Here is a 72,089-nt window from a genome sequence, read left to right as displayed (position 1 = left end):
TCCTCTGTCTGCCCCGCCGCTGCCTCCTCCTCCCCCTCCTCCAGAATTCCCTTCCATTTCCCTTTCTTTAATTTTTTTTTTTTGTTTTTCGTGTTTTACCAGAAAAACATAAGCCTATCAGTAGCCTCCAACGTGGGACTAACTTACACCACCTAACAAATAACAAATACTAGGAAACGGCAAAACAAGAGAGCCTAGACTTAGATCTGAGTTCTGATTTGCATTGGATGGGCAACGGAACAATTAAAACAGAATCTTAATTAAATGTTTTTTAAAAGTACTAGTAATTAACAATTAATTGCTAGTAGCAAGCATTTAAATTGTTAGGGTTCGGACTTTGGAGCTGAAGCTTTGGAGGAGGGATGACGATATGATATCATCATATATTATTATTGGATGGGGAAATTTGACCCTTGATTTGTATACTTGCTTACATATCCTGCCTTATTATAACAAGCAATACTTACCCCTAGTAATAATAGAAACCCTATCTCTTAATATTTGCTGCTTGCGGCTTTTGTTCTTTCCGTTATCAATTCAGCACATCGCATTGACCAGCTCAGTTTTTACTCATCCTAATGCGCGTGCTCCAAGCCCTTCACATTGACATCTCCATCTGGGCTACCTCCTACCAACAACAACTCAAATTACCTGCTGCCCCTAAAACCAAGTCAACGACCCACCATAAAAGGCAAAACCATTTTTATGCTTCTTCTTATCTATTTTCAATCATAAAAAAGATTGGACATGGAATCCCACGTGTGTTGCACGTACCTACTTACTTTATATATTTTTCAAAAATTTTCTATTTTTAAGTGACATAAATGCATATACATTAACAGCACCAATCTTGTAATTTTGTAATTGTTAGAAGATCAATTTTCACTCAATTCGTATTTAATTTAATAATTCAATCATCCAAAAATATAATTCAATTTATTTTTCTTATTTATGAATAAAATTATGCGTATAATTTTAAAGTATGATGATAATTAATGTCCTTTTACATTGAAAAACTATTATAGCAACGTCCAAAGGGAGGGAAGGGGGGGCTATAAGGGGCCCCCACCTCTCCAAAGTTCTAAAAATTTATAATATTTCTTTTGTTTTTTTAATATTTATAATTTTACCCTTATTTTTTAATAAATTTTATAATTTCGTCCTTCAAAAATTACATTTTTTTGTTTTTTCCTCTTCAAACCTAAAATTCTAACTTTGTCACTGGCAACATCCATACATTTTGCAATTTGCACTTAATTAAATTACAAGTAGCGTGATAAATTAGATGAAGATAGTACTTCTAAACCTAATTGAAAAAGTTATGATGTAGCAATCCTGATTTTGATGTGGATTATGTGATATTAAGCTTATATTATAACACTTAAGCAATTTTTTGAAAAATGATTGATGAATCTTAAAATTTGAGGTTTAGACATTTGATCATGTGTTTGAGGGTAAATTTATAAGAATTTTGAGTTATAATAATTGTTTAAGGTATGATTTAAACAATGAATGATTTGGGGTGTTAAAATTTGAATTTTTTTAGAAGTTGAAGTTTTGAAAATGTCCATACAAGAGGAAAATGTATCGATACATTCACTATCAATACATTCACTAATGTATCGATACATTCACTAATGTATCGATACATTCACTAATGTATCGATACGTTCTTGGCAAACAAAACAGTATGAGGCAATTTGAGAATTTTCTATTGATACATTTAAGAATATATCGATAGATTTGAATTAGGATGAACATCTATCAATACATTGTCCAAATGTATCGATAGATTCGAAGCAGCGAACATTCTGTGGGAAAAGCATCGATAGATTCCTAAATCTATCAATAGATTTCAAGTAGAGAGCATTCTGTTTGAAATCTATTGATACATTGCCTCATGTATCGATAGATTTGAGGAGAAATCGTGCAAATGTATCGATACATTCACTAATGTATCAATACATCTTTGGGTATTTACAAAAATAAAAAGGACCTAGGACATATTCCACTCGTTTTAAAACAAAAGAAAAACCCTTCCCTCTCTTTACCCATTAAAAACCATAAACCCTAACCTGATTTTTGGGCTCAATTAAAGCAGATTGGAGCTTGGAAAATCACTTTAGAGTTAAAATTAAGCATTTCTACCAATTAATTTTTTTATTTAATCAATTTATGACATTAAAACCTATTTGTTCCAGCTTTGGTATTTTTTCCTTCATTTTGCTAGAGATTTGGAGTTTAGATTTAAGCAACCTAGCATTTAAGGTAAGGATTTAAGCTTTTGAACTTAAGATTTGAAACCTAGGTTTTATAACTATGAGTAGTTGGAATAAAACCTAGTTGAAAAGCTGAAAATTTTTGAAAGCTAAGAAATAATTTTGGTTTTGATTTGTTCAAGGGGAAAATAAAAGCTATTGACGCATTGGTGAGCTACAAAATGGTTGGAGGTTGGAAAGTTAAGCTTGGATGTGGGAGTGCCTTCGACTGTCATTGTGAGTAGGTTTAATTATGTGAATAAAAGCATCATTAATGCATTGCCATGGTACTTGAATGATGTATGTATGCTTAGAGGAATATGCCTAGGCTAGTAAACTCTTTGTGTGTGCGTGTGTTATATGCGATGTGTATGTGTGCCTTAGTGCAAGCCACATTGTGGCATATGTTAGAGCCTAGACTAAAGGTATATTGAATGTGATGAATGTCTAGGAGTAGTTTACTCAAGACAATTAATCCCTTGAAAGATTATGAGTATTTGATACCTTGAAGGATTAAGGACACAGAACGATATTGAGCTAATTAGTATCCGATGCTCATTAAGTGTGATCTTTGATATGAATGGCATATATATGTGATATCAAAGGCATGATGGCCTTATATTGTGGATTTGTACTTTATCCATCGATGAGAATTTCATACATCAATTTGATTTGAGGTTGAGTAGAGTCTTATTCCCTGTGACTATGTTCCGCGCCTACACGGATGGTGATAAACAAGGACGGTGGTATTAGTCCCGCTTGTGATTCCTGCTTGTAGTGCTTTGATGCCATCCATCAAGTAACTTCATATGATGACTTTGATTCTCCACCAGTTGCTTTAACACTAAGTGTGATTTGTTCTCTACTAGATGTTTCAACTCCGAGTGTGATCTGACCTCCACTCATTTTTTTGACATGTGTGTGATTTGATGCTCCATTAGCAGCTTACCCATGAGAATGATTTGACTTCGTCAGTTGGCCACCGCACGTGATTTGATTATGTCCAAGGAAAACCACTGTATGATTACGATTTGAACTATGAGTGATATGATATAGCCTTGAATAGGTAGAGGTGAGTTGAATTTGATATGATGCTTTGGTAATTATGGTGTGCCAATGGAGATTAACTTTGCATTGGCTTCAAAGGTAAGCCTAATTTTTTATGCATTATCTGTGGAGGCATAGTGGTACATGTGTGATTTGTGAGATTTGTTGAATGATTATCAAGGATAACTGATATGCCTTAAAATTTTGGAGACATTTGTTAGAATACTTTGTTTACGTTGATAATGTTATATATATAAGTGCAGATAAATCAAACACAATAATACCGATAAATATATATATTTATTTATCGGTATTATTGTGTTTGATTTATCTGCACCCATTCACTGAGTTTTAGATGGCTCACCCATTTGTTGTACCATGTACAAATAAATAGACCACTGGACAGTGTGTGGCTAGTGTTGTCTTTTGGATAGACAATTTTGGCATATGGTAGGTCTCCTATCCAATGGGTCCACTCCACTAAGTTTGTGATGTATTAGCTTCCACCTTCAAATTTTAGTTTCCTATCCATATGTACTTGGGATATGTGTAGGCACAATGTTGCCATTTAAATCTGTCTAAGGGTTGTGCGATACGAACCCATTATGTTAGCCAATGTATGACTTGTGTAAATGTTCAAAAAATTTTGTATGGACTAATTGCTAAGGGGCAACTTATATGTATTTGGATTTAAATTATATTATGAATATATTTGATGTGGAAACCATTGGCTAATTGTGTGTAGTATGATTTGGTTTAGATTTCTAAATCTTGTTCAGGTCTTGTGGGCTTTACTTGCTAGACTCGTGCACCAGTCACGGCTCCCCCGTTTAGGTCATGATAAAGTTTGCATCAAAGCTTAGGTTCTAAAATGTTTTAAGTAAATCTATGTCTTCTAATGGAGTGTTATGATTAGTGTAGAGTCTTGTTCATGATTTATGACTGCAACACAAATCATGAATAAAAGGTTGTACAAACTCCCAAGTTCTTAGTAAGCTAACCTCATTTTTGAACCATGAATTTTAGAATTTTGAGCATGGTATTGCTTTGTCTTGGTACAGGATGCCGTCTAAGACGAGAGCTACCTCAAGGGCTATTGGAGAGCAATACGCCTTAGATGAGCTTATGGAACAACCACGAGTGTCCTCATCAATGAGTCGTGGTAGAAACAAAGTTGCTCAGTGTGCTCAAAATGTGGAACCCAATTATATGTATACGAGGTGATGAAAATGTGGAAACTGGGGATGACTACCTTATGAGAAGAGGTGTTACCCTTAAGGATGTGGTAATAGGGCTGCAAAGTTTGGCTCATAAATTTGTTGAGTTTTGTAATCAAGGTGAGGCACATTCTAAAAAATGGGTGACTCTAGTTCGGGAGATTCGGACTACGTGCCTCAATGTGAACATTAGAGAAGGGCTATTGAGGTTACCATGGTAGATTTTATGAAGCTAAAGCCCCTGTCTTTTACTAGATTGGATGTGAAGGAAGATCCGTGAGACTTTTGGAAAACATGGAATGTATATGTTTTGTTTTAGGATGCTCCACTTATTAGTCGTTGAATTAGTGGGATTTAGACTAAAAGATGTGGCCCAAATATAGTTTGTATCCCTCAAGAGGAGTAGACCATCTGGTTCAGCCCTAAATGACATGGGAGGAATTTGTCCAAGCTTTTTAAGATCACTTTTTGCTTAAAAGCATGAGAGGCATAAAGGCATAGGAGTTTGAGACATTGGTTCAAACCCCAGACATGATGGTAACAGAGTAGTCCAATTCACTCAACTATCTAGATATGCTCTTGAATTGGTCCTGGCTGAGGAGAAGAAGATCTAAAGATTAGTTAGGGGACTGATTAAACCACTTTTTAGAGCCTTTGCCACTTAGAGATTTGCCTCATACATGGTAATGGTGGATGCGGCTAAATTGATTGAAACTAGGAGAATGAAATCCAGAATGCAAAGAATAGGGGTCGAAGAGCTCGAACACAAGGCCAACAAGGTCAAAGATATTCTAATGCATTTAAAAGTCTAATATGTGTATGCCATTAAAGCCGTGAGAGAACCACTCCTACATGTAGCCCACCAAGGAACAGTGATTCGTTTAGCCCACTTTCTAGACAAGATCAATCTAGTGGAGCATCTAATTTAGGCCCTAAGTAAAGGGTGTTTTATGTAATTAATGTGGGAAAGCACATGTTGGACCATGCTACAGAATAGTTGGGTTATGCTTTGAATGTGGCTAATTTAAACATTTAATGAGAGATTGTCCGAGGCAAAGGCAGTCGACAAGAGCTAACCATGGATATGTTCAGCCAATTGCCACTACCCCACCTAGAACAACACCATCTGCAAGAAATGTCAAAAGTGATAAAGGTAAGGGTGTAGCCTTATCATCTCGGCGTATACTAGCACAACCGGGTAATGAAGGTGGAGCTTAAGCGAGGGTGTTGCTTTAACACTACAAGATGCTCAAACTTCCAATGCAATGGTTACAAGCACACTTTCTATTTGTGGTACAAAAACATTAGTTTTGTTTGATCTTGGATACACAAATTCCTTTGTGTCACCACATTTTTGTGTCGATGTTGGATAGATTTTGTTGTAATATGGAAAAAACCCTTAATTGTGACTACTCCTTTAGAGGAAATTCAAGCAAAATATACCCATCTCTTTTAGGTTCAAATTATGCTTTAGTTTATGGTATGTGATTTAAATTCGAGGACTATATTTTATAAAGAAGGAATAATGTAACACCCTCGATTTTGATGTGGACTATGTGATAGGAAGCCTATATTATAACACCTAGGCAATTTTTATGAAAAATGATTGATGAATCTTAAAGTTTGAGGTTTAGACTGAATTTGATCATGTGTTTGAAGATAAATATATGAGAATTTTGAGTTATAATAATCGTTTGAGGTATGATTTAAACAAGGAATGATTTAAGGTGTTAAAATTCATATTTTTTAGAAGTTAGAGTGTTGAAAATGTCCATACGAGGGAAAATGTATCTATACATTCTTGGCAAGAAGAACAATACAAGGCAATCTAATAATTTTCTATTGATACATTCAAGAATGTTTCAATATATTTGAATTGGGATGAACATTTATTGATACATTGTCCAAATGTATCGATAGATTCAAAGCATAAGACATTCTGTGGGAAAAGTATCGATAGATTTTAGGTAGAGAGCATTCTGTTTCAAATCCATCGATACATTGCTCCCTCATGTACCGATAGATTTGAGGGGAAATCATGCAAATGTATCGTTACATTCATAAATGTATCGATACATCCCTAGGTATTTACAAAATAAAAAGTGCTTAGGGCATATTTTGCTTGTTTTAAAACAAAAGCAAAACCCTTCCCCTTCTTGACCCACCAAAAACAATAAGCCTGAACTTGATTTTTGGGCTCGATTAAAGCGGATTGGAGCTTGGGAAACCACTCTAGAGGTAAGATTAAGCATTTCTACTTATTACTTTTTTGATTTAATTGGTTTATGGCTTTGAAACCCATTTATTCTAGCTTTGGTGATTTTTCCTTTATTTTGCTGGAGATTTGGAGTTCAGATTTAGGCAACCCAGCATTTAAAGTAAGGATTTAAACTTTTGAACTTAAGATTTGAAACCTACGTTTTATAACTCTGAGTAGTTGGAATAAAGCCTAGTTGAAAAGTTGGAAACTTTAGAAAGCTAAGAAATAATTTTGGTTTTGATTTGTTTAAAGGGAAAATAGAAGCTATTGATGTATTGGTGAGCTAGAGAATGGTTGGAGGCTGGAAAGTTAAGCTTCGTCGTGGGAGTGCCTTCGATTGTCACTGTGAATGGGTTTAATTATGTGAATAAAAGTATGTGATGCTTAACCCATTGTTAATGCGCTGCCATGGTACTTAAATGATGTATGTATGCCTAGATGAATATGCTTAGACTAGTAATCTTTGTGTGTGTGTGTGTGTGTGTGTGTGTGTGTGTCTATATATATGTTACATGCGATGTGTATGTGTGCCTTAGTGCATGCCACATTATGGCGTATGTTATAGCCTAGACTAGAGGTCTAGTAAATGTGATGAATGTTTAGAAATAGTTTACCTAAGACAATTAACCTCTCGGAGGATTATGAGTATTTGATGCCTAGGAGGATTAAGGACACATAAAATGATATTGAGCTAATTAGTAATTGAAGCTCAATGTGATCTTTGATGTGCATGGCATATATATGTGATATCCAAGGCATGATGGCCTTATTTGTGGATTTGTACTTTGTTCGATGATGACAATTCCAAACATCGAATTGATTTAAGGTTGAATGGAGTTCTATTCCTTGTGAATGTGTTATGTGCTTGTGGAGATGGTGGTAAGCAGGGAAAGTGGTATTAGTCCTGCGTGTGATTCTCGCCTATAGTGATTTGATGACATCCATTGAGTAACTCCGAATGATGACTTTGATTCTCCACTAGTTGCTTCGGCATTGAGTGTGATCTGTTCTTTTCCAGATGTTTTGACTCTGAGTGTGACATGACCCTTCACTTGTTGTTTTGGAATGCGTGTGATTTGATGCTTCACCAGTGGCTTAGCCTTGAATGCAATTTGACTCCGTTAGTTGGCCATTGCACGTGATTTGATTATGTCTAGGGAGGACCATTCTATGATTATGATTTGAACTATGAGTGATATGACATAGCCTTGAGTAGGCAAAGGTGAGTTTGAATTTGATACGATGCTTTGGCAACTATGGCGTGCCGATTGAGATTAACTTTATATTGGCAACTAAGGTGTGCCAATGTGTAATTTGTGAGATTTGCGTAATGACCATCAGGGATGAATGATATGCCCATAAAAATTTGGTAACGTTTGTTAAAATACTTTGTTTGCATTGGTAATGCAATATACATGTTTATCGGCACTATTATGTTTGATTTATCTGCATCTCTTCACTGAGTATTAGATGACTCAATCATTTATTGTACCATGTGCAAATAAAAAGGCCACTGGACAGCATGTGGCTAATGTCGTCTTTTGGGCAAACAATTTTGGCATCCAATAAGTCTCCTATTCGAGGGGTCCACTTCCTTGAGTTTGTGAACTTTCGCCTTTGGATTTAAGTTTCCTATCCATATGTACTTGGGATATGTGTAGGCACGATGTTGCCATTTAAATTTGTCTAAGGGTTGTGCGATACGAATCCATTATGCTAGCTGATGTATGGCTTGTTTAAATGTTCAAAAAAAATGTATGAACTAAGTGCCAAGGGGAAACTTATATGTATTTGGATTTAAATTATATTGTGAATATATTTGATGTGGAAACCCTTGGCTAATTGTGTGTAGTCTGATTTAGTTCGGATTTTTGAGGCTTGCTCGGGTTTTGCGAGTCTTGCTTGCTAGACTCGTACGTCGATCACTGCTCTCTAGTTTGGGTCGGGACATAATGTACTTGATATGGTCTTGAACAAGATTATAAATGGTGAAATTCATAATATACCAAATTTATTCCAACTATATGCATATTTATTCGAGTTTTATTTGATGTGATTTTTTTATCAAATTTTAAAACTAATAATAAAAAAATCTTAAGTAAGAGTAACAATCTATAGATATATATAAAATTAAAACTCTATAATAAAAGATGAACTCATAATTCAAAGTAATTTTTGGATACAAAATAAAATATAAAAACGACATTGGCCATCCACTTTGTGTTATAATCTTCCGCGTAATGTTATTAAAAACCATTTTTTCAAATTAATAAATGCAACAATAATACTGATCACTTTTGCCTTATAAATATGCATGTACTGTAATAAAAAAATATCTTTTCAAATTAATAAACTCAACTACAATATTGATAACTTTGACATATAAATTTTCTTGTGATGTAATAAAAGATAATCTCTTTAAATTAATAAGCTCAACAACTATGTTGTCAATACACCAAAGGTCAAATGCTTAAGGAGTCCATAGAACCCATCAACAGGAAGGTGTTTGTGTGGTCTGTTGGTCCCAAAGAGCATGCTAAAGGGGAGGTAAATAGCACTTTTAGAATGACACGAAAATTCTTTCCAGGAAAGCGCTAATTAAGGGAATTGAAAATGGAAGTTTGAAGATTGCTAGAAGAATGATTTAAGTGCTAAGAGTAAGAAAAAAATAAAAGAAAGTAAACAAAACACAATGATTTATAGTGGTTCGGTCCCTTTAACCTACATTCACTACCATGATCTCCTAATCAAGGATTTTCAAACCAATTCACTAAAATCAATGGAATTCCCAAGCTTCCACCAAGCTTTTACAATGGCTTTTCACAGGCTCAGCCACAACCTTTAATAATGGTTTTTCACGAGATCAATCAAAACCCAAAACTAACTTTTTTAAGGCTGAGTTAGAACTTATAACAACAACCAAGCTAACCCAAGCTTGATCTACCCCTTAGAGTGCCTCACACACTCTAAGTAAACGAGAAATGAAGCAAAAATGAAGTACAAATGATCACTCGACTGATCTGAGATGTACAAAGTTAAGCTCAAATAATTTTTCAAAGGATAGGAGTGAAATACAAGTGTAAAGAGAAAGCTTTTGGTCTTCTAAGCTCAAAATCACTTTGAATAACTTCCCTATTTGATTTTTGACTATTAGAGAGGCTTTAAATACTTTCAAAATCACTTCTGGCCATTGGAGACAGAAACTAGTCGTTTCTAGCCGTTATTTTGCCCTTTTGTGCTTAATTTCAAATTTCTGATAATGAGCTTTTAACTAACTAACCATAATTCTTAGTCGATTAAGTCTTCGCTATCTCACAATCAAATTCTCTAACGATGAGCTTTTAGCTGGCTAACTATACTTCTTAGTCGATTTAGTATTCTTTGTCTTGCAATCTGCTTTACTCTGTTAATTGGTTAAGAAAGATTTTGACCGATTAAGAGCTTACTGTTTCTAGAGTAACCAGCTTTACCAACTTTTCTTTGTTTGATTAATTCTTCTCTTAGCTTGGTAACGCTGATCTTCCATTTCCCTTAAACAGCCATGAGATATGTTAATCATCCAAGACTTCTTGAATTGTTTTTCACAAATTTGACTACCTTTATTTTGGATCTTCACTTTTGGATTTTAGTTAACTAACTCCCTTGGTTAACTGACTCAAAGGCTTCTGTTTGTATCCAGCACTTGCTTAATTGATTAAATCTTGTGTTAACTAGTTAAGACCTTTTTATCTGTCCTTAGTAGAGTGCCTAAAATTGCTTTAATCGATTAAGGATTTGTGTTAATCGGTTAAGACTAATATGTCTTCATTAAAGCTCTTTCTTCTTTGCTTGTTTAACCAATTAACCCATCTTGCAACTGAACAAGCATCTTGACTTACTTTCAAATACCAAATATATTAATGAATTTAAGCTTTCTCCTACACACTTAAACAATATAATTGACACCCATGAATGGGAATATTTTGCTATCATCAAAAATATATAGAGTCAACATTCTCTATCTTTTATTTTTGATGATGACAAAACACTCCTAGATTAAGAGTGCAATGTCTATGTTCAATATGAATGCTTCAAATCTTTATGCATAATGAGTTGCTCCCCCTTAGTCAATGCATCTAGTTTTCTTTAAAGATTTGTAATAAAATATTTATAATATCCACAATAGCTAAGCAAGATATATTGAATATCCATTATAACTAGCACATAATATTGAACAAAATCATAACTATGCATTACACACATAAATTAAACATGAAGACCTATTAAACTCTATTTAACTTAGTCTTCCTTCTCTCTTTTTTCTTTTTCATCATTAAACAAGATATTCAAAACTCTCCCTTAATGAGTGCATCTAGATTTTCTTTTAATCTTTAAGTTAGACTTTAATGAACGAGAATCATAAGCACTCATACACTTAAGTCATACAAACTTATACATATAGTTCAATAACTTCAAGAGTCAAGCTTGTGTCTATGTAAGAACAAATGTATGGGAGTTAAATCATTTCAAGAAATTGTCAAGGATTACTCAAATAATATTCAAGCAAATTTGATCATTTTGTCATAATCAAAACTATAATAATTTTAAAGCTAACACGGTCCTCTTAAGAGACACCACCTGCCCTTCAAAGGACAAGGTAAATAGCCCTTGAAAATTGCCACAAGGGAAAGGGCACCTACCTATAATAGGCATGTCGTGTAGGATCCTATAATTTTCACTCATCACTCTCACACTTTCTCCTTCTCTCCTCTCATCTTCTACTTCCCTCTTTTTCTTTCCTCTTAGGAATCCTTGTTGACTTAAACATCAGAAAAGGAATCACAAGAAAACCTTTTATGCCCTTGTTCTTTACAATCCAAATGTTGAGTACTAACCATATCGATCTAGTGCAAATCCAACCCTTCAAAGACATCAATATGTGGCACCGTTTGTGGGAATCAACAGCTATTTATTTCTCTAGTTGAACATAATACTCTACCAACTTGCCTCAAACAATCCACTTTTTTCTGTTCCTTTTAACTGTTTTCCCTTTGCTAAACAACTCATGATAACCCCACTCACCTACTGTTTAGATATACCTTCGTCAGACCTCATTTTGAGAATAGCTTTATCTATTCCTATATGATATCAATCGTATGATGGTTCTAAACCAACCAACCCAACTATATTCTCCAACTCCTTATTTGAGCTTACAATCCCATCTTCAATGCTACTTCCCCACTTTTGGCCACTAGCCTAACCATCTTCAATAGAATTTCCCTTTGCCCAACTCCTCTTTTGCAACAACTTTAATTGTGGTGAATACTCAAATCCATTTACTCATTGTTAGTAGATCAAGACCAATGTAATAAACTCATCCCAATAGCCTACCTCTAGGTATAACATTAACTACTCTACTACCTATACCCCTTATTCATCTACACCAACCTAAATGGCGACAAAAGCCCATTTACAAACTCTACTTCATTCCCTCACAAAGTTTTCCCCATTATGGAATAATACAACCTATAACAAGTCTAAATTTTAACTACCTAACTAATCACACGACAACACTCCTTAAACCAACAAAGCCAAAAAGCCTTACAAAATCCAAACCTACTAGAACAACACAAAAAAGAAATAACCAAACAACTATAAAGTTCATCATCATCACCTAACTGCCCAGAAAAAACTGAGCACCTAAGGGGCGCCTCGTGTTTAAAAGTGAATGATTGCCTAAAGTGGTGCATTATCTAGTTATACTTTGCCATAAGTATTGATATTCCTTTCAAACTACTACAACAAATGGAAATAATGAAAGAATAGATCCATGAGTTAAAAAAAAAAAAGGAAATTGGAGAGGACTTGGAATGGGTTAACAATGAAATAACCCATTATCCTTAGTTATCCAACAAAAAGAGATACTTCAAGTGACCATGATCCCAAAAGAACGATATGATGGCTCAAATGACCTTTTAGACTACTTGGACTACTTTAAAAACATCATAGACCTACAAGGTTCTTTGAATGACATCAAATACCGAGTATTTCTTATCACCTTTAAAGGGTATGCAAAAGCCTAGTTCTACTCACTTACACCAATTATGAACTTTGATTAGCCAATGCCTTTATGGAAAACTTCCTTAATAGAAAGAAACAAATCAAAACTTTAGCAGGTTTAAAGAAAATCAAGCAAAAATCAAAGGAAACTCTCAAAATTACATCAAACGATTTAATGTAACAACTTTGAAGGTTCAAGACCTTAACATTAATTGCACATTGGGCAATTTAGGCATTCATGTCAAAACTACAACCTGATCACTTGTGCTACTCCTTGCGTGAAATAAAGCTTGGAGTACTTCACAAATAATTTAAGTGTCTCAAAAGTATATTAAAAGTGAAGAAACGTAAATTGTCAAGCATAAAAATAGCTAGTGGTAGGGGGCACACGTTGAATGAGATAATCAACCATACTTCCAAAAAAATGAATAGTAGAGCTCCAAACAAGCCTTTAACAATAAGATATAAGAGGACAAGTGGTTGAGTAAGGGACATTAAGCCCCTACACATGCAATATCTAATAGCTATACCCCTTAAATCCTAGTAAAACATAAATCAGTGTGCTTTAGTGGTGGACAACAAAATATTTGGTTACTAGCTTTTTATGCAATTACATGGTTGTTGTAGTTGTTTCGCAATGATATAGTGTTTAATGGAAAAGTTTGGGATGTTTTACAATTATTTGATCTTATTAAACTATCTATTGCAGTATAGGTGAAAGATAAATGGGCTAATCTGGTTGATATTGTTAGCCATATCTTTTTGAAATGACAAAATTGATTGAACTGAATATGCTTTAAAAATGAATGGAAGATGTTTTTGGATTTGAAGAAAATAATCAAGAATGTTTTGAAGTTGAAATTTAAAAGAGAGATATCTTGAAATGCTAAAATTTATTGAATATGCTTTGAAAGTGAACAATAATGCTCTTGAACTTAAAGATATACTTCTAAGTTTTCCCAAAGAATTCTTGTTTACAAACTCAAAGTGCCAACCTTAGAATTGAATTCTCAAAAGTAAAGATTTGATTCTTAAATGAACACAAAACAAAATTTATTTCTTTATCATAGGAAAAATCAATTTTGAAAATGGGAGAAGTAAGTTCTTAGTAGACAAATACAGTGAAGAATCAATTCTAAGAAAAGAAGAAGTCAATTCTTAAAGCTACAAGAATTAAGAAGAACCAACACCTTAGAGGGCAAGAATTGATTTTGGAAGAGTAGAATGTATAAGGCAAAGATGCAAGAAGAAAAAATTGATTCTCCATATAGCAGAAGGCAGTTTTGAGTGAAGAATGAATCGAAAAGCACAAGTTTGAAGACACAAAATCAATTCTAAACGAAGAAGATATTGGTTCTTGAAGCACCAAAATCAAAAATCAAAAACTTGGTGAACAAGGTAGAAATGGTATGAATGGATAAGATTGAAGTGTCAAAAGTCATGTTGAAATTCAAATTTTAGCACTAGTTAATAGTGAACAACTAATACCTTGAGGTAGAAGAATCAATTCTCTAAAAGCGCAAAGCTGTCACCTTAGAACCAAGTTATGGAAGAATCGACATCTCAAGAAAGAAGAATTGATTCTCTAGAAACAAAAAGTTCCAAACTTTATGAAGAACTGACATCTCAAAATAGAAAAATCAATTCTTTAAAGATAGAAAGTTCTAGACTTTATGAAGAATCAACAACTTATGATCAAAGAATTGATTCTCCATGAGCAATAGAAATGTGCAAGCTGGCTAGAACATTCGAAAGTTGATTCAAATTTCAATCCAACGAGGCAAGAAATCACAAGGCTTATAACTATCCACTTTAAGGACATTAAAGGAGTGATTTTGAGAGATTTTGAACAATTTTAAAATATTTTGAAGTGCCAAAAAGATGGAAAATAAGCAAATGAGCAAAAAGAAAAAAATGGTATTTTTGAGCAGAGCAGAACCAAAAGATCACACTTTTATCATTCAACTGATATTCTTTAAGCGTAAAAATTTTTTCAATATTCATCTTTCTTGAGAAAGCTCTCATCTTTCTATACTCAAAATCATTATCAACCTTTTTAGAGGTCTTAAACTATAGATTCTTTTTGAATCCACTATTGTATTGGTTATACCTCCACACCAAAAGTAGAAGAGTTTTACCTAATCCTTTAAAAGGTTGTATCTTGTGTCAAGGTTGTGCTTGAACCTGAAAAAATTAGTGTTTTGGTTTAGGTTATGCCTAATCTTGTGAAAAGGCATATTGTGAAGGTTACGCCGGACCTTGCTAAAAGGCATGTTGTAAAGGTTACGCCTGACCTTGTTGAAAAAGCAAGTTGATAATGGATTCGAACTCCTTGCGCTATCAAGGGAGAAGACGTAGGCATTGGAAGGCCAAACCTCTATAAAAATCTGATTAAGTACTCTTTATCTTTCTACATTTTACTTGCTTAGTTCATACTTTATTTTCGCTACTCTATTCCTTACATTTCTGCTGCATTGTCAAAGTTCTCTTAAACAAAGGAAATTTTTAATTCATAACTAATTTGTTAGCTTCAAAATTATTATAGTTTTAATTATGACAAAATAATTAAATTTGCTTGAACATTATTTGAGTAGTCCTTGAAAATTTCTTGAAATGATTTAACTCCCATACATTTGTTCTTGCATAGACACAAGCTTGACTCTTAAAGTTATTGAACTATATTTATAAGCTTGTATGACTTAGGTGTATGAGTGCATATGATTCTCATTCATTAAAGGTTGATTTAAAGATTAAAGGAAAATCTTGATGCACTCATTAAAGAGGAGTTTTGAATATCTTGTTTAATGATGAAAAAGAAAAAGGAGAGAAAGAAGACTAAGTTAAATAGAGTTTAATAGACTTCATGTTTAATTTATATGTGTAATGGTTAGTTTTGGTTTTGTTGAAAATTATGTAAAGAAAACTAGATGCATTAACTAAGGGGGAGCAACTCATAACGCATAAAGATTTGAAGCATTTATATTGAACATAGACATTGCACTCTTAACCCATGAGTGTTTTGTGATCATCAAAAATAAGAGATAGAGAATGTTGACTCTATATGTTTTTTATGATAGCAAAATATTCTCATTTATTAATGTCTAATTATATTGTTTAAGTGTGCAGGAGAAAGCTTAAATTCACTAATATATTTGGTATTTGAAAGCAAATCAAGATGCTTGTTTAGTTGTAAGATGGGTTAATTGGTTAAACAAGCAAAGAATAAGGAGCCACACTTGATCAACAGAACAGAAGCGCCTTAGTCGAATAATGAAGGGTTAGTCAGCTAAAAATTCAAATTAGATGTTGGCGGGCTCAAGAGCATTGAGAGACAGAACCAACTTAGTCGACCAAGAAGTGGGTTAGTCGACTAAATAGCTACTGCCAAAAATCTGAACTTCAAGACAGAACCAACTTAGTAGACCAAAAAATAAGTTAGTCAACTAAGTGCTCACTGCCAGAAACTGGAAGGAGAAAACAGAGACGACTTAGTCAACTAAGACGTAAGTTAGTCGACTAAAAGCATTCTGTTTGAAAATTTGAATTGAGTAGAAAAAGATAAAATAACGGCCAGAAACAGCTAGTTTCTGTCTCCAACGACCAGAATTGATTTTGCAAGTATTTAAAGTCTTTCCAACAGTTAAAAACAAGAGAGAAAAGTTATCCAAAGTGATTTTGAGCTTAGAAGATCAAAAACCTTCTCTTTACACTTATATTTCACTCCCATCCTTTGAAAAAGTGTTTGAGCTTAACTTTGTACATCTTAGATCAAGTAAGTTGTCACGACCCGGAACTCCCATCAAGCCCGTGACAACCGCCGCGACGTCCCGATAGGCACTCATTACCCCAAATGTCGATCGAAATCCCGCAAGGCTTAGCATCAGTTTCTGCATCTTTCCAGTGAGCGACAGTTATTAAATCTCACATTTGAAAAAAATCATAAGTCATTTCCAAATCAAAAAAATAAAATATTACTTTCTAGCTCACAGGGGCATTTCGTCATTTTTCTTCGAAAATATCGAAACTCGCCAAAAACATGGTGTAAAAGCTAAATATATTCATACATACTTTAAATCAAATAACTGAAGAATAAAATTACTTTTACAGTGACACGTGGGCCCCCAACTGACTAAGAAGATGTAGGGCTACGAACCCTTACTTTCTAGGATGCAACTCCGAGATTAATTCTCGTCTTAATCAACTATCAACAAATTGTCCTGAGCCTGAAAAATGGATAGGAAGAGGGATGAGATTATGATTACATAATCCCAGTGAGTAGACAGACATCATCAAAATAATCTAAAGCCGAGTAATAGGAGACAATTAAAATAATTCATCCCAACCCATATAAATAATTGGATTTCATCCAATTACTCAACATGGCTTATGTACTTTTCAAAAATTTAGCCCTTGCCAAAAATCCATTCTCGGGGATACCTCGCGAAGGCATCTTACCGAGACCGCCAAGGCTGTTTATTGTCACACACACAAACACATTTCACCTCTAACAATACAGCCGTTCCTTGGCGTTGGCTGAGTCCTAGTTTCACGTGGTGGCCAGCGTGAAGTGTACTCAAATCCTACCTCGGGAGTTATCCTACGCGCCTCTCCAATCGAGGTAAGCTCAATAATTGGGAACCGTGCCCCTCTAATTAGGTTGGCCCACGGAACCCCCGTCATTGCAGTACCCACTTTATAATCCACCAACCAATAAAATCACAATAGTATGACATGGCTCACTTAACACATTCAAGGCAAATCAAAGCAGTTCGCATATTCTTAAAATCATAAAAATAACCAGTCATACCCATATTTATCATAAGCCATTTAATGTAAAATCATGAATAAATAACACAATCATAGTATAGGTCTCCAATTACTCTATTTTTGAAATCATTATTAAATTTTCAAAAATTTTATAAAATTATTTTATAAAATCCCATTTTCTCATAAAACACAATAATTTTCCAATTAAACCATTTTTCCATAAAATCACACAATTAAATAAATCTACTCTAGATAATTAAGACGATAGTAAGTTTACTCACTGTACTAGGAGTAGATATACTCCTATTCTCGGTCCTCGGGTGTAGTATTTTACCCGTATCAGATAGCTCACCACCTATCCACAATACATGACACAAAAATTTCAATAATTTGTGTCAAATCAATATATATTATTTCAGGCTCTTATCCATGCGTATGCACTAGATAGGGTGTGAAATGTTTGGACAATCGCTTAATCACAGTGTCCGACCTAACTCGCTTATACACGGTATAGATTTCTAAAATCTCCAATTCAACTCCAATTCCATTTTGAGTCATCCCTGAACTGTGAAACTCTTAATTTCAACTTAAAATTCCTATTTGAACTAGTTCGAGGCTTAATCGACTCAATAGTACCATTAGGGGCAATATCATCTTTTAACGATTTCTCGAACTTCCTAAATATACAAACATTCTATCGAACATGTGAATGACATTATAATTATTTTACAAAGCAGGGTTTGACATAAGTGATCAATTGTACTTCATATTTTCTTTATTTTCTATTTACTTAGAGTGTGAGAGACACTCTAAGGGGTTGATGAAGCTTGGGTTAGCTTGGTTGTTGTGATAGGTTCTAACTTAGCCTAGAAAAGTTAGTTGTGGGTTTTGGTTGAGCCCAAGAAAAACCAGTGTTGAAGGTTGTGGTTGAGCCTTTGAAAAACCACTTTGGATTTTGGTTGAGCTCGAGAAAAACCAATTGTAAAGGGTTGTGGCTAAGCCTGGTAAAAGCCATTGTAAAAGCTTGGTGGAAGCTTGAGAATTCCACTGTTTTTAGTGATTTGGTTTGAAAAATCCTTGGTTGAACAATCAAGGTAGTGGATGTAGGTCTTGGACCAAACCACTATAAATTCTTTATGCATTGTCTACTTTGTTTTAGTTTTTTATTCATCTTTAAATTTATTGTTCATCTTGCATTTGTCCCCATTTAAGAGTCAATTCTAGTAAGAGCCAAAAAGTGCTACTCACCCCCCTCTAGCACATTTATTTGGGACCAACATAATTCACCCCCTTCTTTGTTACTTTACTTTAAGCTAATCTTCCTAACAGATACAACAAAGAAAATATTTTGATGTCCTGCAAACGTGACAAATATATAGAATGCGAAAGTGGCAAGGCCGGAAGCAATGTGGGTGGGTTCACCAATAGGTTGGGTAAAATTTAACATTGATGGAGTATCTTATGGGAGTTCAGGAAAAGCTAAAATTGAAGTAATATTAAGGGATCATGAAGCTGTAATTAAAGTTATGTTCTCAAAGTCCATGGGTTTAAGGGATTCTAATTTAGTAGAAGTGTTGGCAATTAAAGAAGCTTTTGTAATTTTTACAAATGCTACGAGGTTTCAAAAATTTAGCTTATGGATTGAAAGTGATTCACAAAATTTAGTAATGTGGACAAATAATCCCAAAACCGCCCCTTAGGGAATGAGAAAATGGTCAGTTTCATATGGAGAATCTTTTGAATGAGATACGATAGTGGAAGGTAACTCATGTTTTATGAGAAGCAAATAGTGATATTGATATGATTTTAAATGAGGGTGTTCAAAAGCTATAGATTTATTGCATGTGTTTGACTAACTTGCATTGTGGTATTAGGTTTAATTCAATGTTTCAAATTGAGTTTAGGATCTGATTACAACACATGTGGAGTTCCAATACATATACTGGTGGAAAGAGGCGTGGGGATAGTGGAACAATCCAGTTGGCTTCACGTGTCTTAAATGGTGAACAATGGCAATATTTGAGTGCCAAATGGGTTCTACAATGTGGTGGATGAATATCTTAATTTGACCTTCAAATTAATTGAATCTAGATTCCAAGATTGAGTGAGATTGGACTATTGTGTTGAATTATAGGAGGACACCACGAACGACTAATTGAATTGTGATAAGTAACAAAGTTTGGATGGCGTGGGATTTTTGAATTCAAATTGAGTAAAAACTGAACTTTAGCATTTCCCTGGACTAGGACTTTAGTTCTTTGAGAATAAATATTTTAGCAAGTTGGGACATAGACAATTAATTGTCTAATTTTGGACAACAAGTACAGCATGCTAGACATTAGTTTGCACAATGTTGATGTATCTAAACATCCCTAAATCTATATTTTTAGTGGATGCAAGGGTCATTATTTTTATATGACACTTTTTTATATAATAAATCAATACGCTAAGTTTAGCTTATGGCTATTAGCAATAATAAAAAGCTTACTTTTCAAAAACAAAAAACATTTAGGTAGTATTGATGCATTGCTAGATGCCAATAATAACTTATAAATATGAACTAATCAATTGGGAATTGATGATGAATGTAAAGGAATTCGATTAATCCAATCTTAGTTCAGCTTGGATTATAGTTTATATTTATCACCAACATGTTAAAAACCTAGTGGGTCACACACATTAAGAATGTCAATTGATAATTTAAAAAGAAGTTACCTAAGTTGGACTTAGTTAAAAGAAGTTATCTACTTGAAGGACTTAATCGAAAAGTTCAATTAGTTTTGAGGTAATTATGCAATCACCATAAAGGTTATGCATAATATTACAAGGTTAATTAATTGCTTATAAATATGAGGCTTATGTGCACTTTGAGGGGCATGACCAACACTACTAAATTACTAGAAATAATTCACAAAACCCTAAAATGCTTATGAGGAAAAATTAGAAAGAGTTCTTATCCTTGAAAATAGCCTTGTGAGTTGCTGATCGTCATTTTTAGACAATTGGTCCTTTTTTTTTCTTGAGTGCGACTCTTGGATTATTGTCCACTACTAAGGTTTAAATAATTTTTGTTTGAAACCATATAGATTGGCTAAGGAGAAGAAACCATGTGGATTGCACCAAGCTTCGAGACTTGGTGTTTTTTCCACCAATTGATGAATTTTGAAGTTCTTAGTTGTGTTTTGATATTTTTTAGTGAAGGAAAACACTAATAGCATGTTTGGTTGGGCCATTCCCCCTTTATTCCCAAGGAATTTTGATTCCTTTGTTTGGTTGAAAAATGATCCAAGGAATAGTCATTCCATAGGAATGACTATTTTTCAAAATCTTTCAAAACCAAGGAATAGCTAATACCACTCTCCCCCATGGTATTAGCTATTCCATAGTTGAGGAATAAATTTAAAAATTGATAAAGACAAAAATACCTCTTACAAGTTTGAAAAATTACAACTTATTTGTATAAAATATTATTTTTTCTCTCTCTTCCTCATTTCTCTCACTTGATTCCCAACTTTTAATAAAATATTAATATTTTAAATAAATAATAATATTTAATATTAAATTATAAATAAAATTTAATAATTTAAATTATCAATTATTAATAAAATAATTTATAAATTATTCCTATTTAAAACAAAATAAATTAAAAATAAATAACATAATATACTTAAATTAGATAAACAATATTAATAATTAAATCATCAATTATTAATATTTTAAATAAATTACCAATTATAATATTTTAAAAAATAAAATAAAAAAATTTATAATCAATAATAAATCATAAAAAAAAAAGTTTCACAAATAATTTATAAGTAATACATAATTCATAAATAACTTATAAATCAATGATTTTTATTTTTTATCAATGCAGTAATTATTTTGTTGCGAACTCTAATACTTTACTAGAAGCATATAAAATCCAGTTCTGTATCACTATTTCTTCCTTATTGACTCTCAAGAATATAGTTGAGATTATGATCACATCTATCAAACTCTTCATCTGTAACACTGTCAGTAAAAATTCTACTGCGCNTTTAAAAAATCTAATAAAAATAAAATGTTATATAATTAATAAAGGGTTTTTTGTCTTTTTATTTTCTATTCCTTTCTTATTCCAAAATTATTGTTACCAACCAAACACTACAATAAGTCATAATAATTATTCATGTCCTATTCCTTTTGTCATACCAAACTAAGTAATAACTATTTTATTCTATTCCCACCTCATTCTATTCTCACATAATAACTATTCTATTTCATTCCTGTCTATTCCGCCAACCAAACGTACCATAATTACCTTTTCTTTTGCTAACACTAGGCTTTGTAAGCATAAGCAACCCAATTTTCTATTGGATTTAATAATAATTCCCATTCATGTGAATCACCATTTGAGGTTAGATACTAGGCGAGTTTGTGATTTGTTACAATTCGACTTGGTGCAAGAGGATTAAATTATGCAAGAACCTTGTGATTTTGACTCTAAGGCTTTAAGGTATTGTTAGAAATGTTAGCTCAATAAATCAAGTAACAAAAATGTCCTAGAGGGGATGAATTAGACTTTAAAAAATTTTGGAGAATGAAGTATGAACTGCTATAATCGACTATGGTTGTATTTCTCCTTGGTAAAACCTTTTCAAAGACTATTGAAACAAAAATATATTTGACTATGAAGACTTGATAGTCGATCCTAGATGAGAAACTCGTTTTGAAAGCTTGTAAGAAGTGTTCCAAGGAAAACCTTGATGAATATACAAATTTTAATCAAGTCTACTCAATCAAACATAGGCAAATAATCACTTTAAAATACTTCAAATGTTTTTAACTGTAAAATAAATAAAAGCAACTTAAGAAAAGGATTTCCATAAATACATAAGTAATGATGATAGAGAAAGGTTTAGAAAAAGGTAAATTAAGATGTGAAAAATACAAGCTATTTGTGAAATGAGTTTTCTTTTAAATGAAATGTAGCAAAGTAAGGTAATAATGAAATGAAGACACTAGGTAAAAATCAAACCTTTTTCAAAATAAATTTCCTACTTGAGTCAGAAACAAAATAAGTGATTTTCTAAAATAGGTTTTCAATAATAAATAGTGAAGCATGAAAGTAAATCATGACACAAAGAATTTATAGTGGTTCGACTTTCTCAAGTGCCAACATCCACTACCTTGGCCCACCAAGGAATTTCAAGTCCACTTAAGGAAATGTGCTTTTTACAGGCGATAACTCTATTATATAGAGTTATTTTGACATATTTTGGGGGCTTAAGTAGTAGATCTTTGAGATTTTAAGTTCGAATTTTAGTATTTTAGGTGTTTCTCTAGTTTAAGTTTGATTACATGTTGAGCAGTTAATTTAAGTTATTTTAGTTAAATTTTATGTTATTTTGTTTTAAATTACCTTAAGAATAGTTATTGCTGGTTTCTTTTATTGCTTTTGTAAGAAATTTGATGAAAAAGGCTCATTTGATGAAAATCTGTGCAAGTATGGTGATAGCTTTATTTGTATATGTTTTGGTATTTTAACCATAAGAAAATTTTTTTTCTGGTTAGCCAACATATGGAACTATTCCATATCAAATTTGCAAGATTTTTTTATGCAAATTGTTTGGTCAAATTACCCTCAAATCATGACTTTTTATTGCTTCTGGCAATAATGGTGCAATTATAGTTATATGCTTTAAAGAGGCTCTAAATCAGGGCATTTAATTCCCAATTTTTTTTATGGTCAGCTAACATATGGAGCCTTGCCATATTAATTTTTCATAATTTTTGGATGTAGATAAGCTACCTAAAAAATTCAAAAACCGTGACCTATGTTTATTGGACACAGGCACATTTTCAGCTACTTAAGTGGCATTGACAATGCCAAAATCCTAGTGATCAAATCCCTTGATTTTTGAACTTCGAATTTTGGAAATATTTGAACTCTTCCAAAATTTAAAATTTCAGCAAATAAGTACAACTAATTGCACAAATTTAGGCTCCTTTTAAGTTGTCAAAATTTGTCAAAATTGTGGCCTAAAATAGCTACTGGCAGTTGGAGTTTCAGCCATGATTTTGAGGCTATTGCACCACCATTCACCTTTGGCCAGCAATCCCTCTTGGAACTATTCCAAAGTACATTGCTTGCATGATTTTTTCAGAATTTTTCAAGGCCATTAGATGCCTTTTTAGTACTAAAAATCGAACCACAACAACTGCTGGACAGAATCAAATTTTGCCCCTTAAATTGCACCAAAACATCATGAACTTGAATTTGATTTTGCAAATTTAATTTGTGCATCTTATGCGCTTCTTAATCTAGCCAAATCAAGACACTAAAACTCATATTAGTATATTCAAAATTAAGATTTAAAATTCACTAATTAAATTTGTTCAGAAAATTGAAACAACTCCAAAAAAGATTATTAAAATGTTAAATCCTTACCAACTTGAACCCGAACACCTCATATCAAATATAAACATTGAATCAACAACATGTTGGTCCTGATAATATGTGCTAGAGGGGGGTGAATAGCACAATTTGGCTTTTAATAGTGTTGGAAACTAATTTCCAGAACTTATGAAAATAAAAACAGAGCATAAGATGCACAACAATTTAGAGTGATTCGGTCCAAGACCTACATCCACTACCTTGATTATCCAACCAAGGATTTTCTCACAAATTCACTAAACATTGATGAAATTCACAAACTTTCACCAAGCTTTACAATAGCTTTTCGCAGGCTCAGCCAAAACCTTTTACACTAGTTTTCCATGGGATCAATTAAAACCCAAAGTGATTTTCCAAGGCTCAACCACAACCTTCAACAATCAAGCTATCCCAAGCTTGAACAACCCCTTAGAGTGACTCCCTCACTTTAAGAATACAAGAGAAGTAGTAAAAGAAGGTACCTATGATCACTGGTTGATCTGAGTGGTACAAGATTGAGTGCTAAATACAAATGCAAAGAGTAGGCGTTTAAGTGCAGACAAGTGCAGTGAAGATTTTTTGGTTTTTCAATTTTCTATAGCTCAAATCTCATTCAAGGCTTTTAAAAACTTGTTTCTAATTGTTGGAATACCCTTTTATACTTGAAAATGCAACTCTGATGGCAGTTTGACAGTTTATGGCCGTTGGAAACAGTTGAGGATGAGTTCTAGCCGTTAATCTATCTTGTAGTGCTATGGTTCAAATTACAGACAGAGAGCTCTTAGTTGACTGACTTAGTCGACTAAGTTGGTTCTGTTTCTGGTTGCAGATTCTAGCAAAGAGCAATTAGTCGACTTACTTGGTCGACTAAGTTGGTTCTGTTTCTCAAACTCTTCAGCCCGCCATTCCTCCAATTTGAAACTTGATCAACCAATATTCTTCCTTGTTTCACCAATAAGCTTCCTCCTTGTTAGATAGTTACATCTTGTTATTTTTATTCCTTTTTTTCTTTTAAAATACTCTTTGAGGAGTTAAATGATTAATTTCATATATTAATTTTCCTACACACTCAAGTAAAGATATTAGACAGAAATGAATGGAAATGTTTTTTATCATCAAAAACTAATGGAGCCAACACAACAATGGGACATCGTTTGTATTAAAACAAGCTATAGGAAGCTTTGATACCACTACTGGAATGGCATGAAACTTAGAGATAACAATTATAATTCATAGCAGAAAATGAAAAAAAAATTAAATGTACCATGCCATGCCACCACCCATGGATCATCTTGGTGGTTTTAGTACAAACAAAATTTAAGAGGGATAATCAAAAATATCACCTAGCCAAGTGATGTCATAATCACGATGGCAAATCCTCTTGATTGAGAGAAGATACGGTACTACTCTTGTTTCTACTTAAGCCCATGTACACCACAAAGGGAGGAAGAACCTAAGCCACCCAAGCATTTAGCCTCCAACGGTATCCTCACAATTGCACTTGAACCTTCAGCCAGGTAAGAGCTTTTAACTACTCTTTGTGCTATCAGAGTGGACAACAATTGTCCTTTTCTTCACACACACTATAAGCCAGACCACTCTAGAGAAATTCATCACAAGAATTTTCTCTCAAAACCAAAAGGCGGCTAGAGAATTTTTTATTGTTTTTGACAACTAGGTTTTCATAGTCATATATAAAAATAGTTAAAGCTGATATTTATACCTAAGTTAAACAATCCCATAATTGCAACTAAGGGCCCTATATTATAACCCATTATAATATTGGCCCAACACTTAATTAAACCCTTTTAATTTAGCCCTTGGAAATTAAAATCAAATTAATTTCCTTTTGTCATGTTTACAATTAAGGTTCTAATATTATAACTATTTATATTGTTGACCTTACACTTAATTAAACTATTTTAATTGAGTCCTTATAAGTAAAAACCTAGAGTATGATATAAATCCAACTTAAATTACCACACTCCTAATTTAATTCATAATAAAACTTTTGTGTGTGATCCATTAGATTCATAACAAGTTGGTAATAAAATTAACTTGTAATATCGATCAACTAATTCAATTCCATAGACCAAGATTGGCATCCAACAATGCATCATGGCTATCCAATTGTTAGGAGAGTCAAAGGATTCTTTGACAACCTTTTAGTGTACAGTCTATTAGTATAATTCATTCTTTCATCATTTATCCTAGAGATGACAAGAGCATGGTACAGTGTCTACTCTTATTGACCTCCATATTTGTTCTTGCAGTTAGATCATTAACTTTATGGAGACTTATGAAACTCTTTTCATAATCTCCAAGTTGCCTTGGCCAAGGACTTCAACAAGCTAATATCAACCAAGAATTGTTAAGATATGTCTCCTAAATCACTTAAGATGATGATTCCTTTCTTGACCACTCATTTGCCTTCACATGCTTCATGCTATACCCAAAAGCATTATGTTTTGGCATCCTTGGTTAAGCACCTGTAGGGATGAAATCAAAGCACAACACTTTACACAAAAGACAACTTGATGGCTTAAGTTTACGGAGTATTTACAGAACTAACACATGAAAAGCATGGCATAAACACTTAAGTGAAATATAAAATGCACTTCTCATGCCGGGTCATGTTCAGTGAACTTGCTCTCCTAAGGAAGCACCTATATTCTAGTCCCAAGTATCTTTATACTTCAACCTATGAGGTAAGTTACTTACTTTCGAAGTAAGAAACATAAAGCATACTAGTCTTTAGGTATCATTGATGTCCAGTCTCAATGATATATCTACCAGGAACATTGAAAGTTTATACTTTGATGTATAGGGATCTCATAACTGCAATCCATTGCAGTTCATTTGCAAGGCATATTAATTTCATGGACTTCATCCAATTAGACATATAACCCATTATAATTAACGTCTTATTGATGAAGGAAAACCTCTAATCATTCAACATGAATGATATTGTTGCATGCTTAGAATCAAGCCTTAATCAGTCTCAATTGACTACAGGGCTTATCCCAACAATCAAACCCATAATTGAGAAGTTTTGTGATGTTGTACTTGAGATACCCCATGGACTACCACCAATGTGAGATATTCAACATGCCATCGATTTTATCTCTAATTCTATAATTCCAAACAAGCTTTCTTATTGCATGAGTCTACAAGAGCATAAGGAGTTATAACATCAAATCAAACAACTTTTGGAGAAAGACCTTATTATAGTCAAGTATTGTTTTCTTATTCTTCGATTGGATGAGATGCTTGATCAACTAGTTGGTTCCAAGGTGTTTTCGAAGATCAATTTGAAGATTGGACGTCACCAAATTCAAATATGACCTTGAAATGAGTTGGCAACATCCTTCTAAACACCAGATGAATTATTCAAATGGTTGATGTGGACCATGATAATATGTGGATCCAAACATCTACAAAGAGTATGTCAAGGCCTACTCATCGAAGTTGAGTTTTTTTTTCTTTTTTGACTTAAGGAGAATGATGCAGGAACATCTAGAATTCAATTTTATTTAATTTAGTTTTTTTTAATTTTAGGTGGTTTAGAATTTATTTTCTTTATTTCATTGAGATTGGGATTCTTTCTTATTTTTATTAAGATTTTTAGTATTTTAAGGATTATTATTTAATTAGGCTAGTCATGATCTATTTAGGAATAGAATACCTATTTTATTTAAATCTCATGTTAACCAGTCTTATTGTATTAAACAACTAGAAGTAGAGTTTTATTAAAGCGTGGGCCTATAATACTATAAAGAAGACCCTTAGACTTAGTTATGAGACATCCAAGTTGAGAATTAATAAATAATATTTTCTTAAGTAAGAGTGCTTATTTCTCTAAACTCTTTTCAAAAGAGGAAAAGGTTTTAATATAGTTGGCTTGGCCAACCAAAGTGGAATTTTGGCTATTTTTCACCTTAGTGGGGTTTTTCTAACCTTGCCAAGATTGGTGCTCATCTTAGTGTGGTTTCTAACCTCACCGCGATTGATGTCTTTCACAACATTCAGGTGTTTTCACAATGGCCCTGCATCAATAAGGTAGACATATAAATGTATTGAATAATCATAAGAGGTTTCTCTTGCAAGCTTGAGTTGTATAAAATAAACAATAAAGTGACAAACAAATGAATACAATACATTAAACAGATCACTAAGGAAGTATTGTTATTCATTGCAACACTACTACACTGAGTTCAAGTCAATCGAATTGAGTCGTATATGTGATTGTACCCTTAAAATTTCAATTTAAATAATGTAATCCAAGTGGAAGACTATTAGATTTTCTTGTAACATTAAAGTGTAAATTTACATTATTTATTTTTGTATTTTATCAAAATTAGACTAAGTTAATTTGATTGTGATAAAGAGATAATATTATAGTCCATAATATGATATAATAACTCCAACATTATATATGGGTTTAAGGGTGTAGGGCTATATAGAAAATCTTAAATCTTATAATAGATAGGATTAAGGATTCAATATATAAATTAAGACTAGATCTCTTTTTGTGTTTATAAAAAACATTTAAAATCTCACTTATTAGAGAGTTATAAAATAGGGAGGAGAAAAATCTTAATGTGTTGAATTTAATCAATAAATATTTGTTGTTAAATTACGAATAAAAAATCAAGATTGCTTTTAGTATAGTAAATCTTAAATTAATAAAATTATTATATATAAAATTTAGGGTAAAATACATTTACCCCTTGAAGTTTGATCATAATTCACTTTGAATCCATTAATATTGAAATGAGACACTCCACCTCAAATCCTTGAACAATATTAACAAATTTTATAAATTAACTAAATGCCCGTTTGGCCTGGTTTATTTTAGATTATTTACTGCTTAAAAGCAAAATCTGGGTCAAATAGGATTTCGTGAAAAGTTCTTTAAAAAAACTAGCTTTTTTAAAGAATAAAATCTAAAAAAAAAGCTCTAATTAGGAGCTTTCTCTTTTTTTTAAAAAAAAAAAAGCATGCCAGCTTATTAGGAGAGCTATTTTTTCCTAAAAAGATCATCTCTCAAAAAATACTCCCTCTCTCTCCCTATCAATCTCCCTCTCCTTTCTTCCTTTTTGCAAATCATCATTTTAGTTTTTTTGTTCTTACAAAAATTAAGAAAAAAAAATCTAAAATTCAAAATTGCATTCAGGTATTATTTTTTTCTTTTCTTTCTATTTTGTTTTTTGTTTTATTTTTTTTTTACTTTGAAAATTCTTTTGATTAGTTGATATTTCTCAGTTTATTATTTGATATGATAATTATATGATGTTTATTTATTCTTAACTTCTTTATGATGTATATAATATTTGATGATTATGATTGAAATAATTAATCAAATAGGTCAATGGTTGTGAGATAAATTAAATGAAAATTGAGATAATATTTGTTGATTATGGTTGTTAAGATAATATTGTTTATGAAGGTGAATTTTGTTAATAAGGACATCAATAGCTAAAAGTGATTTTCCTAAATTATCACTCCCACTTTATACTTCTCTTCTTCTTTTTTTGGATTCTCCTCTATTGTTAGGGTTAACCTCTATTCTTAGGGTTAAAGGTTCTAATAGCCGACTCCCTACTTTCTTTCATCTTTTTTTTTTTATGATTTATTATTAATTATAAACTTTATGTTATATAAATTTTTTTTATATTTTCAAAAATTTATTTTAAATAGATAAAAAAATAAAGTTAATTTTTTTTATTTTGAACAAAGAAATTAGTGGTTAATAAAAAATTATTTATTAAATACATTTTATGGTAATTTTAATTAAAATTAGAGTTTATTTAAGTTGTTTTACCAAATATTTTATTTATAAAACAGAGCTTATAAAAAGTAAATTTATCAAATAATTTTAACTTAATTTTAAAAACTATTATTTTTTGTAAGAGCTTTATAATAACTTTTAAATTAAAAAAAATCAGACCAAATATGCTCTAAAATGAATTTTATAAAATAATTAAAATACCCCTCAAATAAAAACCTTCCAAAAAATAAAAAGAAAAAACCTCTTATACCTCCCACCAAAACTTCGGCTCCTTTTTTCCTCTATTCCTTCTCTTCTTCAATCTCTTTGCTGTTGAGTCAGTCATGGTGTTGGTGTCCTGTGCGTCACTCTGCTCTCTATCTTTGTTTCTTTCTAGTTAAAATAATTTTTATGTTTATTTATATATTTATTTAATATATAGTGTTAAATATATATATATATATATATATATATATTTTTTGTTGAGGGTGTGAGAGAAAAACATAAATAGCGTTTGTTCCTCTCCAACCCAGCTTTAATGGCGTGAGAGGGTACAAAGGGAAAGTGCATATATCTTTCTATGGTTCTCAAAGTAACTTTACGTGATCCCTTCAATTGACATCAATGAAATGAAATTTGGCAAATAAAAGTTTTCTTTTGTTTGATTTCCATCGTCACTCAAAGAGAACCAACCCCTCTTTTTTCCATTTTTCAAAATCTGAACAAAAACAGAAATGATGAAAAAGGGTAATCTTTTCTGGGTATTTGATATTAAAGTCTCTTTCAATTCGTATATGATGTGGGAATTCTGATTGTTTCTTTGGGTATTTGTCTATTTTGTTTTTCCTTTTGTTGGAAGCACCAACACTGATTGGCTGTGATGATTAGTTTCCTTCTTTTGAATGCTTCTGTTTGCCCAGTTACATTTTTGTTCTTGCTGAGTTTGGAGGTTGAGTTTATGCTGCTACAGGTACAACAAATAAGACTGATCCAGTGCATTTTCACTCAATGAAATTAAGCTTTTGCTTTTCAAAAACTTTTAGAAAATACGAAGAAGAAGGCCCTCGAAGCCGAAAGTTGCTCAGCTTCTCAAAATTAGAANTATATTTATATAAAAAAATATATAATAATAATTATTTTCTCTCTCCAACGTTTTCTTGTTCTCTTCTTCTTTTATCTCTTCAACTCCATCATTTTCATTCCTTTTTTTTTTTTCTTCTTTCCCCATTAAGAGCAAATTTAGTAAAATTATGCAACTTCAAGAGTTAAAGATTTTAAGAAAATTTTTACTTGTTGATTTTAGTGATATATTTTTTAAGTGATTTTTATATTGAATTTAGTGTTACAATGTGATAAAAAAAATTAATTTTTATTTGATTAGAGTTTATTTTTAATACATTAACAAAATCTTGAAGAGTATACATTTTTGTCACTTTTCCCACTAAAGTTTAGCATTAAATCTTGTTCAAAGAACTTTTTGGCAATTAAATTGACAACCAAATTTTGTTGCAAGTATAAGTATAGTTTTCTTTGTATGCTATTCAGTTTAACTTAACTTATGCGATTCCTATTTGTATTTCCTATGATTTAACTTTGATTGCTGCATTTTAACTTAATTTATCAATTTATGGCTTGCTGTCTTTTGACTCTTGTGTGGAAAATTAGAAACCATTGGCAATCAAAGTCCCAAATGGAAGCTAGAATCAGACTTTCCTAACCCATGTCCATTACGTCGAGCTAAGACTTTCCTAAGCCTTTTCACTATTGAAGTTAACAGAATAATTTTGTCAAAATGATGGAGTTAGAGAGAGAAGAAATATTATTTATATATTTTTAAAATATATATATATTTAATTTTATTTTAAATGTATTTTTTTAAAAAATTAATATTTAATTTTAAATCATTAATAAAGTTGATATGTTTTATAAGTCTGACAATATATAAAAATTATATAATGTCAATACATCAAATATAAATATTAAAAATATTGTACCTTAAAATTTAAAAATACCAAGTTTTGAAGAAAACATAACTAATTTGAAGCTGCAGAAAAATTTCAAGGCAAACCCGGGCCAAAGCCCAAAGTTCAAAAGTATCAAAATTTGCTGGTGCTAGCACAAATTAGAAAGGCAACTCCAATCGACGCACTACTTTTGTCCACACACGTGCGCAAAGAGATGAGCCAGCTCCGGTCCGTCCTTGAAGTAGGGAGACGAAAGAAGAGAGCGCTGAATTGCAGTGTAGGGGCAGCGGAGAATGACAATGAGAGAGTTGGGTTGCTTACTGAAGCGCTGCTCCAACCTGAAACATGTTGAGCAGGCACATGGATTCATGGTACGGACAGCCCTTGATCACGACGAGATTCTCCTCAGCCAATTTATCGAGGCATGCTCTTCTCTGGGCTTCTCCGGCTACGCGTACTCTGTGTTTGCCTTCAATTCACAGCCTCGCATATATGTGTTCAACACCATGATCAAAGCACTGACACTCTCTCACTCTGCCTTTGAGGCTCTCCACGTTTACAAAAGCATTGCCCGGGCCAAGTTGCGACCCGACAGTTACTCCTTCCCGTTTGCGTTGAAGGCGGTTGTCGACCTGCAGGCCCTTCGTTTTGGAACTCAGATTCACTCTCAAACCGTATGCGCTGGACTCAACGCCAATATCTACGTGGCTACGGCTCTCATTCAAATGTATTCCTCGTGTGCCTGCGTTTCGGATGCTCGCAAGCTGTTCGACCAACTCACCTCCGTCTCTACATCTATACAAGACGTTGCCCTTTGGAGTGCCACGATTGCTGGGTATGCCAAGGTTGGCAACCCGGATGCTGCCTGGGATTTGTTTGAGCGCATGCCTCAAACCCAAACAAATGCAGAAGCAGTAATGGTTTGTTGGACAACTGTGATTGCGGGCTATGCTCAAATGGACCGCCCCAACGAGGCCATCGCTGTGTTTCGCAGAATGCAGTTGGAGAATGTGAAGCCTGACGAGATTGCTATGTTGGCTGTGCTTACTGCTTGTGCCCATTTAGGTGCCATTCAGTTCCTATTGGGGGAGTGCATTCACGGCTACATTCATAAGCATGGATTCAATCAAATGATTCCCCTCAAAAATGCACTTATTGAAATGTATGCCAAGTCAGGCGATATTTGCAAGGCGTTGCAAGTATTTGAGAACTTGAACCATAAGACTGTAATAACTTGGACAACCATCATATCTGCGCTGGCATTTCACGGGCTTGGAACATTAGCTCTCCAAATGTTCTCTCGGATGGAAAGGGCTCAAGTCCAACCCAATGATATCACTTTCATTGCCGTCCTCTCTGCTTGTACTCATGTTGGATTGGTTGATTTGGGTGGCTGCTTTTTCAATACTATGAGTTCCAGGTATGGGATTCAACCCAAGATTCAGCACTATGGTTGCATGATCGATTTACTTGGGCGAGCAGGTTACCTAAGAGAAGCGCTGGAACTAGTTAGTCGGATGCCCTTTAAGCCAAATGCAGCTATATGGGGGTCACTTCTTGCTGCCTCTAATATTCATGCTAATGCTGAGCTGGGAGAGTTAGCTTTGCTGCATTTGGTAGAGTTGGAGCCTTGGAATAGTGGAAACTATGCACTTTTATCCAATATATATGCTTCAGGTGGCAGGTGGGATAAGTCTGTAATAACAAGGAAGATGATGAGGGACCAAGGTGTTCCAAAGATGCCGGGTAGGAGTTTCATTCAGGTGAGTAATAGAGCTCACGAATTCATTGCAGGAGACGTATCACACCCTCAGTATGATAGGATACATGGAATCCTATTCAACTTGAACGAGCAGTTGAAAATTGTTCATCATTTGCTTAGCGAATTTGATGAGCTTCTTGATTTTGATGGCTGATGGGATAAATAATTACTACTTAATCATGACTCTGGTGTTGGACCAGCTTTAATGGAACGAGCAGCATTTCCACATAAGTGATTGCAGTTCCCTTTAATGTGATCCGTCTTCTCAATTCAGAACAGTAACAGGTCAGCTAAAAAGAAGTCCATGCCTTGTTCTCTGCATGGTTGTACTTGAAGTATAGACACATCATGCCTGTCAATGGACATTGGTTGCATTGAAATCTATGTGCCAGCTCATCAATAGCAGGTACGTGTTTCCAAAGTCCCCTCTATTTAGCTGCTCGCAGTCGTAGCTTTTTCCACACATATTAACTTTCTCTTCTTTCACTTCCCCATACTGCTTCCCACTTGTCAAGTTTCACAAATCCTGTTCTCCTTCCACGCATAACAACAAGTTTATGCCAAGCTTTTAGTGGGGGAAACAAAAAAGAATAAGAAGGGTGAACAGGCAGATCCATTGGTAGCTTTGACTTCCTGGAGTTTGTAATGTTATGTGTTTACGCATAAAAGTCTCTTAAAATTGTAATATAGCGAAGAAGTAACAAGAAAGGGGAAAAAAGAAAAAAAAAACTAAAAACAAAAAAGAAGAAAGAAAAAGGGCTTCTAACAGCATTTAGTGAAAGATTTGACCATATTTCTCCAAGGCATCTTATGAAGGAAGTAATTCTATAAAGTTTATGGTGAAAACTTTTAGATGCTTGGACTGACCCCGCTGACTTAAACTGATTTCCAATAGATTGGTTGGTTCCTAGTGGAGACAAACGCTTAACAATTTTTTTTTTTCCACTTGGGGATGGGGATTCATACTCTAATGACAAAATTATTGCAGTGAATTGCATTATGATTGACAAAGCTATCAAAGTGATCAGAAAACTTTTAAACTTATGGATGGGATTTCAATGAGACATTTCGTAGTAAATTGTAATTACTGTGATGTATTATATCATTTGTTTATGCTTTCAGTTTCTATTTATGTCATGAGAAGACATGAGAGAGAGCAGTTAAGAAATGAAATGCAAATCATGTAAACAAGATAATATCTGCCATTTTTTTTATCGTATACAAACATCTAAATGAGCCCAATGAATACCTATATATATGAATTTAATTTATAAATACATATTTACAGCAACCACATAGCCTTTTCAGCCTACTAAGTGCACATCCAGAACTGTCACTTTTCGTTTCATTGCAGCAGAGTTCTAGCTAAAGAGTTTGAAACAGACATTGTTTAGGACATTTGAGATGAAGTGAGAACAATCTCATTGCACCTCCATATTGCACAGATATGAATAGATGCTGCATTGTCCTATTGGGGTTAAAACCTTAGCAGATGCAAGAGCAGGATTGGAACATTTAGGTTATGTGCAAACATTCAATCTTAATGATTGCTCAACCTCCAACTTTAATGTGAATTAAGTAGAAATTCCTTAATGTCATTCTGTCATGTACTGCAGCTGCTTCAGAGCACTAGACCATAGAAGAAGTCATGATCGAATCCTAAGTCGAGGAATCCCAATCCTAGAAGAGCACTGGCCCATGAAATCTGAACTTTCTGTTTAAGGATATAACATGCTCCTAGAAGAAGACATTAGAAATAATTTATAAAGCTGTAGATTAAGACTCCTGAAATCACATGCTCCTAGAAGGTGAATGCTACCTGTTGAGAATGAGCATAGTTATAGAATGGAGTCATGTTTGGTTTAGGCCTAAAACTTACCTTTGTTCTGTGTGATTTCTTGTGATTCTATGAGTGGCATCTTGAGATCTTTTTGTTTTATGTCATCCATAGATAATGCTCTTTGAGATTTCAGTCTGCACAGGTTTTGTCTAATCTCTTTTTGTGAGGATTGAGATAAGGCAGACACGTCCTCATTTCCACCAACTTCTGTAGCCATTTTGCTGGGTGCTTTTTCATGGTACCATTCCAGCTCTGATGCTAGGGCCGAAACATCAAAAATTTCTTGTGAGTTGCTTATCCAATTGTCCATGTCCGGTGGAGAAAACTGGTACCTGCTGTTCTTTAGCATGGAACTGTCTGAAGATTGTGCTGTGTCATTTATTGCCTGCACCATGGGTGTTGCATAGAATTCATTTTCATTATCAAATTGTTCTAATCCATCGCAGCAAAAATCAGGTGGAGAAAGACTGCCACCTTGGTTGTCCTCTATCAATAAGCCATCTAGTGAGTCTTGTGGGTGTTCTGTTGTCTGGCCTCTTGTTGCATGAGGTGGAGAAATGAAATTAGATATTGATTCCTCAACAAATAAATCCTTTAACGTTGGTGGTTTGTCTACCACCCTTTCAGAAACAGACCTTCCAGCTACCTCTAAAGTAGCCCGCTTCTCCTTTTTGCTGTGAATCCTTTGCGTTGCAAAGTCATATGTAGACACCTTCTCATTCCATAATATCTCTGTCTTTTTCTGTCCATTTGACCTTTGTTTCTTCTCTGAGATAGGAATGTCTAAAACCCAGTCATTCCTTGGAGCATAACCACTAATACTAGGTTCACTTTTACGTAAGTCAAGCCATTGATCAACCTTCAAAATTTTTGTGGAGCAACATTTGTTTGATTTTCTACTCCCATTTTTCTCAAGGTGACCAACCTGGGCCGTCATTTGATGATTGGATGTTACTTGTGATATATTCTGCTCTGGGAATACAACCATTTTTATATCAAACTCAGATGTGTCTTGGCTGTATTCTGTGTCATTATCTATACTAGCTTTCATGTTCAATTCCACTGCACATGTAGATCTTGAAATGCTGCGGTCAGAGTTGCATTCTGAATTATTCTTCACTGGGAAAGTCACTGACTCAGCTCGCTGAGATGATTGTCTTCTCCTTCTTGAATGAACTGGATCTCTCCCAACTGATGTTTGATGCTCCTTCCCAGATTTTCGTCTGCTGCAAATAGTTGATCTCATAAATCTAGGCAGTTGTGATGGGAGAGCTGTTATGACATTTCCAATCCTGTTCTTCGTAAAGTCAAGGTCAGGAGGAGGCTCTTCGGTAGATAATTGAGAAAGCTGCACTTGCTCTTCCAAAGATAGACCCGTCCTTGTCAGACCTTCTAATTTGTCTTTTAACCTTTTTATCTTTCTTCTCATATGTTGGCGTTCATCTTCAATCTTTTCAATCTTCTGCTGCAGATTTTTCATAACAGCTTCCTTGTGGCTTCTTACCTCCTGATATTTTATGGTTCATCCAAGTGATCACCGTAAGTTCATAAGAGCAATTTATTATGACATATAAGAGTTTTCTACATCAAATGATGGGATGAGGTGCTGAGATGGCAATCATTGCATACCAGCCAGGTAATGACCGTTAATAACTAAGAGTGTTGATGTACAACATTAATTATTCATTTCTTCCAAGTGAATGGATTTTGACGCAGCAGGATCATTGCTGATATTTTAATGGAATCTTATATTTCTTTCCCACAAGTGTATCTTAAAAAAAGAAATGACTAGTCTAATGCAGCTTCTTCAAATCCATACCATGACTAGAGATCTGTGAGATCACTTTGTTTTTATTTATTCTCTCCCTCACTTTTTCCTTACTTGTTTTCCAATTCTGTTCTATCAATTTGCATGCATAATATTTATTGGCATTAATCTTCTCATTTTGATCTAGAATTTACTAAAGCATTATGCTATATCTACACAGCACAGTATTGGGGCTCATTAACATGTTAATTGTACATCATCAAACGCTGTACTTGTACCATTAAAAGGCACATTTGGCCATGCAATGCAGCATGGTGGGTCCAGTGCTGTTTAGGGGTGCAGCACGGTGGGAAGGGGCTCCCACAGTGCTGCATTGCGTGGCCAAATGGGCTCCAACTTGTGAAGTTAGATAAGTATACAAAACCAGGCAGGATAACTTACATTGGACTCCTCATGCCCCAAATGAACACTTTTCACCCTTGTTGCAAAATTTAATGAACATATTGTTTCACATAGATCTTCTTCTTTGGGACTGACATGTACAAGCATCAGTGTTTTTGAATCTTCACCTAAAGATGATAAGATAAATAGAAAATTTTGAAAAAGCAAATAATATCTAATATAGGATTAGCAAATACAAAAATAGACAAATCCTCATGCACCTTTCATGCTTGAATAAAAGTGAACTAATTTGAGGACAAGAAAATGCAAAAATCGTCACATGCATAACTCCAACAAAATGCAAAAATCCTCACAGTGGACCGAGATCAGAGTTATATTTTAGCCCTAGAACTCAGGTACTTCGTAGGTAAAACAATTAGAAAAGTGGAAACTGGCATTCAGTAAAGAATCAGTTACCTAAGGAATCTTTAAGAACCCGTGTCAGCTTGCTGTTCCTGTCAAAAGTATAGTTAAGAAAAAAAGCTGGTGATTCAGGGATAAATCTATGATTCACAAGATCAGGTTGAATCATTCTTAGCGAACTCCAGTTATATTTTGATTCAGGCTTACCTATATGGTATGTGGTTCTTGTTCCTTTGAAGAGCATTTATTACATCTCCAAGAGCAGAAAGAGACAAATTAATGGCTTTTCCTTCATCAAGTCTTCTACCCCATGCCTTCGTCTTCATCACACGCTCACTTCCTCCAAGGTCAACTAACCAAATTTTATTTGTTTCTCGTCGCCTCTCAGGAGCATTGAAGCAAGTAATTGAGATGCGAATCATGCTAAGAGGAGCAACAAACACAACGTACTAAGAGCAGGAAAAATGATAGTATTTCTATTCACTATGCAGTTTCCAGAATTAGAATCAGAAATCAAAAGCAGTTTGCCTGCCAGGAATGTATCTCAAGCTCAGCTCTGCTCTCAGGGCCTCTAGAGAGTAGAACTGAGTTGAATAATCCGAGCTCTAAATATTCCTTTAAAATTCTGGTTGGAAAAAACTGGTTACCAGTGGGATCTGCTTGAAGTTGCGTTTGAATTTGTGGAGGCAGTTGATCTGAGTCGGCATCCTAATCTATACAGCTTTAAAGCTTGGTTGAAGTCGCTTACTTGGATGGTAACTAGGTTCTCAATTTCGATTGCTCCCTTGGGATCTGATTGAATTGAAAGGCTGCAGACAGGCATCACAGTATCGAATCAGCAGGCATTTGCAGCAAGGCACTCAACAAACTGTATTGCATACTCACCACGGTGGCAGAGGATCTGTTGGCCTCATAGGCTGTGGTACAAGTAAGTCTTTGAGATTTCCTAAATAAATCTCAAGCATACTGAAAGTTGCGAGAAAAGTATGGTTACTCTCCGCGGTTTGCTTGAACAAAGCCTCAATCGTGCGGGGCACAATTCCAGGGGAATCTGAAGTACCTTCCTGTATGTTTGTGTCAAGAATTAGCACATTTCAATTGTTGATGAGATCAAATCTGTTTATAATCATACCAAGGAAACCAAGCAGTGACCACAGTTTCATCAGAGTTGGAAAGATATTTACTACTAGTTTATGTTATAACGCTATCAGTATAAAGATAGTAGACTGTGGTCACCATTGTGAAGGTTTTTCCAGTTCCCGTTTGACCATATGCAAAAATGCATGCGTTGTAACCGTCAACGACAGATTTGATGACCGGTTCAACCTCTGAAAAAACTTCATCTGAAATTTTAAAGACATTTATGCAATCCATTATGAGTATGTAGTAAAATATTAAGAAATGAAATCAAGGAAGGGGAAGACTTGGATGGTACCTTGCGAGGAACCTGGGTGGAACACTTTGTCAAAGGTGTATCTTTTACTTTTGTTATCAGCAAGTTTTAGAAGGAGGCTACCTGTATCCAAAGCTACGACAGGTCCTAAACGTTCTATATGTTCCCCCAACGTGAAGGGCCTCACACGGCAAAAAACACGAATGTTCCCTGCAATATGACCGCATAACTATGATGAGCACACCCCTCTACCACGCTTTAATTTTCTTCAATCATCATATTCAATTACGGGTGCAACAGGTTCTTGTTCAATGGCCATCCTTACATAACTGAACTCGAGAATATAAAATGACTAACCTTTCAAGTCCAACAAATCATTCAAGACCTGCCTCCTCTGTATGTTCAATTGGTTTATGCAGTCGGTTAAGGCAGCAAGTTCTTCTGTTAACGTGAACACCAAAAACAGAGGGAGGGGTACACGCAGGGATTAGAACTAATGAGAGATTGATTAAAGCAAGCAAGCACATAGACTAAACATACACATCTATACCGGATAAGATTTTTAAGAATGGATTGGGGTTGGCGTACCTTTTATCTTGGAGCTATCGGTCGCAGATTCCTCACACTTGTTGCCAATTGATCCTTCATGTGGTATATTCTTTATTATATCACAAACTGACTTGACCCAAGTAGAATTTAAACGGGACTTGAATCCCAGCAGGGAATGAATTGTTTCGGCTAGGTTGTGAACAGATTTCTTTGAATTCATGGCCTTCTAGTTTACCAAAATCCTGCAAACTGCAATTTCGTAGTATCCAGCTCGTCACTCAATGACACAAATCAATTCAGTTGTACTTATAAGCTTTGAGGTTTCTAAAATTGAATTGGCACAACAAAAAGGTTTGAGCCTTGGAGGTGGGAATGGTAGGAGGAAACAAAATGAAGTGCAAAGAGCAAAGAGAGTAGGATACAAGGGACGAGGTTTGAGGGAAGCCCCCGATTTTGCCTTTTGTTCTTTGTAGAACAATCCATCATATACAGATTAACTAATGAAAATTAACATTCCGTTACAATGCTTACATAACATTTAGCTTCAATCTTAATTAAGCAAGATATTGCTTGTTTTAACTGTTAACATGTGAACAAGTTCATCTAATATATACATAGAGAAGATACGGCTAATTAAGTCTATTTTGTGATACAATTAACTAATGAGTTATATGACAAGATGGATGGGAGGCCTAATGTAAACGTAGCTTTGGTTTGGAGTAATGAAAGGTGAGAGAAAAATGAATACCATGAATCTGGTCGGAGGCTTCAGCACCATTCCGAAGCTCCTCGAGGGTTAAACTACTGGGATCTCGGAGCAAGTCATCCTAAAACCAAGACAAACTCAGGTTCTACTCTGGGGCTGTCCCCCATTGTGGGATTTGTGGCAGTTGAAATTTCTCTATGCAAAGTGAATGAATGGCACTAGAATGAAGCCAGGAGCCACCCAGAGAAAAAAGCCTACTACCGACTGCAAAACCCCTCCTTTTACCTAATAATTTCTCTAAAAACTGAAGGCTAGGCCATGTGAATGCATGAAATGGAACTACAATTCCTTCATATATTATACTAGGACAGAGTAACCAGTATTTGAGTACAGCTTCTTGACAAAGGACCTACCTTCATCTGCATGAGCATATGCCAAGGGCCCCATAAATATAATAGTTTGCAGAATGATTCAGGGTTGCGCGTTAACTAATAATTTTATTTCAATTCAATGGGTTAGAGTAAAAGGCTGTTCAAGTAGAGTCATAGTGTGCATAGATGGGGCTAATCTTAGCTACCGCTGATGACCTGACTCGCCGTTCACCAACCGTGACAGTTCGTCAGTTGTCAAATTCTGTATGGTCCAAATCTTTGATTGGGGTCCTGCCGTCCTGTCTTGAATGGATGATATATAAAAAATTTATGTGTGCGGACTACGCCAGCATAGACCAATGGATGAACCAGGGAAAATTCTGTTCCAACTTACGATAATGACTCAAACATCAAGAAATTAAAAAAATTATTGAGATTCACTAAAATCGAAGCCACCTCCATTAACAATTTGTGTTGTACTATGAACATTTGGGGAATGAACATATTAGATTTTCTCGATGTCCAAATAACCCAACCGCTCACAATAGCCATTGGATGGCATAATAATAATTTATAATTCCAAAATTAGTGAACTGACAATCTGGATAGATTAACCATTTCTATCTAGGTGAGGCAACCTGGGTGCTTCGGGGCTTGGGTTTATATTAGGACCAGGTATCGTAACCTGGGTGCTTCGGGGCTTGGGTTTATATTAGGACCAGGTATCGTAACCTGGGTGCTTCGGGGTTTGGATTTATATAGGACCAGGTATGATTGTAATATATATATATTGGTACATGTGATCTTAGGTTAAAAAATAAGACTATTTTGTTATCTTCTTATAAATCTCATTTCAAATCATCTTATAATTCAAATTCAGGGCTTTTAAATTGAAATCTAAGTTCTAAAACTTGTCACTTTGGAAATGTATACATTATGCTCAAATTACTTTATTTAAGCTCCACAAGTAGAGTTAATTGGTTGTTATAGTCTATTAATGATTAATTAATTTATTAATTTTCATAAAAAATTTTAATGAGACATACATCAACTCTAATTCCTCTTGTGGAGTTTAAAAGTTTTGCTGTAAGTATAAGATGATACACTTGTAATGTAGGCATACGTACCCTTGATATATATCTTTTAAATTGAAAGTATGAGCTCGTATAAAGTGGTATTAAAAGTTATTAAAATTTTCACTAGTTTAAAATCTTCTATGAGAGATATCAAAGTCAAAAAAACCTCTAACCAAAATAGATTTTTTTCCTCCACAAGTGAAAGAGCTAGTACAACGAGATATGGTACATGTTGAAGGTGTCCAAGCAATAAGTTATTATTTTAAGGTTAAGGACCAAGCCTAGTCAATTCTATATAAATAATAACAAACAAAGAAGTAATTATTTTATTTGTAAATCTCAAAATAGATTTAAAAATAGGAAATTATATCAAACTTTTTGTAAGGGTGAGTGGGGCCTAAACGAAGGTTGGACTTGCCAAAGCATTAGGTCCAAGGCCCTTTTCGTTTCACCTTTGAGCATTGTTCGGCATGGACACCTGGTAAAACTAATCGTCTGAATTCTTCTACGTGGTGGTGGAATGTTAGTTTTGTAATGGCCTTGAGTTCCGATTCGCATTGGATATTATTAATCGACATTAGGCACTAGAATCACTCTAAGTGGCCTAATTTATTAATTGTGTTCGTTACTAAAGCCCCACTCAAGTACTTTTTACATATCAAAAGTTGGAAACTTCATTATTATTATTATTTATACGTGGTTTATGACCTTTAGAAGCAATGAAATGGTTTATGCTGGAGATTAGTTATTTATTGCTGTTTTATGTCTAGGAACTGTTAAATTTTGACTGCGTACTTCTATCAAAATTGAAAATCGAGTTATAAAGTTATGCTCACCTAGCTAACTCATAAACACCTCTAATGCATATTCCAAAGTGTGTGCACTAGGCATGTGAATAGTGATTAATCCAGAAAGAGTAGGGGGCAAATCTTGGAAATTTGTCCTAGCTATTACATACCCAAAAGTAAATCTCAAATTTCAAGGTGATAAATCGGAAATTTATTTTCGACTAATGTGATGAGATGAAGCTTGATATAAATCATGGGTTAATTATAATAGACCCCTCAATGGTGTCATTTAATTACAACTTTCTCAAGCTTTCAGATCAATAAAACATTCCTAATGTTATATTTTTATTGAAAGAGATTATGATTATATCACACAGAGATAGATTGAAAGGGATTATAATTTCATTACATTTGCTAAGTGGGAGGAAGGGAGGTTTTCATCCCAAAGTTATCTTAGCACAATAGGCCATGGCAGAGCAGTGAGATTAGTAGTAGTGGTGAGGTAGGGAGTCATAATGTCAAGATTGTAACCAGTAGTGGGACAAAGTGTGTATGATAAAACAGCGGTGGAGGTGCCCTGTGAAGAGAAAATGACGATTAATTAAGGACATTCAGCTAACACTGGCTGTATTGATTATGTTTACAATATATTTGATACTTGAAATGCTAGAAAAAGTAGGAGAATCTATATATAAAAAAAAAAAACTAGGAGCAAAGCAGCCAAAGTCAAAAGAGTAATGAGTTGAAGGATATTTTCGTCCCTAAGCTACATATCGAAGGGCCAAAAAAAGAAAAGCTTAGTCAGGGTGAAACAAGGAGGGAGATGGGGGTAGTGTGATTTAGCCACTGCACCCTCGAAGGTCCAACACGACTGGAAATAGCCTCGGCCACGTTGTACTCTCTTTTCAAACAGGGGTGTTGTGATGGTAAGAGCCCAATCGCTCTTTAATGGTGCTCTACTATGCTTTGGAAAGGATACTTAATATTATGTTTGCTAGGAGTTAACGACAAAGTTGGGATTTCGATTTCATGTTGGAAGGGATAAAAGTAATACTTTTAATGTTCGTAGAGATAAAATTATAATTTTTTTTTGAAAAAAAAAGAAAAAAAAAGGTGAATAATATGTTGTGGATGTCCTAATGTTCAGCTCACATGTTAAATTATTTCCAAAAACTGTTCAGTAATTCAAAATGGAAAACATTTTTTCAATGTTGCCTTTCATTGAAATTACCAATTTTTTGGTGTCCCGTTTTAGTTGTTACAATTTTTCAGAGCAATAGTTATAAAGTAAGGAACACAAGACATTCATTCCTAAAGTTTATGAAATATTATACATACATATATATATATATATATATATATATATATATTACTAGTAAAGAAAGTAAANATATATATATATATATATATATATATATATATTCTGAAAAGAGAAAACTTTAATGGAAAAAAGACAAACTCTATAAGATAGGGACATTTTCATTCTTAGCTTGAGGTAAAAACAAGAGGGTGAAATTGGAAAAATATTTCAGGGCATTGCAGCTGAACCACTAAATTCTAGTATTGTGTTTGGATGAGGAATTCCTCGGACGGATTTCATTTGTAGAGAGAATTTTAAAATTTTAAAATAAAATTAACTAATTTGATAATATACAAATTGGAAAATGAATTAAATTTCTCATTTGAAATACCACCTCAAGAGGTAAAATTTGAGAAATTTCTTGAATTTTTTTAGTAAGATATCAACATTTATTAAGCAAATGGGCCCATTGTTTATCCAATATGTTTAGACTAACTTAATTTTTGCCTTTGCAGTCACAAATTCACAATAAACTTTCCAAAGCTCTATCTTCTCGATCAAGGATGGATGTTTGTGTGTGCTGGTAATGTAAGGAGTGAGGCTGATTAAAGCGAGGGTTGGGAAGGAAGCAGCTAAAACAAAGCTTCCGCACACGTATCCATATAGGTGCAATTAAAGTAGGAATTTACAAAGGAAATTAGGTAAGAAATAGGCTCCCCACTCATGCAGCAGTCATGATATTCCCTTCTCCTCCATGTTTTCTCAAGTAGGTGAATTTTTGGTTGGTGGGAAGTTGTTGGCTTGCTTTCATCACGTTCCAAATTGTGTTTGTGTCCCCTTACCAATTCGCATGTACTGTTGGGACAGAAAAATGGTCATCAAAGCAATCATTCTTAAGCTTTAAGTCTACAAAATTCCATAGAGTATTAACAAAGACTTTTTCTTTTTCTTTTTTTTGCATGCTTTGTATACATATAATAGAAAAGTATAATATTCTAGAGGCTATACTTCAAAGAAAAATATAATTCGTTTATCATATGTTATTTCTTTAGAAAATTATTAAAATGTTAACGGTTTGATTGCTTGAATATTTATATTTTTATAAATATATGTACAATTAGTTATTCAATAATTACATGCACATAATTTCTTGAGTAATTAGATAGTCAAAAAATCAAACAAAATAGCATTACTTTGTGTCGTTATGTTAAAATCTCTATATAAAAAGAATTGTGAAACTATAAGAAAATGATTTGCATGGCATCTTCCAAAAGCTGATCCTCCATTACTTTATGTTGTAGTTAAGAAAAAGGTTTGGCATTAGGTTGAAGGTCAATTTGAAACCTGGCAGGAGTTCTTTGATGACATGGGAGATCACTGATATTTACCAAAACACAAAAACACCATGGAAGAGATTCAATATCACTGCAATGCGTAGCTACATATAGTATTGCGGGGTCTATCGACCCCACTCAGTTCTAAGAAAGTTAAGTTTATATAGGGTATGATAGTAAATTTTTTAAAAGTTTTTCTTTTAGGTTGACACCACTAAAATTATATAAAAATTTAAAGAGAGGGATTAAATGAGTCAATTTTTATCTAGTTTTATATTGAATAATGAGTAATAATATGTAGCCTTTGAAAAAGTTTTGAAAAGTCATTTGTTTTGCGTTATAATTGATAGTATAGTTGTATACCCTATAAATCAATCAATTGGCTACACATAGCGAGATGCATTTTGTGTTTTAAGAATTTACAATTAATAAAAGGTATTCTTTATTTCTATAAGACTTATAAATGTCGATTAAAGGAAATAAAATCCATGAAATGTTATATGTTTTGTAAAAAGAATTGTAAATAGTTATACTTACGAGATCCTTATTGCATCAAAGCATTGTTTCTAGTCAATATATTCTCAAGAAAAATAAAAATTGATAAAACATAAAAACCGACACATGGTTATATTTCTCACTTGTTAAGTGGACAGTAGATCTCCTAGATTGAAGTATGGAAAACATGTAGGTATTCACTGAACATGACCTTTCATGAGAATTTCATTTGACATATCACTCAAGTGTCACTAAAAGAAAGAGACTTTTACTGATGGATATTTTCGTTAGTTAATGTAAAAATTTAGTCAATAATTGCAAATACCCACAGAAATTTTCATTGGCATTTAGTCAGAAATACCCTTGTCAATAATGGCCTATCCATTAGTGTCATTCTTTTCCATCGGTAATTTTCAACGACTACTTTCTGGTGGTAATTCGGTTGGTAAAGTAGTGAATCTGTCGATGTTACGATTGGTAGGTTCTTTTTCTTTTACTTCGTTGGTAAACAAGTGGTTTCGTCAGTATTTCTGTCGGTATTCTTGGAAATAATAATTAAAAAAATAAATATAAAAATACCAATAGAAAACTTCATATTTCATTCCTTGTTCAGATTTCTAATGAAAAATAAAAATAAATAATAATATCAAAAAAAATTTATTTGTAATAAAAACAAAAAAAATGTTACAAATGGTATTATTCAATAAACAATGAAAAAAAAATCCAATCGTCCCACAATACAAAATATGCCTAAATCATACAAATTTAATTACTACCATCATCCCTCGATTAAACCTCCTCATGATTAGATGAGCCCGATTGCTATGATGAAGACTTAGAGTGTTGTGCCGGTGTCACAAACTGGAGGATTTATGCAATGTTCGACTTCATATTTAAAATCTCATCACCAATGGAGTTGACTTTTACGTTTAGTGCCTACAGTTCCTCGAGATCTAATTGAGGAGCAGTTGTAATGTTGCTGGAAGGGGTTAGATTGCAAACGACCTCCAACATTTGAGCTCCACCAAGCACTAATGCAATTGCACCCTATTGCCAAACCCGTAGACATGCATTCAGGTGGTCTTCGACCCTCCAATAACCTCTGTCCATGCCTATAAATCAAACTCTGGCTAGGATGATAACTCTTGATGTACTCCTACAATAATGCAAAATAATATGTTTTCAACAAAAAAAATGAAATGAATTAATAATTACATTGTTAAATATTGACATATAATGAGAACATATACAATTATATAATGAAATATAAATAGGTCATTGTTTTTACTTATACTAATGGTCCTGGACATGTGGTCCACAAACTCTCTGCTATCCATTTCTCCGTTACCCATCATTTGCTTGTGGGTGCGATCGAACAGTTCGAAGAATGTCACTTGTCTCTGCAGCACCTCTGATTGTAAGCACAACATGCAATACAATGATCACAATTAACGGTATAACAAACCAAAATGCAATCACAAAAAACATTAGAACAACTGAACAAAAAAAATGACGAATTAAGAACACATACCATTCTCTTCACATTTACAATAAAATGTAATGAACTGTTTATGTGTTTTGATATGTTGTATTCCTTCTCTGTCAAGTGGTTCTGCTTGGCCTTGTATAATTGGCATTACCACTCTTTGGTGCCCCAAAAGTCATCAATTAGCTGTATCTAGAGTTCTACAATAATCTATCATTGAGACATTCCTTTGGTCTTGATGATGTTGTTGACATAAGCCTCTTTTTTTGTTTCATATTTTTCGAACCATCAAAGCATCTAAAGGGGCTCGCATAAAAGACTCCTATATAAAAAATAGTAATTTATTAGTATTGAAATGTGAAAATATATATTTTCAATAATAATTAATATTTCAGTGAAAATACAATAAGGTACCTCAAATTTCCTCCAAATCTATTTCTCAATTCCACAAAAATAACCCTTTATTTAGGCTAGGCACCATTGAAATGACTCTTGATTATTTTTATGATTGTTGGAGTCACTCTAGCTTTCGTAACAGTACTATATCGTAATTACAATACAGTAACAAAACTCATATTAATAATTATTTAAGTAATATAATGAAATATTGAACATTTCAAAATTACGTAACTCTAAAAAGAGTCAAATGTATACGCTGATCTAGATCAGTGGGAGTGGGTAAGCCTACACTGGGCCTTTGATCTATTGATTGCAGTGCCAAGTAAAAGCCACCCTCACCTCTATCATTAGCAATAAATGTACCAGCTTCGGACATCGAAGCTAATGGAGGTGGCATTGGTAGTAGTAGAGTAACTGAAGTAATGGATGGCGGTACTAAAAGATCCATTGTCGAAGTGGCCATTGTCAACATTGATGATGATGTAGGCCGCTACTACTTAGTTGAACTTACTACAACACTCTACTATTATCACATCTCGTTTATTGGAAGGATCATGATTGGCACTAGAACCTATATGGGTATAGCCCACTGAACCCTAGGAAGCTTTTTTACATATTTTAATCATCAATCATTCATAGGTGGCTCGTTTGCCATCATCATCATACATAAATCATTGATCATAATGAATATAAAAATCCATGAATAGGCATAAATACACGATTATGGAACTTCTCAACAAGAGTTGTGTATACACTTTTTCATTCACAATATTTATATGTTGTACATTTCATGGAAATTTTGTAAATGCATCCCAAGTGCTCATATGGGCTCTTAGGCGATCATTTATAACATTCACATAAATTCATATAAGTAACTTGCCATTCAATGGCTTAACATTCAAGTATAAGTAAGTATCTATAGATAAAAATATAAAAACCAACTCGTTAAGTGAAACATGATCTGACTTCCTCTGCTTCAAAAAGCTACTATATCACTTACCAAAAGAAGAATGAATCACATTTTTGTAACACGAGTGTTAAACTGCTATCATTGATCTATAAAAAAAATAGGAAAAACTAACGTGTGATTCACAAAGACTCCATGAGTGGATATGGGAAGGGGACAAGTTAAGGGGTTAGAGCTTTTGCACAAACAGGCTTTAAAATAATCATGCATGTATGATCTTCTGAGTACACATTCATTGATTTAAGAAATAGATATGATCATGCTTTTGAAATACGCTATAGAAATCATTTGACATAATTACTTAACCTTATAACCATTAAGTAGAAAAGTTCATCAAACCTTGAATTACATTTCAAACACATTTAGAATTGCGTAATCCTTTAGAAACTATTTTTATTGTAAAACCTTTGAGACACTTCCAACAAGGGCTAACTTATGCATTCATTATTCCATTTCGTGGTGTCGAGACTTACTCTCAATAGCTTGATACCTCATACACATGAACTTGAAGATTTCAGGCTAAAATGAATCTTAATTCTCATTATCTATCTTAACTCTTACTTCCATCCATAATTGACTACGGAACCTTGGTCCAACATTTCCATATAACATACATGTAAGATCAATACACATCACATTAATTAGGTAAATCAATATCGACCATAATTTAGCAACTAAACATAAGGTGTCCATGTCTTATGGGACACAAGGTAGTAATGGTATGACCCTTATTACATATGGGCCGTTAATGGTATGACCCCTATTAACGTCTAGGCTACTAATGGTATAACTCACATTAATCACTTAGTATACATGCACATGTGGGAATGGAATCACAACCTCATCTTCTTTTCTCCTTAAGAGATGATAATGGTATATCCTTTATTACTGCATGAGATTGCTAATGATATAACCTTCATTAGTCACTAGGCAGCAATCAAGCAATTCACATCTTTTCTTATAAACATACTCATTGAAAAATTCATAATCTTTCTTTTAATATTTCATATATATGACATCATATTTATGCCCTCATACTCATATCATGTGGTATGTGGAAACTACATCACATACTTGGCATCATAACATTCATCATATACTCATTATTATCTCATGTGATATGTGGAAACAACGTCACATATGTTGCAACATGTTTTGCATCATGTATTCATTCTCATTTTACATGGTATGTGGAAACAACATCAAATACATTTCAATAAAGCATACATTATGTGCTCATTCATAACTAATCTAATATGTGCAATTATCATCACATACATACAACAATTGAGCATACCTCATGTATTTTATACACATATTTGAAATGGTGATTTTGGGATAAAAATGATTGAAAGAATTTGTTCTTTTTTGTTGGCAACTAATAAAAGTCCTTTAAAACTTGGGTTCAATCACTAACTCATTTGCATTTATAATATAGTGATAAGAAAGCATATTAATCATTAAACTATGCCTTAGCTTACATACTAAAATAGTTTTGGAAGTGATGTATCCACTCACCTTGACAAAAACTTACTTTTAAACCTTGCTTCATCAAAACTTGCTTGTTTTACAATACTCTAACTCAGCAAAACCTATCACAATAATTTCTAGTATAAATTTTCTATTTTTCCAACAACCTATTTAATTCGAAACCAGTCGAGTCTTTGAATATTTTTCATTAAAACTCAAATAAATTTATAAACTTCAAACCTTATCAGTAATATGAACAACCTTAAATATTGTTACTTTCACAACCTTTTTGGAGAGCAAAAAGCCCCAAAATCCTTAGCTCAAAAACGGAGTAAATGAGCTGAAATTCATAACAGCCTAAAGTTACGTTAAAACCTTGAGATTTAAACTTAAAAATAACAAATCTTACCTTGGAATCAAGTTTGAAAGGTTGAACTCTTGCCAAATGAGGAGTTGAATGATGGTTTAGAAGTTGCTCGGGACGAGTTGGAGGCTAAAGGAGCGAAAATGAAGTCTAGGGCTCGAGTTATGTTTTATATTTTTTCCATGCTAGACCTCCAGGATCAACCCCTTGATCCTTAGGAGTTGATCCCTAGGTTTTTATTTTTCTGCCTAAGCTTATTAGGATTGACAGCTTGACCTCGGGGGGTTGATCTTTTTTGTTTTCCAAAAGAAAATTTGAAACTTTAACTTAATAGGGATCGACCTTTTTTTTCATTGGGGGTTAATCTTAATGCTTCCCAAGATATTTCTAAATGTTTTCTCTTGTTGGGATCAATCTTCCTTTTCATGGGGGTCGATCCTAGGCCATTTTAGAAGCTTGTTCAAGGTCTTATCATGTTGGGATCAACCTTCTCTTACTCAACGGTCAATCTTAGTAATTCTAGTAGCTTATTGAAGGTTTTAAACTTTTACGGGTTAACCCTTCAAACATAGTTTTGCAAAAAATGTCTTTCTTTGGCCTTCATTTCCTATCATTCTCTCACCCATTAATACTACATTAATTCAACAATCCTTATAACAAAAATTTCATGTCAAAATAGTTAGAAAAACTCATCCGACTTTCAAATTTATATTAGAATAAAAATTCATTCACATAATCCATTCAAACTCATACCATACTTAAGTTTAACAACATAATTGCATAGAAGTTAAGGTTTCATAATTATCCTCAATGTGCACTATGCTTAACCTTAACCATGACTGAATGATCTGTCAACAAAGAAAAACAATTCATGAGCAAATTCAAATAGTATCGAAAAAACACGAACAAGAAAAATCCCATTGCTCTTCCATAAAAGAAAAATAACAAACTCAAAAACATCTAAATCATGTCAAAGTAAACATCCAAATGTATACACAAACATAAAAGGGAAGATAAAAACTCATTTCTATGTCTTTTGTGTTCATGGAAACTTGAGAGGAATCAAATTGTACAATAATAACAACATGAAACACATTTTTTATAATTTATATTATCATAAAGTACAATTTTAGACCTTAGTACCCAAAATTATTTTAGGCATAAAAAAAGTAAAGGACTTCTGTGTTTATAAACCTATAAATTTTGTAATTATGGTAATGATTGGTCAAATCTTATAAATTTTCAACTTTAACAATAATTTTGATAATAAAATCCTTGGAGTTTTCAATTTTCATATTGTTTGGAAAACCATGCTAACTTTATTCTTATCCATTGATTTGTGGTGTTTTTCACTGATTGAGGTAATCTATTTGTTTAAATTTTAGTAATGTAATGTAAAATCTTGTGAATTTTTAATTTTTATGGTATTTTTGGTAATAAATTCTATAAATTTTAAATTTTCATAATTACAATAATGAAACATCAAATCTTATGAATTTTTAATTTTTATGGTCATTTTAGTAATTAAGTCATATGAGTTATCAATTTTCATAATTATGGTAACAACATATCAAATTTAGTGAATTTTTAACTTTTTTAGTAATTATTGTGTCAAATTTTATTTCTGATCACATGCTCAAATTCTCAACCCATAAGACATGTCTAAAAATGGAGGAAAGCGTTTATTTATAAAACCAAGACTCATCAATCTCTTACTGATGTGAGATTTGTGACTCTACCCCACCCAATTGTGCAATGCTCTCGTTGCATTGATTTTTTTTACTATTAAAGAAGAAAGACTCATCTTAATTTGGGTTTACCTTGACCTTGGTATCTCTCATGAGAGGTCCCATGTTAGTGATGAATTAAATAGACTCTGATACTATTTGTCATACACCTACATTTCTAACCCAAAAGGTATACTTATAGAAATGGCCTTATTTATAAGCCCAAGATCCATTAAGTAATAATTTGTTATTTTGGTAAATTTTGTAACAATTTTGGTAATGCCACATCAACTTTTTTCTTACCTTCACAATAGTTAGAAATATTTGTTCAATTACTTACCAAAATCATATAATATACTATTTCTAATTATAAGTAGTAATTGTTGCTAACTTTACACACATGCAAGCGCATGTATCACACAAGTAATATAGTAGTAAGAAGAATCATCTCCACAAGAAGTTAGCTTAATAATTGTTGCTAAGTACTAACATTAAAACAAGCCAACTTTATCCAAGCAATCGAGATTTAAGAATTGAAGTAAAAATAAAATCTAAATAACTGAAACTAGCCTAAGAATTGCAATTAAAATTTAATGAAGAAGCAATGGAATAAAGTTTAGGATTATGAGTTTTGCTAATACTTCGTTTGGATGCTAGATTGGTTAATTACTTACTTTTATGAAAATCAATGTTAGTCTAGGATCCTCTAGCTTATATGACTCTCCATCGAGCTATCATATAATTGCCTAACTTAATTAACCCTCTATATGTCTATAGGGAATTAATTCATGCTAAGTTCATTAAGCCTAGGTCTTAACAATTGACTATGTATTATTAATAAGGTAGATTGGTGTATGTCTACCTTATTAACTAATCATCCACCCAATTTATTAAATGGAATGAACATACATTATTTAAATCTAGGTCTGTTTAGACTATCTTTGTCAAGCATCATCTAAAAACCTAAACTAATCTTGTTGATGATCAAGCAATAAAAGAGAAAATAAATACAAATTTGAATAACTATTGATAATTTTATAAAGAGTATATAAAAATCAATCTAAATATCCAAATTACATAATAACATCCACCATAATCCTAGATAAAAAAATCTAACTCATATCCATAATACAAACCAACATCTCAACAAAATAAAGCATTTCTAGAAAGAGAAATAGAGAGAGAATATTAAATCTAGATGGAGAAAGTAGTAGTAGCAGCTTTTCCAAGCTTGATCCACAAGATTTCCTTTCTTGTTTTTTCCTTTTTTGTTTTCAGCCCTTTTTTCCCAAAATGAGGTTTGCTCTTCTCCCCTTTTTTTAAGACTCAAAAGCCTATTTTTAACCCTTAAAAATACCCTCTAATTTAAAAGATCAAAGAATGCAAATCGAAGTAGTACGTGTTGGCACCATCCTGGTTTGTGGTGAATTTTGGTTGAATAAGGGCACCATCGGAGCATTGGTCTTCAAAAGCTACGGCACTGCCTTGTTTGCCTAATTGTTGTCCTATTTGCTCCAGTCCTTTAACTTTTGACATGATTTTGACTATGATTCAATTAGAACTAGGTGAAATGCTAAACGTCAAAGTTATAGCCTTTCCTTTTAAATTTCCAATCTAGCACCAAATTTTGAATTTAAACTTGATTTGTGATGCTCCACTCTTGTCCAATTGTACCATCTCGTCCTTGGTCACCAAGTTTCTAAATTATACTTTTGGTTCTTCAAGAATTGATATCTTCTCCATGTAGAATTAATATTTTCTTCATTGTTTTTCTACCTTCTGCATTATATCTCTCTAGAATCAATTCTGTCCCTGAGGTGTCGATTCTTCACAAATCTTGAAGCTTCTGTCTTCCAAGAACCGACTTCTTTTTTTCTCAAAGTTGATTCTTCACAGTTGATCTCTACTTAAAAACTGACTTCTCCTTCTTCAAAATCGATTCTTCCTATTATAAGAAATAGATTTTGCTTTCTCTTCATTTAAGAATCAAGTCTTTTCTTTTAAGAATTTGATTCTTAAGCTGCCACTTGAGTTTTGAAAACAAGAGATTTTTGAGAAAATTAAGAGATATTTCTTTAAGTTCAAGAGCATGATCATTCATATTCAAAACATGTTCAAACAATCATAGCATTTCAATAAGTTCAACTTCAACACTTCTGTAAGGATTTTCTTCATATTCAAAAGTATCTTTCATTCATTTCAAATCCCATTGAGTTCAATCAATTTTGTCATTTCGAAACAAAAATAAAGCTAACAGATTTTACTAAAATTAAATTTTGGGCTCTCATTTATCATAGCAAACATATTTTTAAAATTATAGAAAAGTTGTTTTTAAGTTATTTCAATATTAAAGGAACCAATTCCAAGACTTTTTATTCCATTAGATAGTTTTCCAAAAATTACACATTTTGTCCCCTTCCTAGTTTTAGAAAAATTTCTGCTTTTATAGTGACAACCAACCAAAGTATCAAGGCCACGAAGGATAAAAGAAAACAAGAGGTTGTAATCAATAAATGAAATCATTTAAGATAGATGATAAAAGCTCACCTAAGAATTTACCAAATTATCTATCCTCCAACAAAAGTTAGGGTTTCATACATGCGTTGCATAAAGTAGAGAATAAAGTGACAAACAAATGAAAACAACACATTGAGATCATCAAAAAAGTGTTGTTATTCATTGCTAAACTACCACACTGAGTTCATGTTGATAAGATTAAGTAGTATATGTTATATAGTTGTTGGTATATCTTTGTAAACGTAGTTACTGCTATTTTTCTATATTACAAAATTTTATTGGACAAAACGGTACTTGGAGTAGTCACAAGATCAATTTGTTTTTAAAATTTGACCCATAAAGTTTTTGGTTGTCTTAACCTGTGAATCGATTTCAAGAAATTTACATTTTAAAATTTAAATTAAATAATATGGTCCAAGTGGGAGATTTTAGATTTTCTAGTAAAATCAATGTGGGGACGTACATTATTTATTTTATCATAATCTGGCCAAGATATTTTTTTTTTTATAATTGGGAGAGGGAGGATTCGAACCCTGCTCTTTAGGCAGTTGGATTATGCACTAATCAATGAGTCAAATGCTCGGGTGCTTTTTTTTTTAATAATTTTTTTTTTATAATTGGGGAGCTAAGATATTTTGGTCTTGGTAAAAAAATAATATTATAATTCATAATATGACCTAATAAAGTGGGCTAGACTCTAATGTTATATGTGAACTTAAAAGTATAGGCTTTTGTAAGAAACCCTAAATCGTATTATAGGTGAGGCTAGGGATTTACTAAGTAAAAGGTGAGACTAGGTCCCCTTTCTATTTACAACAACACAAAAATCTCACCCGTTAAAAAGTTACAAAGAAAATGAAAGAAAGATCCTAGTGCATTAAGTATCAGTTTTATTTCCGCTGCTAAATCATGTATAAGAAATCAAATACACTTTTGTATTTTAAATTGCTACTATGGTAGATTCTGAATTAGTGTAAATTATTTATACATAAAGTCTAACATCCATTTCATACATGTCCTTCTATTGGATATAAGATTCTTCTCCTACACCAAAAGAATCACTATATCTTTTTTGCTGCTACTTATCTAGATTCTAGTTACTTATTTGGAATGCAGGAGACACAGTAAACTCAATCCTTCAAAATGAGCTCACACTTCTTGAAATATTTTTTAATTTGGTTTCTTGAAATATTAGCTGATTTTCCATATTCTTCTGTATTTGTTTTGCTCTCTCAGTCATCACAGAAGTTGCATTGTCACAACCTTTTCGTTGAAAATGGTATACCATATCCTGCACAAAGCACAGGTATAAATCCAGCAGAAATATGGAAGAACAAAAGGAGAGCATAGATGTAGAAAATGTGTAGGAATATGTACGAATGGGTTAAGCAAAGCCATATTTGTAAGTATTCAGAAGGGGTAAGCAAAAGGTCTAATAATTGTATGATATAAATTCATATAATAAATTGGTCTTGTAAACTACAAAACAGTGAATGTTCATATTAACCAGGCTTATAACCTTCCAGTATTTGAAGCAGGCTACATTTAAGAGCAAATTAAAGCAAATAAACGGTGAAGTATTATGTCCAAATTAATACTGAGAAAACTTGGTATGTAAAAGATCTAGCACAATACATATACGTGTTCAAATATCAGACACAGTACTATTACCTGTGTAATCATGTTGAAGAAGCTCCTAGGCCTAGGTTGTTGGGTGTCGATAAATAGTTTCACCCAAGGCCTTGCTTGTGGAGCAGAAAGAAACATGTAGCCAAGGACAACCTGCCGATTTAAATTCGTCTCTACATATGAGTTGCTGGTGTTGGCAAAACTGAATGGATGCAAGAGGGAGAATCGGCAAGTCATCCTTGGCTGCACTTCACTTTCTGTGCCTACAGGCAAGACCACAGATGAGAGGATAATAATTGCTTAGGGACCGCCAAGTTTTGATATATGACGAATGACGAGAGAGAATGTAATTTTTTCAATTGTTAAACAGAAATAGGCAGAGATGATCCATGATCATGACATTATATATGGTCCAAATCAGAAAGGAGTGTCAGAGATAAGGTTCTCCCGCATCTCCTCCTCCCCATTTCCACTACTCTCGAGATATTACTTGCCGAAAAGATTTGGAAAATATTAAAAAAACAAATCAAACCCTGCTTGGTTGTGCAGTCTGCGGCATCGGGAAGCCAAAGCATTAGAGGGTGACTGTCAATGTAGTGTGAGATTAATGGCCTAATGCCCTAAGCATATACGCAATTAACCTGCCTTGCATGTGAGTGTAAGAGCAATATTTTACGATACAGTAGACAGTGAATTAGAGGGGGGAAAAGGAAGATAGAAAAGAGAGGGATATGGTTTCAGTGGAGGTATTGCACAAGCGATTGCTGGCACTGGCAGTGCAGAAATGGAATTCACGTGCAGCATTATACTTACCATCTTCGGAGCAACTCCAAAAGGACAGAAACAATAATGCTAGATGGTTTAGGAATCTCACATACTCTGACAATAACCAGGTCACATAGGGGTCTCTTTCAAATAATCAAATGCAATGAGTGGGCTGGGAGAGCAAGTAGGAGCAGTTTGAAACACTTGTGAAGATAATATGTGGAGCACTCTGATGAGTTAATTTGTCGAAAGATGGGCTGCTCACTTCTCCGATGGAATAATGCACTGCTAGTGCTTAAAACAAAACTTTAACTCTTCTCTCTCTGTCACAGGCTTACTACAGCCATACAATTAAATAGAAAGGTAAAATTAGAAGTGAAGTGAAAAGATTTGCATTTGCAGTCACAATCGCAGGCGGCCTGTGGAAGCAGCAGAATTTGAAAGCGAAATCAGAGACCGTCCACATCCATATATAGACATTGGAAAGCCACCGCTTAGAGTCATTGTCATGGCTCATTCACAATAAATTGCCAGGCTTCATAATCATCATTTGCTTTTAAACCTTACTCCAATATCTCTAACCATTAAAAAAATTAAAGATTTACGCATGATATGAGATTAAAATGAATAATCAGAGATAAGCTCCTGTTGAATTTCATTTTAGCCATCATCTACTTTTAGCATAAGAGAAGAGGAAACACCCATGGGCAAAAAGTACAATCATTTCTCGAGCAGCACAAACTAGGAAAACAATTGACAAAATCTGTGTGAAAAAATGAAAGGGTATAACGGTTAATAAATACTAATACAAACTATGCAGAGATCGTCCAATTCTTACCCGATCTCTATTTCATTGCTATCTGCTAAACAATGGGCTAAAACTAATGGTTAAACTTTTGGTCCTAGTATCACAAAATGTCAAATGTATCAGTAACAAACTATATCAGGATGTAGTATTCTAAAAAGCTAAAGAAACATACATGATACAAGCACACAAGCGAATTGCTAGCTATTCATTTGGAAATCTGATCAAACAACTCATGGTATACACAGCCATACTCATAAAAGCATAGAAGACCGACTTCATGGACTTAAAATGGGGAAAAGACTGCAACAACAATTGGAATCATGAGCTTTCTAAAGATTTGTCAGCTAGAAGACCTTGAACATAAACATAACCAAGGATATCTCCAATAAAAGGCATGGCACTCAAAATAATGCATTCAAAATTGCACCTTACAGGCCAGGAAGAGTCAAGTACTTAATCAACTGAAAAATAATATAGTTCTTCACATCAGCTTAAATAGTGATGGAATTTGAATTACTAAATATCAGAAGTTAGTCTCAAACAAATTGACAGACAAATGGTTATAACCATCTCTTCCAGAAATTTATTCTTTACAATGACATTAATTACATTGTCAACAAGGCCTGTGAAGTGAAAGCCACTCAACAAAATCCTACTCAAAGCAAGATCTCTAATTCATAAACAAACCAGAGAAATAAGCAAATCAAAACTAACATTCAAAAAAAAAAGTATCTTCCTTATTACCAACATAATAAAATGAACTTAAGAGTTAACAAATATTACAGTGTAACATCCATGCCCATTGCAACTATTTAACAACTAATACCTTCCACCTGTGCCTAGGACAGAAGCCTCAATACAACATAAAGATGCCAAATTGCACAAACAGCCAATCAATTGTCTTGGGGTGCCTCAAATCTTGTTGGAGTGTCAATGCCCATCATACAGCAAAGACCCGATATTAAAATTAAAAGCAACACAATTCCCTGAAAATCATGCAATGCGACCGTATCAGAAGCCCATATATATCATAATGGAGACACTTGTATACATAAAACAAAAAATAACACCAGAAGAAACACTTATATAACAAAAACAATCATAACACTTAAATAAGAAAAACAAACTCAATCAGAAAGTGTTAGAAAAAGCAGCAGCGGTCAACACCATGCTTCTCTTCCTCCTACCATTACCAGATACGAGAAAACTTTTATTTATTTATTTTAAAAAAATTATTGGTTTTCCCTTACGTGACAGTGGAGGAAAAATAATAATAATAAAGCCATATAAGAACAAGAAAAGCATCATTGTTAAATCAGACGTAAGACAAAAGTGTTGAAGGCAAGGACAGTGACTTACAACAAAAACTCCCTCTAGGAGTGATGATTTTATCTTGCAAACCTCATCACAGTCTGTGGAATGGGCTGAATCATTTCCTGCAGTACCTTCAGCAAGAAACCTTTCAAGCTCTCTATAAGCAGGATAATGAATGGACTCAAAAGGATCAGAAACATAAAGAGCTGCATATTTTGTCCCAGACTGCTCCACAGAACTGATAACTTCAGACATTATCTCACCTGCAGATAATTTTTTTTAAAAAATAAGAATAAATACTTTTTAAAGTAATATATCTTCAATCAAATAATGCACATGCCAACATAGCATACTCTCAGGGCGTTTTAGGCCAAGCTCTTTCAAAGAATGAGAACCTCCATGGCATAGGACAACCAAATCAGTCTCCCCCTTTCTTCTCTTTTCCATTCGTGAAACTAGATGTTCCTATTTATTGTTTATAGAAAAATTGTGGAGAAATTAATAATAGGAAGAAAACAAGATATTAAAATCTTTGTCACACCAACTCATCTGTAGCAAGGCATTTAAGATAACATTATAGAAGTTAATTTACTTGGACTGAATGCAAGTTTGCAAGTTTCTGGAAATCTCCACCCTCTATAGAGCATGATTCTGAAAATGCAACATTACTGACTCCCAAACCATGCCCACAAGCTTCCATAAAACCTGAAAACAACAAATTCTCCATTGTTTCCTCCTCAGAGGCAGCAACATATGGAAATGCCATTGAAAAATTGGACCTGGTAAAAGAGACCTGTTCAACAGCATGGATCAGTAATCGAAAAGAAGAAAATGGGAATCTAATCTAATTATTACCCCAACTAATAAATCTAATAAAAAAGAAGAAAATTGCAATCAGGTAAATCCTAGTTACCTTAAGCAAATTCACAAGAGCAGGATCTACATGTTTGTTTCCAGCCACATCAGAAGAGTGCAACTACAGGGAATAAAGGCAATATATTATAAGTTATGTGGACATGTATGCGAGCAGGGATTGCTGTTTATCACAATGCAAAAGTGAACTACATGCTCCTTTAACTCCTTTAAGAAAAGAATAAATAAATAACAAAGCTTATATAGGCTCAAACTATTGGCATGAGCTTGTATGCAGGGAGAGTATTGAAATAGACATCCATGAGCTGAAAACAGCATTACCATCACCACGACCATATTTCTATGAAGATCGTGACATGAAAATATCGACAATCTACTACATCATCCAACATGCTTGGATTCTTGATTTTGTGAAAAGAAAGTAACACTACACTATCAAAATTAGTATGCACAATACAAGTAAAGTTGAAACAACAATAAATTTTAAAAAAGAAGCTGCTTATTCCTATTATTACTAAAGTTTGTTTTTGGAGATAAGGAAGCTGGTTATTTAGATATCTATATGCAGGGATTTTTGATGAAAAGGGATGCTTATGAATACATATGAAGCATTGAAAATAGTAATTTACACTCCAAGAATCTTACCTCTCTGCCAACAAAAACAATTGCCAGATCAACAGCGTGCTCATGTTTCCTTCCAGAGCACTGCCAAAAAAAAATTAAACAGAAAAAATCAAAACGGAAAGTGGCAATTTATCGAGGCAATTAGCAAACTCAAACTGTGATTATAAAATTGAAGGGAAAGAAAGTGCAACCAGTAAATCAGACCAGCGCCCTTGAGAGAGAACAGAGTTGGCTAGATCCTTGGGGGAAATGATCTGATAATTTACAGATTCCTTCACTTCAATATTAGAGAAGCTGTAAGCACAACAAAATCATTCCTAAGAAAGTGAGATCCCAATTTGCACCTTGCAAGAAGAAGCCAAACCTAGAAGATTTAAGTAGCTATGATTTCGATACACGCGGGGATTTAGGGAATTACCGAGAAAAAATTAAAAAGAAAACTTACCCCGGAGACCATAGAAAAGCAGGAACCGAGGATGCCAATGAAATCTGAGCTGCTGCAACCAAACCCACCACCACTACAAATATCTTCAAAACCATCGCGCTTATTCTGATTGTCAATTTCAAATCAATTTTTTTTATAGTCTAACAAAAAAGAGAAACAGATCCAGAAACAATCCACCCAAGTTCACTACAATTCTTCTAAAAATCTAATATTCTGATCGGATCAATTCATATTAGTGAAGGAGAACCTCATTGTCTTCTGCACTAACAACAACAAAATGGAAGCTGCCGCGTTGCGGTTACGACGGGCTTCGTTCGGTTTGGTTTGGGTTAGTCTCTTGGACTGAATACTGAACACAACACTTTGCATTTGGGTCCTCCTTGTCCTTGGGCGGAGGGCAATCGCTACTTCCACTTATCTAGGCCCGGGCCTAAATCATACTCTCTGGGGGGACTTACAAAATGGGGCATTGGATACACGATATTTAGAGTTTGCCCCATCACGAAAAAATATTTATCAAGAAGGAAATAGAAAGGCATCCTACTACAAATAATTCTTGATTTATTTAAAATAATTTAAATAAATTTTTATTTTTCTATTGTATTCAATCGAGATTTTATATTTTTATTTTAAATCAAATACACTACTAACAGTTGATTAATTATTATTAATTAAAACACCACTTATCAATTTATATTAATGTAGCACCTACATAATAAAAAATGTTATATGGTCATAACATTATATCACATCAACAGGTCACGTTATCATCTACAATAATATGTTAATGTGACACATTAACATTATGTGACATAAAATGTCAAGTGGTATTTTAATTAATGATAGTTAATCAACCATTATTATAAGGGTTTATTTAATTCAAAATAAAAATATAAAAATTTAATTAAATGTAATATAAAAATAAAAACTTATTTAATTTTTTTAAAAACTTTAACAACATGTTTAACTGAGGAAATGGCCTTATTTCTATTATCTATTTATTCTTATATTTGGTTCATGAAATGGTCATTTTGCAAGACCATTCCTTGAAAAACCAAAATAGCCATTACCAAGATTATTCCACGCATGGGGAATAGACAAAAAATATTATTGTACAAAATTATCCTTGGTCAATTTTAAAAATTACCCTTTTCATATAAGATGCAATTGAATCATTTTCACATTTTCTTTCTCTCTCTACCCATTTGCCTCCCTCCTTTTCTCTCTAAATTAAACTAAAATTTTAATATAAATTATAAAAATAATATTTTAAATTTAAAAAATTAAATTAAAATTTTAATTATAAATTACAAAAAATAATAATTTTAATTTTAAAAATTAAATCAAAATTTTAATTATAAATTTTTAATATTTTAAAAATAAAAAAATAAAATAATGGTATTAATATTTTAATTATAAATTATTAATATTTTAAATGAAATATAAAGGCTAAATACCTAAATAAACCTCTAAGCTTTATCAAAAAAATCATTAAACTTCTATCCTTTGTTGCATTTAAATAAACCCTTAAACTTTTATTTTAAATCAAATAAACTTATTTCTCTAACTATTGACTAAGTTTCGTTAGTCAACTATACAATTGACAATTTTATGCCACGTCATCTGCCACATGACATGTTGACATATCATTTTGATGACGTTAATGTCACGTGACAGATGATTTGATAGTATTAAACTTGCTAATTAAGAATTGGGTTTTCTCTTTTTTACCCATCCATATGTCCAAAATAATTGAGTTAGGAATTCGAAAAAAAAAATTTTAAAAATAATTGTTTCAAACTAAATCCTGATTACCATCATTCTTAACATGGAATAAGGTTTTTAATAGAAAAAGTAATTGCGTTTAACAAAAAAATCCAAATGTCATGGGTTAGGGATAATCAAAGTGAGAAGACGTTTGAGAAGACTTTTTGTTGCAAATCTTTTTCATGATCATAATTCCTTCAAGATGAATATCTGCTTCAAACCTATTTGTTTCTCAATATAACGAATTTTAGGAGAAAGGTTAAATTTTATTTTTATAACCTTGTGTTAGGGATTACAAGGAGTGTTTCATTCAAGGCCGGGAGATTTAACTTTAATTTCAGAAGAATATTTCTCTTCAATAATGGGATATACTGATCATCAGTACTTGGCTTCGAATTCTCATTTTCACCATTACATGAAAAAGTTTCCAACTGTAAAGCAACACTATGATTAGCTATAGGAAGGGGGATGGATTGATTTGAAAGAGAAGGGCTAATCTTTTCACTCAAAATCCCAATCCTTAAACTACAGGCTCCATCGAAAGCCTAGACAGTTTTAGCAAGATATTGGAGACTTTTTTCTCAATATTAGTGGCATCATCAAACAAGCCTAGATTGTTCATCATTTTGGATTTTAATGTTCCTTTTTTTTTTCTTTTGGAAGAAAAGTTTTGGTAGATAATTTATTGAGGTAGGAGATAATAAAGAGGGGTGTTGCAAATTTAAAAGGAGTAAAAGGAAAAATTTAACTTTGAGAAGGATTGTTGTTTCTCTTTAATATGGAAATTAATATAAGTTTGCACAAATCAAATAAAATGACATATCAACATGTCACATGGCATAAAATTGTCAATTGTACCATTAACTAACAGAAATTAGTCAATCATTATTAAAAGATACTTATTTGATCCAAAATAAAAGTTCAAAGGCTTATATAAACGCAATAAAAGAATATAGGCTTAATTGACTATTTTGGTATACTTTAGGAACTTATTTGAATACTTAGCCAAATATAAATTATTGACATTTTAAAAATAAAATAAAAATAAATAATCATATTAAAATTTTAAATAATAATTTATTAATATTTTTAATAATTTTTTAAAATATAAATATTTTAAATTAAAAATAACATATTATAACAAATGACATTTTCATCTTTTATCACTTATTCCTTTGCTATTCCAAAGTTACTTTTACCAACCAAATATTGGAATAGGTCATAATAGTAATTCCTATCCTATTCCATTCTATGAACCAAACTACATAGTTAGTAGCTATTTCTACTTTATTCATTTTCATAGAATAACCATTTTATTCCCTCTCTATTCCATTTCATGAACCACACACACCCTAACAACATGCTTGGTTGAGGGGAATGGAATAGTCATTCCCCCTATTCCAATTACCAATTAAAGACTATATTTGGTTGGATTGAATGGCCATTTCAAGAAAGCCCTGAATAGCTAATACTGAGCTCCCATCAATATTGGCTATTCCAAAAAGGTAGGAATAAAATTATAAATTGATTAGACAAAATGTCCCTTAACAATATAAAAAAATTACTTTCCCATATAATACCCAATTAACCTTAGGTATTTAAACCATTTTTGTTTCTCCCTTTAAGACTCTTTCTCTATCTAAACCAACCATCCACTGCCACATTTCTCTCTACTAGTACTATATGGGCTCAAAAGTGTGGTTTCTCGCTCTATTGGTTTGTAGTGGGTTTTCCTATGCTGCAAAGTAAGAATGAGTTTTTTTGTCTTTATCCTTGGGCCAAAGGGTATGACATGACAGGATATGTCTTTATTCAATGATAGATGCCTTCAACTTTATGAAAAACCATCGAACTTAATTAAAGATGCCTAATTTTAGCATGCAGTAGTTATTAAAAAAATATTTTATTTTATATTTAATACGTAGTTAAAGTTATTTGTGTAATTTTCTCATTAATTTTTTCCATTTAAGTTACTTTATATTTTTGTCAAACATTGAACTTCTAGTATGACTATTTTATAAACACTGTTTTTGTCACTTAAACGTGAAATCTTGACTCCACCACTACTGTTGACGTCATATATTTTTGATGATAACAAAACATTCTCATTCATTAATGTCTAATTACTTTATTTAAGTGTGTAGGACAAAGTTTAAAACCCTTAATATATTTGTTGTTTGGAAGCAAGTCAATAAGATAAGTTAATCAAATAAAAAAGCAAAGAAAAAAGGCTTAGTGAAAACATAATATTATTAACTGATTAACGTGATGCCGTAATCAGTTAAGGCAAAACTAGGTGCTATACAAAAAGCAAAACAGGGAAGTCTTAATCAGTTGGCACAAGGCTTAACTGACTAAAAAGGGTACTAGATGTATAGATAGAAAAGCCTTAATCAATTAGCATAAGCTTAACTAATTCAGCAAGTGCTAGAAGCTAAAGATAAGGGAGTGCTAATTAGTTAAGGAATGGGGTTAATCAGTTAGAGCACAAGACTAGAAGAACCTTGAAGCTCCAAAATCCAAATTTAAAATGAAGTTAACCGTTGAAGAGAGCCAAAATGAAAAAAATTCAAATTCAAACTATTTTAATTGATTAAAGCTAATCTTAATAAGTTAAGGTTAAAGAAAGTGAAGCCTCAACTAGTTAAAAGGAGTGCTAACCAATTAAAGGAAGACTATTGTATAGAGAAAAATGAAAACAGAAAGTTTCTAATCAGTTAGAGGAAACTGTAATTGATTAACGTATTGAACAAAGTTGCCAGACAATGCAAGGCAGAGAAGTTGTAATCAATTAGAGCTTACTTGTAACTAGTTAACATAACACTATTTGCCTATTTAAAAAAAGTCACGAGAAGGCAAAATAATAGCTAGAAACTATCTCTAACTGCTAGAGTCAATCTCTTAAATATTTAAAGGCTCTCTAACAGTCAAAAATTATAGAAAGAAGCTACCAATAGTGATTTTGAGCTAAGAAGACCAAAAACCTTCTCTTTACACTTGTATTTCACTCATATTCTTTGTAAAGTGTTTGAGCTTAAAGTTGTACATCTTTTAATGAGATGATCAATTGTACTCCATCTTTTCTTCATTTATTGATTGATTAAAGTGTGCGAGGCACTTTAAGGGGTTTAGTAAGCTTAAAAGAGCTTAGGGATTGTTGTAAAGGTTTAGAGCTTAGGTCAGAAGCTCACCTTGTAAAAGTTTGGTGGAAGCTATTAATTTCACTGCTTTTAGTGAAGTTGGGTTGAAAATCTTTAATTAAGAAGATCAAGGCAATGGATGTAAGTCAACTGGACTGAATCACTATAAATATTATGTTTTATCCACTTCTCTTAAAGTTCTCTTTACTTGATGTCTTTCAAACTTAACAAGTTTTAAACTTTCTATTCCAAAATTGTTTAAAAGTTATTCAAACTTAAGAGTTTCCTTTAAAATATTTTTAGTGTTATTCACCCCCTCTAGCACTCATTTTGGGACCAACAACTACTCTTTGGTTGTTTTCATTGGGTTAATTTGGAGACCCCCACTCTCCCTTTGTCTTATTTCTTTCTTTCACTTCTTTTCTGTCATGACCCGGTACTCCCCTCGAGCCCGTGACAACCGCAGCAGTGTCTCGGTAGACACTTATTGCCCGAAATGTCAACCCGAAACCCTGCAAAGCTTTACTATCAGTTTCTCTGTTCCCTTGTGAGCAACCATTATCAAATATCGTGTTCTAAAAGATTTTAAGCTGTTTCCAACTTTAAACAAATAAAATATTAATTTTTTCGTCTCACAAGGGTATTTTGGTTATTTTTCTCAAAAATTTTGAAACTGGCTAAAACGTAATATACAAGTACAAAACACATAATTCATATTCAAAATGAGTTTAAAAGTCTAAAATCTTCATTTAAAACGAAATTATGGTTATTTGAATATAATAAGAAAATAAAAGAAATATTAAGTAAAATATTCTATTTTCTTATAAAACAATATTTATAGAGTTATACGTGAATAATTTTTATAGCGTAAAAGTTAAATAAATTTATACATACTGAAATACAGTAAGCCAAAATATTTAATTTAATTTACAATAACAAGAGGGCCCCCGAATAAACAAAAGTAAAGAGGACTGTGAACCTACGGTTTGGAAAATGCAGATCCAATGGTAGTCCTCGATGAGATCAGCTATCTACAGTCTATACTGAACCTGAAATGGGTGGAAAGGAGGTTGGTGAGATTATAAAATCCCAATGAGTAAACAGACATCATCATAAACATCTAGAGTTGAGTACATGGAGACAATAAAGTAAATCATCATAAACTGGGTTATACAATTAGAACACATCTCGTTCAAAATACGTAAAAAGGCTTATGAATCTCATAAAAATCTAGGCTTGTGCCATAAATCCATTCTCGGGGACACCTTGGCCGAGGCATCCTACCGAGACCGCCAAGGCTATTAAAATTCACATTTCACATAAATCATGTTTTTGTTTTGAAAACATAGCCGTTCCTTGGCGTTGGCTGAGTTCCCCCTCACGTGGTGGTTTAGCGTGAAGTGAACCCTAAACTTTACCCCAGGAGATACCCTACGCGCCTCTCCGTTCGAGGTAAGAATATAATGGGGTTTACCGTGCCCCTCTAAAAGGCTGGTCCACAGAAACCCCCTACTGCAGTGATTAATTAATATATAATCCACCATATAATAAAACTCAATAACATGATATGGCAATTTTGTAATTCGTAGTTTTTCAAGGTAACCAAACAATTCGCATTTCAATACAATTGCCAACTAGCCAATCATGCTCGATTTATCATAAGCCAGTTAATTTAAACAATCAAATTGCCACAATTAACAGTCTCCGTGTACTCTATTTTTCAAAATCACTATTAATTTCAAAACAATTTATAATTTAATTTCATTGAAACTCATTTATTCATAAAACATGAAAATTTATCTTTTTAAATTCCTTTTTCCATAGAATTCATGAAAGCATCTAAAAACCACCCTAGATAATTAAAATGACAGTAAGTTTACTCACAATGTCTAGAATGCAGACTTTCGAAGCACTCTGTCTACTGGTCCTCGGATGCAATTTCCTTGCCTTTATCGGAGGACTCACCACCTTGACACAGTACAAAATCGAGAGTTTCACCAAGTTGGTACTAAATCAAAATTAAACTAATTTAGACTACCAATGCATGATATGGAATGCAAAAATGCACTGGTAACTATCTAAACCCGGTATTGGCCTAATTCGTCTTATCACCCGATTAAATTCCTAACGGGTCCGTTTAAACTCCAATTTAATTCTTTTCAGTTTCTATACCTCAATTGCACCCAAATTAACTTAATGTCCCTCAGTGTGGTGCAAATTATCAGTCCCAACAGCAAATTACGAAAATACCCCTAGTGGGTAAAAATTCGTATTTTTGCTCCGAAAATTCCCATTATTTTTCTAGGCTCATAATTCATCATTCCTTAACCAATTCTCCTAGAATAAAATCAAACTCATCCTCACTCACTACATGGTAAATTCAGCCATTAATGGTTGGGGGAGAAAATAAATTCTTTTCTTGTTGTTTTGTTTCTAAATATGCTAAACTAACTAAAAACACTAACATAAATTAAAATCAAATAAATCCAACAACTTTCTCTCTCCTAACCCATTTTTTCAGAATTGAATTCATCATGAAAACATGTAATTTAATCATGGAAAATAAAGAGAAATGCTTGGGAATAAGAAAACTCAAGCTTAATAGAAAAAATCTCACCTTTTTCACTTAATTTCCTTGAAAATTCACACTTTTTCTTTGATTTTCTCTCTCTAGGGTTTTGTTTTTGTTTTCTCTCTCTTCTTGCTGGTTTGGCCGGCCATGGGGTGGAAGATGGGCTGATTTTGTGCCTTTTAAAAAGGAAAATAATAAATTAATAAAGGCATGACACATGGCATCATGTCATTGGCCCGTTTTTAAAATTTTAAAAATTTAAACATTTTATCTCCACCACATGTTTAGTCAAGGGTCAAAGATGAAGACAAAGGAAGACCATGTGCTGGAAAAAATATCCTGGTGGTGGAAAATTACAATTTTGCCCCTGAGGTGGCAAAATTACCATTTTACCCCTATACTCCAAATTATACCGAAATTAAAATTTTTCACTTCTAAACCTCAAATCATACTTCAATAAGTCAAATTATACTCTAATAAGTCAAATGGGGTCAAAAAAATCTTTTCTAAAATTCCCATTTTGTCCCCAGGTGGCAAATGACCATTTTGCCCCTAGTTAGTGAAAATTCCGATTTGACTCCAAATTGATCCTCAAACTCCAAATTACCATTTTAAGTCATCCATGAACTGTGAAACTCTTAATCTCACCTTAAAATTCCTATTTGATCTAGTTCGAGGATTAAATAAACTTTGTTGTACCTCTAGGTACAATACCAACTTTTGTAAATTTTTTTGAGACTCTCCTAGCATGCAATCATGCTATCATCACATGTATGTCATGAATAGTATTTTATAAGGTCGGGCTTTACACTTTCACTTTATCTTAATCAAATAACGAAAAGTTGAAAAAAAAAAGAAAATAATTTCATTGATTTCAAAATTATCAAAAAACAAAAGGTTTGTTGTTTTTGCCCACATAAGAATTAAACTATTTGAGCTCAAATAATACATTCATCAACTAGACCCAAGCACTCCAAAAACTTGCAGTCCAATCAATTGCAGAATTTACCTAAATATGAACGGATGTTATCTCCACAATTTGAATGTTAAAATTATATATAATGTGTTTGGTCTAGCTTTTTTTCAACTTATCTACTTTTTAAAAGTAGAAGCCGGGCTAAACAAAATATTGAGAAGATCTTAAAAAATAACTTTTTTGGAGAACAAAATCTAAAAAAAAAAAAGAGTTCAGGAAAAGCTCAAGAAATGAGCTTTTTTTCTCTTCTTTTAAAAACACGCCACCTTTTCAAGAGAATTTTTTTTGTTCCAAATGTTGATTCCATTTTTTTTTAATGATGACAAAACATTCCTCATTTATTAATGTCTAACCTTGTCATTTAAGTGTGCAAGATTTAGTTTAATTCTTCTAACAAAATTGGTAATCAAAGGCAAGTCAAGAAGCTTGCTAAATTCAAATAAGAGTTAATCAGTTTAAGAGAGAAAGACCAAAATGATTAATAAAGACAGAACTTTAGTAACTGATTAACAAGGAACCTTAATCAGTTAAGGCATAACTAGGCATTGACTTAAAGTAAGACAAAGGACCTTTAATCAGTTAGCACCAGACCTAACTGATTAAGGAAGTGCTAAAAGCTAAATTTGAAGTCATGCTAATCAGTTAAGAAGTCTGATTAATCAATCAATGCACATAGACCCAGTACTTTCAAGCACCAAAATCATGTTTAAAAAGAAAGTTGACCGTTGAAGGGAGCTAAAATGCAGAAGTTCCAAATTCAAAAATTTTCTAGTTGATTAAAGCTGATTTTAATCGGTTATGGTTGAAGAAAGTAAAGCTTCAATCAATTAAAGGAAGAGCTAACCAATTAAAAGACATTGATGTGAAGAGGAAAATGAAAACAGAAAGTTTGTAATCGGTTAGAGCCTGCCATAACCAGTTAGAGGAAGTCTGCTGAAGTAGAGAGGCTTAAAGATAGAGATCTCTTAATCAGTTAGAGCTTCTTGTAATCAATTAAAGTAGAGAACACAATAGCAAGATAGTGAAAGACAGAGAAACTGTAATCAATTAGAGCTTCATGTAATTGGTTAGAGTAGAGAATACAATAACAAGACAGTGCAAGGCAGAAAAGTTGTAATCAGTTAGATTTGCTTGTAACCAATTAGCTGAACATTGTCTACTTATTTGAAAAGAGCTGCTAGAAGACAAAATAATGGCTAATAATGACTAGAAATTGTCTCTAACGACTAGAATCAATCTCCTAAGTATTTAAAGGCTCTTCAACAATCAAAAATGATATAGAGAAGCTACAAAAGTGATTTTGAGCTAAAAACATTCAAAAACCTTCTTTTAACACTTGTATTCCACTCTTATCCTTGTGAAAATGTTTATGTTGAAACCTATACAACTTAGATCAATTAAGTGGTTATTTGTATTTTCTTTTATCTTTTATTTCTTGTTTACTTAGTGTGTGCGAGACACTCTAAGGGGTAATCTAAGCTAAGGTAAGCTTAGGACTTGTTGTAAAAAGGCTAGAGCTTAAGTTAGAAGCTCAACTTGTAAAAGCTTGGTGGAAGCTGTTAATTTCACTACTTTTAGTGAAGTTGGGTTGAAAATCCTTGATTAGGAAGATTAAGGTAGTTGATGTAGGTTAGGTGGACCAAACCATTATAAATATTGTGCTTTGTCCACTTCTCCTAACCTTTCTTTACTTGGTGTTCACTAACCTTCCCAAGTTCTAAACCATCCATCCTAAATCTTCCAAAAAGTTTTCAAATTTTTGAATTTATCTTCAAAATATTTTTAAAGTGTTATTCACCTCCTTTCTAGCTCTCCTTTTGGAACCAACAAGTGGTATTAGAGCCTAACTCTTGATTTTAAAGCTTAACATCTTAAGGGAAAAATCTAATGGTTGTTCAAAATTCTAATGTTACTAAAAGTCAATCCACAAATAGGCCTTCTCCATTTGATGGAACCAATTACTAACTTTGGAGTATTATGATGTCGATTTATATTAAGGTTTATGACTATGAAATGTGAGATGTCATCATCAATGGTCCCTTCATCCCTATGAAGACCAATTTGATAAATGGTTAGAATACTACCAAAGATATAAGTGAGTGGACAGAAGGTGAAATAAGGAAAATACAAAAAAAACTCCAATTCCATGCATGATAAGTCTATTATATAGAGTTATTTTGATACATTTTGGAGGCTTAAGTAGCTAGAATTTGAGATTGTAGGTTTGAATCGTAGCATTTTTTGTGTTTTTCTAGTTTAAGTTTGATTACATGTTAAGTAATTAATTTAAGTTATTTTAGTTAAATTTTATTTTATTTTGTTT

The 72,089-nt window shown here is 33.1% G+C and overlaps 4 protein-coding genes across 7 annotated transcripts in view; 1 reads left to right on the top strand and 3 right to left on the bottom strand.

Annotated features, from left to right (window-relative positions):
- Positions 1-467, bottom strand: part of LOC18589563 (transcription factor Pur-alpha 1) — a 9,038-nt gene extending 8,571 nt beyond the window's left edge. The window contains exon 1 of the mRNA XM_018128142.1: positions 1-467. This exon is cut by the window's left edge and continues 324 nt beyond it. Coding sequence (XP_017983631.1) covers positions 1-57 — 57 coding nt within the window. The 5' untranslated portion in view covers positions 58-467.
- On the top strand, positions 31,781-37,104 carry LOC18589562 (pentatricopeptide repeat-containing protein At5g56310). 2 transcript variants are annotated; one of them, XM_018127962.1, is made up of 3 exons: positions 31,781-33,905; positions 36,555-36,721; positions 36,811-37,104. In XM_018127962.1, the coding sequence occupies exon 1, from the start codon at positions 32,031-32,033 to the stop codon at positions 33,651-33,653; it is 1,623 nt and encodes a 540-aa protein (XP_017983451.1). In that variant the 5' UTR covers positions 31,781-32,030; the 3' UTR covers positions 33,654-33,905; positions 36,555-36,721; positions 36,811-37,104. The 2 variants fall into 2 exon arrangements, with proteins under 2 accessions (XP_017983451.1, XP_007014654.2); XM_007014592.2 differs by lacking the exons at positions 36,555-36,721; positions 36,811-37,104 and adding an exon at positions 36,414-36,490.
- Positions 34,733-41,040, bottom strand: LOC18589561 (kinesin-like calmodulin-binding protein homolog). 3 transcript variants are annotated; one of them, XM_018127960.1, is made up of 12 exons: positions 40,973-41,038; positions 39,893-40,102; positions 39,662-39,745; positions 39,347-39,514; positions 39,148-39,254; positions 38,797-38,975; positions 38,559-38,720; positions 38,119-38,334; positions 37,966-38,003; positions 37,549-37,676; positions 35,379-36,846; positions 34,733-35,236 (listed from the first exon to the last, which is right to left on the bottom strand). In XM_018127960.1, exons 2-12 carry the CDS (start codon positions 40,071-40,073, stop codon positions 35,121-35,123), a joined length of 2,847 nt encoding a protein of 948 aa, XP_017983449.1. In that variant the 5' UTR covers positions 40,074-40,102; positions 40,973-41,038; the 3' UTR covers positions 34,733-35,120. The 3 variants fall into 3 exon arrangements, with proteins under 3 accessions (XP_017983449.1, XP_017983448.1, XP_017983450.1); XM_018127959.1 differs by having other exon boundaries at positions 40,602-41,037; XM_018127961.1 differs by lacking the exon at positions 34,733-35,236 and having other exon boundaries at positions 35,440-35,724; positions 35,814-36,846; positions 40,602-41,040.
- Positions 58,601-61,693, bottom strand: LOC18589560. Its single transcript, XM_018128484.1, has 8 exons — positions 61,312-61,693; positions 61,058-61,160; positions 60,888-60,947; positions 60,283-60,345; positions 59,962-60,162; positions 59,723-59,834; positions 59,415-59,632; positions 58,601-59,041 (listed from the first exon to the last, which is right to left on the bottom strand). The coding sequence occupies exons 1-8, from the start codon at positions 61,404-61,406 to the stop codon at positions 58,949-58,951; spliced, it is 945 nt and encodes a 314-aa protein (XP_017983973.1). The 5' UTR covers positions 61,407-61,693; the 3' UTR covers positions 58,601-58,948.

Source organism: Theobroma cacao, chromosome 9 (assembly GCF_000208745.1).
Source record: "Theobroma cacao cultivar B97-61/B2 chromosome 9, Criollo_cocoa_genome_V2, whole genome shotgun sequence".
In the NCBI taxonomy this organism is placed as follows: domain Eukaryota; kingdom Viridiplantae; phylum Streptophyta; class Magnoliopsida; order Malvales; family Malvaceae; genus Theobroma; species Theobroma cacao.
Note: the sequence above shows the minus strand (reverse complement) of the source record. Positions and strands in the feature narration are given on the sequence as shown.

Bases quoted from the DNA above. Each gene is read 5' to 3' on its own strand.
- LOC18589561 (XM_018127960.1), bottom strand. From the start codon at position 40,073: ATGAATTCAAAGAAATCTGTTCACAACCTAGCCGAAACAATTCATTCC. The intron at 38,976-39,147 runs GTGACCACAGTC...ACAAACATACAG, and splicing joins CTGGAAAAACCTTCACAATG to GAAGGTACTTCAGATTCCCC. The intron at 35,237-35,378 runs GTAAGTTTTAGG...GTCTTCTTCTAG, and splicing joins AGAAATCACACAGAACAAAG to GAGCATGTTATATCCTTAAA.
- LOC18589560 (XM_018128484.1), bottom strand. From the start codon at position 61,406: ATGGTTTTGAAGATATTTGTAGTGGTGGTGGGTTTGGTTGCAGCAGCT. The intron at 61,161-61,311 runs GTAAGTTTTCTT...TTGTGCTTACAG, and splicing joins GCTTTTCTATGGTCTCCGGG to CTTCTCTAATATTGAAGTGA. The intron at 59,633-59,722 runs GTATGCTATGTT...AATTATCTGCAG, and splicing joins TGGCCTAAAACGCCCTGAGA to GTGAGATAATGTCTGAAGTT.
- LOC18589562 (XM_018127962.1), top strand. From the start codon at position 32,031: ATGACAATGAGAGAGTTGGGTTGCTTACTGAAGCGCTGCTCCAACCTG.